Source organism: Juglans microcarpa x Juglans regia, chromosome 8S (genome assembly GCF_004785595.1).
Source record: "Juglans microcarpa x Juglans regia isolate MS1-56 chromosome 8S, Jm3101_v1.0, whole genome shotgun sequence".
Taxonomy (NCBI): Eukaryota; Viridiplantae; Streptophyta; class Magnoliopsida; order Fagales; family Juglandaceae; genus Juglans; species Juglans microcarpa x Juglans regia.
The window spans coordinates 9892874-9964962 of NC_054609.1; the positions used below are offsets into that span (position 1 = coordinate 9892874).

The window sequence follows — 72089 nt, forward strand, 5'->3', positions numbered from 1 at the left end:
CATCTTTTGACGTGATATTAAATTATTGAAAACTATTTATTATATTTTATTTATAAATTTATTATTTAATATCATATCAAAAAATGTTAAGAAGATGATAATAAAAATGATGATAAATATATTTTTCTCTATTCAAATTCGGGTGTCCCCAATTAAACCCACGAATTGGACTTAAATAGCTGAAAATTTGACAATATGGGAAATCTTTACTGAAATGAAAAATCCAAATTATGAAATGGAATTAAAATACGAAATTAAACATTTATCCTCATCCTGCCACAAATCTGGTGTTTCCGAATAAAAGAAAAAACTAACAAAAGGGTAAAAAGTGTCGTAAATAATAAATTGACCATTGAGAAAAAATAAATGACTTGGGACTGAAAATGATGACCAAAATGGTGTGGTGACAGGACGTGTCCATCAACCTTAATCAAAATCTTGTGGCCCAATCACAAGCTGCCATATGTCAGCCTTAATTTGTTTAAAAAATTATAAATTAAATTTTAAAAATAAGTGAGAAATAATTTTTTTATAATAAAAAAATTGTATGATAAAAGTAAAAAACTATAAAGAAGACAGCTAATGATGGTCACTATAAGGGGATTTTTCCCCTTCTGGACCTAGCAGGCCTATGAATGAAAGCTAAGGGAATTAAGACCAAAGGCCCAGCCCATAATGGACAGTCTCCAACCGTCCCATGGATAGGGTCCTCTGGATGCAACCTGCAGGAGGGAGTGTGTTGTAGAAGATGAGACTCGTCGATCTAAAGGCACCCTCTTGAGTAGTGTCTAGCTTTTGAGTGCTCGTTCGCATAGTAAGCGTAATGTGCGAGGAACCCCCGATCTTCTGACATGAAGGATATCAATGGACCGCCAATGATAGTGTCTGAGAGAAGGAAATCGAAAAAACACGCTGCATTAATGGCACGACTACCCAGGTTACATGTCACATTAATGACGTCGTCGTATACCCATGCCACAATAAAGAACTCTGACACAGGGATCAATGTGAAGGACGCAGACTCCTTGGGGGCAGACACGATCTGTCCCCCTAGGCTTATAGTATAAATAACAGGTCTCAAGTATGAGAATACTCTCTCTGATCCCGAGACTCTTTCACTTATTTACAAACTTTCAAGAATATTTACTAACTTTGGCATCGGAGACTCCCCGGCCCCAAGGTCGCCCTCTCCTAGTTATCTCATCTCTCATATCTTTTGCATACCCATTTCGGAAGACCTGAGTTGTCAGAGCCTAGCTCAAAGGTGTGCGAAACACGACGTTAACAGTGGCGCCGCCTGTGGGATTCTTGTAAATCTTATGTGTCTTTCTCATGCCTGCGACAACTCGTTCCGGACAACTCAGGAGAGACATGGGAGACGCCATGGAAGTAAGATTAAAAAACATGGAGGAATGGGTGACGAAGTTAACTGATAAGGTTTAAACACTTCGTAAAGAAAATAAGGAACTTAGAAAACCTTGGCAGGAGCGGGATGGCAGAGCAGAGTCCATTGATAGTGAACATGCGGGGTCCCAGAACACGCGTGCTGGACCAAATAGGGAGGAGGAGCAGAAGAACATGTGGGACGAGATCCGTAATCTTGAAAGAAAATATGAGGAGATAGCAAGGAAAGTGGGTACGTCATCAACGGTGGACCAATTGCTCACAAGCACTGGTATACCTTACACGTAGGAAGTGATGGTGGTACCCTTATTACCAAAGTTTAGGGTCCCAGGTATGGAAATATATGACAGAGGAAGGGACCCTCTTGAGCACCTGGAAACTTTCAGGGCTCACATGATGTTGCATGGCTTCCTAGGCGAAGTAGGATGCAGAGTGTTTCCACTAACCTTGAAGGAGCCGACACGCGTATGGTTTGGGTCTCTGGCACCTAGATCAGTGGACAGTTTTGACGAGCTAGCCAGATTGTTTCTGACTCAGTTCATGTCGACTCGAAGGAGGCGGTTTTCCGACGGTGTACCTTCTCACCACCAAACAAGTAGAGGACGAAAGCCTAAAATCCTATCTAGCTTGGTTCAACAATGAACACATGACCACTGACGACCAAGATGAAAAGATAACCTTGGCGGCGCTTCTAGGAGGAGTTTGCCCGCGATCCCAATTTATGGCCAAATTGGCAAGGAGGACTCCCATGATGTGGCGAGAGTTCATGGACCAGGCCGATAACTTCATCCACGCGGAAGACACTTTTCGGGGGTTGATAGAGCCAAGAAGGAAGGAGTTGGAGTGAGCAGAGAAGAGGGCAAAGGCCCCGGCTAAAGTCAAGCCCCACGAGAAGCAGGAGAAGAGCTCCCAAGACAAGAGGACTGGGACCTCGGTTCGATCTGCCCACATTCACCATCCAGAAGGCCGACACCTCTGTCGCCTGAAGAGAGGATGGTCGAGCTATAGCATTCCTCTACTGCACGTACCACAGGTCCACCTCACATAATACTGATGATTGCTTCTCCTAGCATGGGAGGAAGGAATATGTGGAGCAAGAAAGGCAACACCTCCCAAAGGCTAGAGCGAGAAAGAAGGGGAAGGTCGAGAGAAAGGAGCGGAAATTGAAGCAACAACACAGGAAGGAAGATAGCCCCGATGGTGACCACCGGTGCAGGAACCACAACAATCAAAAAAGTAAATGCCAGACGGGCTCGGTCCACAAGGTTTACTCGGCTGAGTACCATCCCGCCAAGCATCAAAAGGGTGACCCTACCCCTGTCATCTCCTTCACGGAGGGCAACAAAGAGGGGGTCCTATACCCCTACGGTGACGCATTGGTGGTCACTATGCTTATTGCCAATTTCACCACCCGTAGAATCCTCATTGACGACGGGAGTTTTGCGGACATCCTGTTTTGGGGGCTTTCACCAAAATGGGAATAGATGCTGATTGGCTGCAACCGGCCTCCATGCCATTGAAAGGTTTCTCCGGATGTATGGTTCGGCCTATAGGAACCATCACGTTGTCGATCCTCATTGGCAGCAACCCCTATACGGCCCCTGTCATGGTGGACTTCCGTCATCATACAAAGCCATTATTGGAAGGCCCACCCTCAAAAGCTTGCGGGCCATCATGTCGACCTACTACCTCAAGATGAAGTTCCCAACTCCCCAAGGAGTGGGAGAAGTCTGAGGCTAACAGGTCTTAGCAAGAGAATGCTACGTTCAAGACTGATGCAGAATGATGGTGGGCTTACCTCGGACGGCACTGCCAGGAAAGAATAGGCCATGAATCACTTGAATAGCCTTGGCAAGCCTTTGCCTACGACTCGCCCTACTGGGCTCGCGGAGGAGTAGGGGGTGCATGGCCCCAGAAGGAAGAATGAATGACAACCTCCCAGGTCGAAAATCTCGTTTCCCTTTATCTTGTAATATCCCTTTCTCAAATGTGTAATTTCTTGATATTTAATGAAAAATGTGATTTTTCAGGACAGTGCAAAATGTCTACTTCTAACTTTGCTACTCATAAAATCTACAATGACAAAGCCATCAACGGATTAATGTTTACCTTCCCTGCGATGTAACAGGTGGGAGTGGGTCCAGTCCCAAATTGTCTGAACAACATATCTCCCACGGGGTCAAAGGGAAGGGCTAGGCTGAAGTTCGCCTATCCCTCCCGCGATAGAGAGCGGGACTTGCCCCCGACAACCCGAATAGCTTACCCCGACCCCCATTGCAACGAAAAGCAGACCTGCCACATCGTTGTCCGAATAACTTACCTCCCCCGCAGGATACCAAAAGGAAAGCTAGGCCAACGAGTTGCCTTATCCCTCCCACGGTGGAGTACGGGTCAGTTTCCGAGCAGCTCGAAGACGAAGGCTTACCTTCCTTGCAAGTATCAACAAACAGGTACGGGTCTAATCACAAACTATCCGAACAACATACCTCCCTGTGGGATACCATATGAAAAGGTAGGCCTAAAGGTTGCATTGTCCTTTCTGCAACAGAGAGTGAGATCAGCTCCATAGCTCCCAGAATGAATTACCATGGCTTTCGCTACAACGAAGAGTGGGATTAGTGCCAGCCTGACCCAACACTTACCTTCCCTGCGATATCAACGAGCAAGTGCAGGTCCAGTCTCAAATTCCCTGAACAACGTACCTCTCGTGGGACCAAAGGGGAGAACTAGGCCGAAGGTTGTTCTACCCCTCCCACGATGAAGAGTGGGTCATGCCCCACCGACGACCCAAATAGTTTACCCCTACTCCTATCGCGAAGAAGAGCGGACTAGCTATATCGATGTCTGAACTTACCTCCCTGTGTGATACTATAGGGAAAAGTAGGCTTAAAGATTGCCTTGTCCCTCCCGCAATGGAGTGGGGGTTAGTCTTCAGCTCCCCGAAAAAAAAAAAAAAAAAAAAAAAAAAAAAAAAAAAAAAAAAACCTTCCTCATAAGCGTCAACAGGCGGAAGCAGGTCTAGTGACAGACTGCTCGAAAAATTACCTTCTCACAGGAAAACAGGGACGAGTCAAGCCAGAGGCCACTCGGACCCTCTCGCGGAACAGAGCTGGCCTAACCTTTGGGTGGCCCGAACACTTACCCCGACCTCCATTATGAACAAAGAGTGGGTCTAGTGCCAGTCTGACCCAAAATCTTACCTTTCCTTGTGATGTCAACGAGCGGGAGTGGGTTCAACCTCAAACTGTCCTAAAAATTACCACCTCGCTAGATAATAGGGGAGAGTGTAGCCAAAGGCTGCTCAGATCCTCCCGCGGCGGAGAGTGGGTTCAGCCTTTAAGCTACCCTAATACTTACCCTGACTCCAATCACGGTAAAAGAGCGGACTGGCCCCACGGCCGTCCGAAAAAGTTACCTCCTTGGGGAACCAAAAAGGGCGTGTTGACTTGAGGCATCTTGAGCTCTCTCCAATGGAGTGCAGGGTTAGTCTTTTGGCTATCCGACATAAACATAATCTTCAAAGAGGAAAAGGCATCACTTAGGAAGCTACACAGTGTCAACAAGCATAAGTGGGCCCAATCACAGAATGTTCGAATACTCACCACAACTCAAGGACAAAGCGACCACCAGCCACCTAAAGAAATTACCTCCTCGGGGGGTTTAGAGATGCAGGTCGGCCTAAGGCATCCTAATCTCTCCCTGGCGAAGAGTGGGCCGAGTCTATAAACCACCCAAATACTTGAACATAAGGCATGGACATCAACGGTGCAGACAGTAGCAGCATGGCAGAAAACAACAAGCATGGCGCGATACAGGCCAAAAGACTCATGTTTGAGACATTAACCACTGTCCCCAAAATAATAATTATAACATCCTTATTTGGTGAGCAAGATGGATACAGAATGCTAAATGAAGGAAGATGGGTATAGTTCCAAACTGCCTGGGCAGCCCCCATCGCCGCGGATGAAGGAGGCAAGTCAAGCCTAAAGCCGTCTTGTCTCCTCGCGGCGGGTCTGGGGATCAGCCCCGCATAAAGACTGCACAATATAGGAAGGATGAAGTGTGAGAATAAAAGAACCAAGGTAAGGTAAAACGCGACTGGAAGACGAATGAAGGAATAAAGAAAACCAGCACAAGGAGAATATAGAGAATGCCAGCTTCTTAAGACAAAGTCGTTAAGACCCCAAGAGACTGGCCACGTGACAAAGGCCGACGAAAGCAGTGCGAACGGGGAAGCTGCCGACTGGCAAGGTCGTTAGGTATAGGCTAGGTACTGGCAGGGTGGGCCGTAAAACCCTGTATGGCGAATCCTTGTGGCCACACATGAAGAAAAGGAATGAAATGATGAAAAGGGGAATATACAAAAGGCATAGCTGGATACAGTCAATAAAATAACAAGTACAACGGTGTGTGGCTAAAGCCAACGGGTATGACAGAAAATTGGGAAGGCATCATCGATAAAGATCATAAGGAGGCCCCGGGAGGATGACTATCCAATAAAGGCAAACGAGCCCAGCACAAACGAATGAACGGCTAGCTAGCAAGGTGGGCAAGAATCCTCCAGACTCCTGCTTTAAAATTCCCCCAGGCCAGTCACAAAAATAAAGAAAGAAGAAAATGCATGAAAAGAAGACACAATGGGCAACTTGATACGATGGAAAAGTAAGGTATTTTCATTAATTAACTTTATGTACAAGTCGCTGGCGACAAAATGCATGTACATTCATTCAGCCAAAAGAAGAAAAGAAAACAAAGAACAAAACAATGGAGTCACAGCACCCCCGGAAGTTAAGGCGTGAAACTGTCAAGTCTCAATGCTTGGAGCACCAATCTCGGGAGCATCAGGAGTAGGATCACCCAGGCTTGGGGTGGTTGGTGCGGGAACAATCAGACCCGGGAAAGCGTCAAGCATCTTTTTTTCCCAAGGTTACGGCCAAATCTGAAGGCTACCGTGTTGGTGGGAATGTTGGCAAGATTAAGGATATTTCATGAAAGACCTTAAATGCAGCTCCGAACTCCCCAAGAGGTGGTCCTACATCTACCTGCGGCCCTCGACAAGCCCGTGTACCAACACTTCATCACAAACTCCAGAGAATAACTTCAACTGCCATGGATGAGACAATTAATGACTTTTGGAAGTCAACCTTGGAATCTATACGCACACACGCACTTAGTAATTAGCAGTACTCACCTTTTTTTTTTTAATACTTACTTAACAGGGTTGTTTCACAATTCAGTGCATAAACCCCTTTTTGGAACTAAATGTCTGGTGAAAGTAACTTTTGTATTCTTGTATCTTTCAAATCTGATATGTTGCTGAGCCTTATCCTTAAAGGGAAGTAACAAGTACTCAATTGGAAATTCAATTGCATTTTGGGTTATGAAACACTTTATTTGCTAAGAGACTAGCAAATGGTTAGCTGGGGGGTGTGATTACTGAAACAATTTGTTTAGTTTAATTGTCGAATTGGTTGGGTTAATGGTCAATTCGCATCATAAAGGGGTGAGATAATATAAAATTTGGAAAGTGGGACTTTGTTTCAAGGCTACATTGTTTGACTTAAAAATGGGCTTGTTTGTGCAAAAGAGAGACTCTACAAACTAAACTAATACAAGCTGTTTTGCTGGGATAGAGCCCAAATTCATGAAGGCCCACTTCAGCCCAAGCCTCACAAAGTCTTACCCCATCTCGCCTCACTTCATTCAACATAATCCAACCAAGAGGCACACTGGAAGACTAAGGGGAAGTAAAAGGAGTCCTTTTAGGGCAAATCCTTGAAAGTGGAAGGAAATCGAATAGAGGAGAGAGAAGAGGGTGCGAGGGAGAGAAGGATAAAGAGGGAAAAGGCACAACGAAGAAAGGGGGTCGATTTGGTGATTTTTCTAGGGTTTATTTTGTTCTTTGTTTGTTTGAGTTGTTCATTCCTATTAGGGTTTCTGTGAAGTTTTGTAATCATCATCTTTATGATGATTCTAGGCTAGATTTGCAACTTGGGTTGCAGGTGAAGGATATTGTTCACCCCGATTTGTGTTTGGTTTATGTTATTCCTTGTTTTATCCTTTTGTTGTGTTATTATCTGTGGTTTGATGTAAGGTTTTGCGAGAATCTCTTGTTCTTGACCTATTGTAGACTCACGGCGCAACAAGACCTTGAAATAATCAAGGCTCCTTCAGCCAGAGAGCCTTGAAATGAAAACGGATGTAATACGATGAGGGTTTTTATTCCTATGGTGTTTTAATCTGAAGTATGCATGTTTGTTTGTTGAAATATTTAGTTCTTGAATGAATTAATATTGATAGATGCACCCAGAAACCAACTTCATCGATGGGTTGAGCAAACCCTAACCCTGCATCCCAAGTGTTTGTTTAAATTGTCATTTAAATCATTGTTAGTCTAAACTCTGATTTCCGACTGTAAGGCTTTTATTAATGCTTTTGAAAACTGAATATAAGTTTTTAGGGTTTTTGTTCCCTGTTAAGTCAAATATTGATTTCAAAGCAACTCTCACTCCTCATCAATTTTGTCAACCTGAGCTTTACATCCAAAATCATGTCTATAATCACAGTTGAACCTATTGTAGATTCTTACATAACAGTCACTATTCACAAACCCATTTGCCCCTTTAAGCTACCCTATCTCCATATATCTGCATGATAAAGCATGTTGAACCTGTTGTCCCTAAGGAAATGACCTTGGAATCTCTCCCCTTGTGTATTAATTCTGCTTTTATACTTGGAAGCATAATTTGGTGAGTATCAAGTTTTTGGCGCCATTGCTGGGGACGACTGGTGAAACATAAATTTTTCTTACAAAAAAAAAAAAAAAAAAAAAAAGAAAGAAAGAAAGAAAAGAAGAAAGGAGTTGCTAGATTTTGTGAACCTCTCCACAGATTAGGTGACATTTGTTACTCTCTCCTATTAATTTTGTATACTGTTTTTCCTTTTTTTGTTTGCATTTTCTTTTCTTTTTCCCTTTTTGGGAGTGCATGTTTGTTTGGACCAGAGACCAAGCATCACGACTAGTTAGGTCTGAATCATTTTCATCCATTGAGTCTGCATCTGTATCTTTTGAGTCCTCATCTGAAAACCAAAGTAACATGGAAGGGGATGAGCATCAAGATAGGGAAGTCATGAACCAAAACAGGACATTAAGAGAATACTTGCAGCCTGTTAGAACTAAGTCCCCCATCTTGCATCATTCAACCTTTAAAAGCAAATAATTTCAATTTTAAACCTGGAACGATTCCCTTGATACCTCATTTTCATGGCATGGAATCTGAAAACCCTTATTTGCATATTAAAGAGTTTGAAGAAGTATGTACTACATTCATGGATCGTACATGTACTGAGGAGGTAATAAGGTTGAAATTATTTCCTTTTTCCCTTAAAGATAAGGCTAAAACATGGTTAAATTCTTTAAGACCTAGATCCATTAGGACTTGGCAGGAAATGCAAACTGAGTTTTTTTTTTTTTAAATCCCAATGTATAGGACAAATGCCCTAAAAAGGTAGATGATGAATTTTGGCCAAAAAGAAGTTGAGACCTTTTATCAATGTTGGGAAAGGTTCAAGGATTTGTTAAATGCATGTCTTTATCATGGTAATGAACATTGGAGGGTCATTAGTTTTTTTTTTATGAAGGATTACAATCCAAAATGAGACAGTTTGTTGAAACCATGAGTAATGGTAAATTTTTTAACAAAGAGCCATAAGAAGCTTTTGAGTACTTTTATTATTTAGCTGAAAATGCTCAATCATGGGATGTCTCTGATTTTGGGGACAAATCTGAAAATCTAAGAAGTGTTATTGGGGATGGGAAGTACAATCTTAAGGAGGTTGATGATTTGCATGCTAGGATAGCACTTATTTCTAAGAAATTAGAACTTACAAAGGTAAATGAGATGCATGTCATACCTCCAAATCCTCATAAATGTGGTATATGTGAGGATCAAGGGCATAGTACTAGTAAATGCCCTACCATGCCTACTTTTAAGGAAGTACTGCTAGACCAACCTAGTGTTGTTAACTTGATTTCTAAGAATTTCTCAAGGCCATTTTCTAACACTTGCAAGTTGGAGAAACCATCCTAATTTCAGTTGGAGAACTGAATAGCAGACCTCTTCTTCTACAACACCAACCCCCTATATACCCTATTCAACACCACCACCAAGACCCTCACAATACCCCAACCAACCCCACCTCATTCCAAAGAAGAACTTGGAGGAGTCTATACAGCAGCTCACTGTTAACCTCCAACAATTCATGCAAAGTCAAGCAACCATAAGCAACCAAAAGTCTCAAGCCATAAATGACATTAAAGGGATCCTCACAAAAGTGACTACCTCTATGAGTGCCCAAGAAAAAGGAAAGTTTCCAACCCAACCACAACCTAACTCATAAGGGCAGCAACATCAAGGTATGGTTGAAGGTGCCAATGTGAAGGCTGTAAAAGCCATTACAACTCTGAGAAGTGGTAAGGTCCTAAACAAACTTTTCCACAGTATTGGTAGTTCAGGTAAGGAATCTAACCCTCAGCTAGATAAAGGTGAGTCAAGTACCATAAATGCTAAAACTCCTATTTTTACTTTTACCATGCCTGCTCCATTTCCTCAAAAGTTGATTTCTTTACAAAAAGAAAAACAAACTTTTGAGATTTTGGAAATTTGCAAGCAAGACAAGTCCTAGTCTATGCAAAATTTTTGAAAGACTTATGCACTATCAAACGAAAGCTAAATGTTCAAAAAAAGGTTGTTCTCATTGAACAAGTCAGTGCTATAATTCAAAACCACACACCACCTAATTAGAACGATCCTGGTTCACCCACTATCTCTTGTATCATAGGAAATTCAAAGATTGGCCAAGCTTTGTTGGATTTAAGCTCAGGGTAAATCTGTTGCCCTTTAGTATGTATGAACAGTTGGGTTTGGGTGAGTTGAAACCTACATCTATAATTTTATAATTGGCTGATAGATCCAGAAAAATTCCTAAGGGGGATAGTGGAGGATGTACTAGTACAAGTGGACAGATTTTATTATTCAATAGACTTTGTAGTGCTGGACATGAAAGTGATTGCTCGATCTAATACTTCCTCTACACTAATATTCTTAGGAAGGCCTTTCCTTGCAATTTCTAATGCCATTATAAAATTGTAGAAGTGGGGTTTTAAAGTTGAGTTTTGGTAATATGACCTTGGAGCTGAACATTTTCAATTTGTGTAGGCAACCTCAAAAGGTGGAGGAGGTGCAGGAAGTCAATGCCTTGGAATCCATTTTTGCTGAAAATTCTTTGTTCAATTATGAATTTAATGATTCTTGTCTTGAGGAAACTAACTGTGTTTCCATTTCTTTTGTTGTAGGAAATCCAAATGACACACAGTGGAGGCTTAAGTTTGAACCTTTGCCCCCTCTATCAGAATCAACCAGACCTTCAAATGAGAAGATTCCAATTCTGGAATTAAAACCCTTGCCAACATAGTTGAAGTATGCTTATCTGGGACTTGGAGATTCCTTCCCAGTTGTAATCTCATCTCAGCTCACTGATGAGCAAGAGAGTAAGCTACTTGAGGCGCTGACACAGCATAGGTCTGCCATTGGGTGGACTATTGCTGACATGAAAGGTATAAACCCTTTAACTTGCTCTCACAGAATTTATTTAGAGGAGGGGGTTAGACCTTCTAGGGAAATACAAAGGAGATTAAACCCCACAATGAAAGAGGTAGTGAAAAAAGAAGTCTTGAAATTGCTAGACATAGGTATTATCTACCATATAGCAGATAGTCAGTGGGTAAGCTCCATTCAAGTGGTACCAAAAAAATCTGGGGTCACTATTGTGAAAAACGAAAAAGGGAGAGTTAATACCCATAAAAATGACAAATAGATGGAGGATGTGTACAGACTATAGGAAGCTTAATGCAGTTTCTAGGAAAGACCATTTCCCTTTACTCTTCCTTGAACAGATTCTAGAAAAGGTGGCTGGACATGAGTATTATTGTTTCTTAGATGGCTATTCTGGATACTATTAGATAGAAATTGCCCATGAGAATCAAGAGAAGACTACCTTCACTTGCCCCTTTGAGACATTTGCTTTTAAAAGAATGTCTTTTGGTCTATGTAATGCCCCAACCACTTTTCATAGGTGTATGTTAAGCATTTTCAGTGACCTAATTGATGACATAGTTGAAATTTTTATGGATGATTTCTCAATGTTTGGAAAAACTTTCGATTCTTGTTTAGCTAACTTGAAAATTGTTTTGGCCAAGTGTGAAGAGAAGCAGTTGTTATTGAACTAGGAAAAGTGTCATTTTATGGTACAACAAGGAATAGTCCTTCGTCATATTGTATCTACAAGGGGTATTGAGGTTGATAAATCTAAAGTGGAACTGATTTCAAACATGCATGTGCCTAGGAATGTGAAAGATGTTAGATCTTTTTTAGGTCATGCTAGTCTTTACAGAAGATTCATTAGAAATTTCAGTTCAATATCAAAACCTCTATGCCATCTGTTAATGCATGATGTTAGTTTTGCTTGGACTGAGGACTGTCAAAATTCTTTTGACTAGTTAAAATCTTTTCTCACCATTGCTCCCATAATCCAACCCCCAGATTGGACACTTCCCTTTGAACTAATGTGTGATGCCAGTGATTTTGCTATAGGGGCTTCACTTGGCCAGAGAAAAAATAAATTGCCTTATGTAATATACTATGCTAGTAAAACTTTGAATAGTGCTCAGAAAAATTACTCCACCACAAAGAAAGAACTACTAGCTATAATGTTTGCATTAGAGAAATTTAAGGCCTATATGCTTGGTTCACATGTTGTTATATTCACTGACAATGCAACACTTAAGTTCCTGTTGACCAAGAAAGATGCAAAACCAAGGCTCATCAGATGGATCCTTTTGTTACAAGAGTTCAACATCACAATAAAAAACAAGAAGGGGGTAGAGAATGTAGTGGCAAACCACCTATGGCTTACACTATAATTCACTGTTCAAACCCCTTTAATCTCTGACTCTTTTCCTAATGAACAACTGTATTCAGTTCAAGTCTTATCCTAGTATCCTGACCTGGTTAATTTTTTAGTGACAAGACAGACCCCAACCCACTGGACAACTCAGGATATTAGAAAAATGAAAGCTAAGGCTAAGTTTTTCTTTTACGATGGCCCTTATCTTTTTAAATATTGTTCTGATCAAATAATTAGGAAATTTGTTCCTAATGATGAGTTTTCTGTCATTCTATCTTTTTGACATTCTGAGGTATGTAGAGGACATTGCTCAGCCCATAAAACTGTAGCCAAAATATTACAAAGTGGGTTCTATTAGCCAAAATATTACAAAGTGGTATGCCTAAAGCCATAATCAGTGATAATGGAACCCATTTTGTAACAAACCCTTTTCTGTTTTAATGAAAAAGTGTGGGATTCAGCATACGGTTTCCACACCTTATCACCCCCAATCCTAGACAAAATGGCCAGGCTGAATTAGCTAATAGGGAGATCAAACATATTCTTGAAAAAAACTATCAACCCTATTAAAAAGATTGGTCTTTAAGGTTGTCTGATGCTCTTTAGGCCTATAGGACTGCTTATAAAACAATTCTGGGCATGCCACCATATAGGTTGGTGTATGGCAAAGCATGCCATCCCTCTGTCGAGTTAGAACATAGAGCTTACTAGGCCATTAAGCAGTTCAATTTTGATACTGATCAAGCTGGTTTAACAAGGAAACTGCAGATGGCTGAGCTAGAAGAACTCAGAAGGGATGCTTATGAAAATTCTAAATTGTCCAAGGAGCGTATGAAACATTTTCATGACAAACACATTTTGTAACGACCCAATTCAATATTATTAGGGATAATTACGGATATTTTATTGGGTTTGATAATTGGGTTATTTTTTCAGTTAATATTTTTATGGACGAAGTAGGATGATTATTATTATTATGATTATTATTATTATTATTACTATTTTATAAATTTGAGATATATTTTAAGATAGGTTTCTAAATAGTGTTTATTTGTTTTTTATTATTTTTTCCCTATCCCGTTCGTGTATTCCTATGTTGGTTTTCCAGTTGAATAAGATTCTTATATCAAAACTATTATCCTTTTAAGTATTCGTAATCTCGTGGGATTGGATTCTTCCACCCTTTAAGCCGTATACCTCTCAATGTTTTAGTCCATAGTTTGATTAAGTGTCTTAATGGGAGACAAACTCTCACGTCAAAGCCCTACTATAAATCCTCTCTTCCTCACAATATTTCCATCAACACATCCACGATACCTCACGGCCAGAACCTCAGCATAGGAAATCAAGTTTCTTCTACACAACAAACCGAGAGCAGGAAACCAACCCGTCTTAGCCACACGTTCTTGCATCGTAGCTCCTCCCTCCTCTTCAAGCACATTCTCCACTTAGCAACCACATTCCCAACGAACCTGGTCTGCACGTCCGTAAGCTGTTGTGACCCATTTAGCCTTCAGCCATTGCACCTTGACGTACAAACCTAGAGAAAGCCACGGCTCAGCCACGTTCAGCGTTTCCACCGTAAACTATCACCACTGCACCTCAGTCCACGTCCAAGAAACTCCAACAACCACTACAAGCCTACACTGGAAGCAACCATGCCGCAGCACCAAAAGCAGTCGTAGCCTTCCTCTCCACCCTCGAAAACTGCCCAAACTGTAACCACCATCACCAACATCCATGGAAAGCAGAAACTGGAGTTGCTCTATTTTGAAGCCATGGAGACAGAGCATCATCGCCCAAACTGAGAGCCATGCCTTGCCACAGTTGGGCCATGACGCCACCGTCAGCAACAATAGATGACGCCAGAGATCAAGCCCTCACCACCCAGTGATGTCCAGTGCCACCGTCCGAAGCCCCCATGCACGCCGCGTGATGCGTAAACTCTCTCTCCATTCTCTCTCGCTCTTCGTCTCTCTCTCTCTCTCTCTTTCTCTTTCTCTCTCAAGATTTCAATTTCTCTCTCTGTCTCTCTAACAAGTGCCCAAGCCCTACGTCTTAAGACACCGACGAATCACCTAGAGCCCATCGTAAGCCACAGATGCCCAAGCTCGATCTTCTCTGTAAGTGATCTCTCTTTCTTGTTGTGATAAAATGCAGTACGCCCCTCCCTCGTGTGAACAATATATGAAGTCCCATGCCTTTAATTTATAGGTTGGAGTAATTACGTGAGTCGCAGTATAGGTAATATAAACTTATCACAAATGGACGAATAGATTTATGTGTTGAGTTTATTGGGATATATATATATATATATATACACACATATACATACATATATATATATATATTGATTTAAGAGAGTTACGCACGTAGGGGTAGACTATTTCAGAAAAATAGACAAAACGTCGGGAAATTTAAGTTGGACATATAAACTCTAGATATACAGAATTGATGTCAATATCATGGAGCCAATGTGATTTTAGAGTTATGAAGGATCAAGATTTATGGAAATATAGGTTAATTTAGAAATTCAGGTTTTTGATTACGAATTACGTGTTAAGTTAGAAATTTACGTAAGTTACGCGTATTTTATAGGTAATCAGTCACGCCCCGAAAATATTAGATTAGCGCTGCAAGGTAAGTAGTATGATTATACCCTTACACGTATGTACGGTAACAACATGTCTTTTATAAAAATATTATGCATGTATGCCCTATGCCCTCCATTGGAAGCCCCTTTTTACGTACCTAAGTCATGATAAAATTATGAAAATTCATGATTTTATGAGTGCATTAAATTATTTATGAAAATTCATGATTTTCTGAAATGAGTTATATATCAAAGGATTTTTGAAAAGACGTGCTTGTATGTGAGAGTTATGCATTAAAATATTTATGAAAAGCCATGCATGATTTTATGTGAAGATTTATGCATCAAAATATTTATGAAAAATCATGATTTTATGTGAGGAAATGTATCACGACATTTATGAAAGAATGCGATTTCATTTGAAATCTATGATATGATATGATATGATATGACAAGTATTTATGCGATTTCTTTTGAAATCTATGATATGATAAGTATGCAAGTATGATTATGATGAAGTATGAATTATAAGATATGTTGTAACGGCCTATGTTATAATATGAAGACGATACATATGTTATGAGCATATTGCATTGTCAGGTCGTACATGCTGGTAGTATACCTAGTATGTCTTCCTTACGTATGGATTCTACAACTAGCGGCTACGAGCAGAATCAGAATCTACTTAGATTCACTAACCCTAACTCATGGGATCAACAAGAAGTATCGGCCTATGATAAGTGAAATATAAGTTCATGTTCATATTCATGTTCATGTTCATGTTATTTATGTATGTATTTATGAGTATGCACGTTTTTCAAGAAACCTTATGTTTATTATGTTTATTGTATGATGTGTTGCTTATTGAGTATTCGACTCATTTTATATATTTTTATGTTTTTAAACCACCCCAGGTGATGACATTAATGAGGATGAGACTGCAGGACAACACTTGACCCAGGGAGGCGAGGCAGAGGCCTAGATAGTTTATGTCATGTTCAGTTTATGGTTTAAAGTTTAAATAAAATATTTTCATAAGCACATGAGATTTTGGTATTTTTTTTTTTAAATAAGTGCTTCCGTAGATTCTATTTTGGATTTTAAGTATTTAATAAAGTTTGTTTTATTTCTAGAACTTTTCGCATCTGATGCGCCATTAAAAGAAAATTTTTTAGTCAAGTTTAGTAGCACACTATCTCCTCGAAAATTTAAAAAAAAAGTCTTTATTGAGGAGCGGGGTGTTACACATTCAAAGGAAGTCCTTCCACCCAGACCTGCAAGTTCTACTATACAACTCTATTCTCCATTTGTTTCTTGGGAAGTTGGAATCTCGATGGAGTGGCCCCTATTTGGTAAAATCTGTTTTCCCACATGGAGCTGTGGAACTCCTAAATCCTCAAAATGGTAACAACTTCAAAGTTAATGGTCAGAGACTTAAACCATTTCTTTCAACTTTTTCATCTGAAGAAACCACTCTGAATTTTATTGATCCCATTATTTATTAATTGATTGATCTTTTCATTATAGTTCTATTTCTTGCACATGTTAATAATTCTGTCTTTTGAGTAGTTTCTTTTCTATGTCATTTTTTTCACCATTCAACCTTAATCAAGTATTTCTGTTATCACACCCTTTATCTGTTATCTATCAGTTGAACTATTTATCTATTCTGCATGCTCTGTACTATTGAGGACAATGTAGATTTCTAGTTGGGGTGGGGATTTTAAATTTTAGTCTTGCATGCCATAATACACCACCACCAGAAGAAGCCTTGTCAATGATTGTTTAAGCACTAGCAACACTGGCCCTTTCATTCCCAATTTGGATGCCCTGATCAGATTTGTTGAATTTGGGAATATTCTAGTTTGTCTTTCATTCAGGATTTGGGTCAAGACAAGGTGTTTATTCATTTAGACTTGTCATTAAAACCAAGAAAGAGTTGGTATTATAAAAAAGTTTTATGCTGAATATGACCTCCACCTACACTTAGACTACTTGGAATAACACTTTGGGGTTATTAAACTAATTAGACTAAGCAGGTGTTTGAGGCTCTAATGAACCATATCCTATTAGCTTAGGAAGAAATTTAACTGAGGACTTGATGTCACTCGAGAAAAGGGACAAGCCAGGGATCTGTTTTGTTTATAGGAAAAAAAAAAGATAATAATAATAATAATAATAACAATAATAACAATAATAACAATAATCTTAGTGTAATGGAGAAGGTTGCCTACTTCTAGGATCCTTTGAACAAATAAGGTGGTCTTTTAAAGTGAAGTAGCGTGAAAGCTACTATTACAATAGTTTTGAATTAGAATAAGACCTTATGTTCCAACTTAAACAGCTACTATGGATGAGACAATTAATGACTTCTGGTAGTCAACCTTGGAATCTATACCCACACACACACTTAGTAATCAGTAGTACTCACATTTTTTTTTTTATATTTACTTAACATGGTTGTTTGACAATTTAGTACATAAACCCCTTTTTGGAACTAAATGTCTAGTGAAAGTAATTTTAGTATTCTTGTATCCTTTAAATCTTATATGTTGGTGAGCCTTACCTTAAAGGGAAGTAACAAGTGCTCAATTGGAAATTCAATTGCATTTGAGTTATGAAAAACCTTATTTGCTAAGAGACTAGCAAATGGTTAGTTGGGGGGGGGGGGGGGGGGGGTGTGATTACTGAAACATTTTGTTTAGTTTAATTGTCAAATTGGTTGGGTTAATGGTAAATTCGCATCACAAAGGGGTGAGATAATATAAAATTTTGGAAAGTGGGGTTTTTTTCAAGGCTACATTGTTTGACTTAAAAATGGGCATGTATGTTCAAAAGAAAGACTACAAACTAAACTAATACAAGCAGTTTTGTAGGGATAGAGCCCAAAGTCACGAAGGCCCACTTCAACCCAAGCCTCACAAAGACTTACCCCATCTCACCTCACTTCATTTGACAGGATCCAACCAAGAGGCACACGGGAAGACTGAGGGGGAGTGGAAGGAATCCTTCGAGGGTAGATCCGTGAAAGAGGAAGAAAATCTGTTAGAGAAGAGAGAAGAGGATGCAAGGGAGAGAAGGATAAAAGGGGAGAAGGCACAATGGAGAAAGGGGGTCGATTTGGGTATTTTTTTAGGGATTATTTTGTTCTCTATTTGTTTGGGTCGTTCATTCTTGTTAGAGTTTCTGTGAAGCTTTGTAATCATCATCTTTATAATGATTCTAGGCTAGATTTGCAACTTGGGTTGCAGGTGAAGGATATTGTTCACCCTTATTTGTGCTTGGTTTCTGTTATTCCTTGTTTATCCTTTTGTTGTGTTATTATCTATGGTTTGCTGTAAGGTTTTGTGAGATTCTCTTGTTCTTGACCTGTTGTAGATTCACGGCACAACAGGACCTTGAATAATCAAGGATCCTTCAACCCAAGAGCCTTGAAATGAAAACAGATGTAATACGATGAGGGTTTTTATTCCTATGGTGTTTTAATCTGAAGTATGCATGTTTGTTTGTTGAAATATTAAGTTCTTGAGTGAATTAATATTGGCAGATGCACCCAGAAACCACTTCATCAACGGGTTGAGCAAACCCTAACCTTGCATCCCAAGTGTTTGTTTAAATGAAATCATTGTTAGTTTAGACGCTGATTTCTTACTGTAAGGCTTTTATTAATGCTTTTGAAAATTGAATATTCGTTTTTAGGGTTTTTGTTCCCTGCTAAGTCAAATACTGATTTCAAAGCAACTCTCACTCCTCATCATTTTTGTCAACATGAGCTTTTACATCCAAAATCATGTTTATAATCACTGTTGAACCTATTGTAAATTCTTACACAACAGTCACTGTTCATAAACCCATTTGCCCCTTAAGCTACCCTATCTCCATATATATGCATGATTAAGCATGTTGAACCTGTTGTCCTTGAGGAAATGACCTTAGAATCTCCCCTTATGTATTAATTCTGCTTTTATACTTGGAAGCATAATTTGGTGAGTATCAAATGGTCCCCTGCATTAACAGCGCCCTCATTAGGACCAGGAACCTCGAAAAACACCAAGTCTGGTACTTGGTAAGTGAGTGCTAGTGAAGCCAGCATTGACACCGAGGCATTTGAACGCCAAGAACCGCCCCTGAACAACGGCCCAGCGTCGATGTCACCTCCACCGAAAACATTAGGTTGAGTAGATTTTTCAGAGGCCATTGTCATTGACATGTAAGGTAGTGAAGGATGGAAAGAAGGTTTAGCTGGAAAAAAAATGTTGGAAAAAGAAGAATGGCAAGAAGGCTACAACACAATGAAAAGAAATGAAACGCGAACTCCGACTTTATAGAGGGAAAAGGCGACGATTGGTCTCCCACACCCCATGGTAGAAGGGAGAAGTATAAGCCGCTTCGAATTCTGGAAGTGTAATCCACGAAGCGAAGCGAATGCAAAGAGCCGTCTGACATCCTCAACATTAATGAGTTTGAAAAGATGTCATCAGAATCATCAAAAGGCAGGCCAATCGAGAGTAAGGGGAAGCGTTACCAGGAGGACCAAATGACGGGAGTCTCCCTGAACTTCGAAGTCGTGCACACGTCAGCAAAGGGATCCCGGCTTCAGTAGCAAGGCCGGCTCAAATAGTGAAAAATTCCCACCGCACTCATCTGGTGAGAATTAGCGAGAAAACTCTAAAGGGATTTTCTCCCTTTGGACCTAGTGGGCTTGTGAATGAAAACTAAGGGAATTAAGACCAAAGGCTCAGCCCATAAATAATAGTCTCCAACATGGGCCAGGTTCTCTGGACACAACCTACAGGAGGGAATGTGTTGTAGAAGATGGGACTCGTAGATCTGAAGGCCTCTCGAGTAGTGTCTAGCTCTCGAGTGTTCGTCTGCATAGTAGGCGTAATGTATAGGGAACCCTCTATCTTCTGACAGGAAGGATATCAACAAACTGCCAAGGATATTGTCTGAGAGAAGGAAATTGAAAAACCACATCGTATTAATGGCACCACTACCCAGGCTACACGCCATATTAATGACGCCGTCGTAGAGCCACGATGCATTAAAGGACTCTGACACAGGGACCAGTACGAAGGACGCGAACTCCATGGGGATAGAGACGATCTGTCCCCCAGGCTTATAGTATAAATAGCAAGTCTCTGGTACGAGAATACTTTCTGATCCCTAGACTCTTTCATTTATTTACAAACTTTCAAGAATATTTACTAAATTTAGCATCAGAGACTCCCCGACCTCAAGGTCACCCTCTCCTAGTTACCATCTCTCCTATCTTTTGCAGACCCATTTCGAAAGACCTAAGTTGTTGGAGTTTAGCCTAAAAGTGTGTGAAACACAACGTTAACAGTCACTGTAAGTGGTTAACAGTCAATCATAATATCCTTGCTGGTTTGGTGACACCCCAGCCACCTCACCACTGAGTGGCTAGATCTACACTTTATTATTAATGTAAGGTGATAAAGGTTAGAAGAATGCCAAAGATTATTAGAAAAGATGCATTTATTGCATATGAATGTGCATTTTTACTTTCTAAAGCAAGGATATTATGAAGTTCCGTATTTATTCTACTTTTATTAAGTATGATAATATGAATTTGTATCTGATTTATTTGAGTTTCAACAAGTAGACGACCAGAATGATTCATAAATAAATGAAAACAGATCAACAAGAGTTGCCGTAATTTGTTTTTGTTTAAAGAATAGAACAATGTTTGCACCTAGACATTAGAGAATGATTGAGATATGTTACTATTAAAATTTTGGGATGTCGACATTTATGCTTCCGACGTTGAATAGTAATGAATTTATAACCATTTATAAATATCTGCTTTAAGTTTCTTGTAAATATTTGTATATTTGAGTCTAAAAAGTTAACTAACCAAACTAATCAATCTCTTTTGTGCCGGAATAAATCGATTTGCATTTTTTTTTTTTTTTTTTTATTGGCACACGAAACACATTGCTGAATCGCTGATGCAAAACTTGCCATTTCAATTTACATAAAAAAAATATTTGTGTTTTGATTCTTTTTAAATATAATAAGTCTCACAATAAGTGATGTGTTTCACACAGTGTTGGATTTGTGGGAGCCTGATTTATTCTTGTGGCAACTCGATTTGATGACCCAACCCAAAATAATTTTTGACCTGGTTTGCGACTAAAGAAATGTCAGACGGAAAGTTCACTCAATGTTCGCGCAACAAGTCACTCGAGTGAAACTCAAGTAGAAAGTTCGTTCAACCAGTCGCTCGAACAAACATGAGACTGAGAGTTTGCTTGAGGCTCGCTCGAGCGAATAACTTGATAATTGTGTTTCTAAGGTTTCTACACAAGAAATGCCAGACGGAAAGTTCACTCAACATTCGCGCAACAAGTCACTCAAGTAGAAAGTTCGTTCGACAAGTTACTTGAACGAACATGAGACAGAAAGTTCGCTAGAGGCTCGCTCGAGCGAATAACTTGATAATTGTGTTTCTAAGGTTTCTGTCGCATGCCTATATGTATTATATATGCTTTGATTTTAGAGGTGGAACAAAGAGAAATAGAGAGGCAACCCTTGACGGAGAGAAAGTGAGCAAGAGAAACATTGTATTGCCCCACGGTATATTCCTACTTTTCTCGTAATAAAATCCTCTATAGCTCTATGGGCATAGACATGTTGTCGAACCATGTAAAATCTTTATAATGTGTATGATTGGTTTCTTGTTTTGCTTCACTTTTCTTGCATCATTTTCACAACACATACTTCTAAACACCATCGCTCTTCGGGCCGGGGTTGCTACAATGCTACTATGGGAGATACAACAGAGAAAAGTGTTGTTGATATGGGGCCATGCTTTTAGATGTAGCATGGGGTATTTGGCGACAAAGGAATGTATGTATCCTATGGTAGAAAACAATGGATCCGAAGGAGGGTGTTGAGATGAGGCTGTCATGGTGCTCCAAAACTACAGAAGGCGAAGGAAAAGCACCTCATTGTCCGTAAGGGATAGAATTCTACGTTGGTAATTTCTTCAAGAGTGTATTCAAATCAAATGCACGCAAAAGGGCTGGTATAGGGACTGTTATCAGGTATGATGATGGCTTTAAACTTAATTGAAAATGCTGGAGAGGACTCTGAAGACATTGAAGCTTGGGCTCTCATCGAGCTTGCAATTCATACACGCGACTCTGAACTTGTGGAATGCGAGTCCTCGTTGAGGTCAAAATCCTCCAATTTAGGAAAGAACAATACTAGATTAGATACAATACAAAAAAAGTGAGACCTACTAGTACAAAATTACTTTTTTCCATAGTTTCCCTCTTTCTTTTAAGAGGGTTGATTATCCCAAACTTACACGCCTGGGACTTTAGCAAATAATTTTCCATTATCAAAACAATGACATGAGGTCAAAGAAATGCTTAAATGGTTAAAGCGTTATTATATGCTAGGATGCAATTGTTTTATATTCTATAACTAAAGAGTTTCTTTTTATTGAAACTTCTCTCAATTCATCTCATCTAATCATTACAATTTTCTCAAATTTCCATACAAAATAAAATAAAAAATTCAATTTTTTCAAATCCAAAAACAAAAAAATATTACAAATATATATTTTAACAATATTTTATTCAACTTTTAACTTTAATCTCAACTCATCTCATCTGTGAAAACAAACGAGACTTAATATTATGTAAACTCTTGATACTTATCCACTAACATTCCTCGATTTTAGGTTTTAACAATATTTGATTGGAAGCCCTTTGTTTTGTTTATCATGAATTAGAAGCACGTACAATCATCACATAATAATTCAAGGACAATTACCAATCAATCGGGACAACAGAGTGGACACCAAATGCAGTTGGGCAGACACATTTGGGTTGAAATTTCCAAAAAAGCAAAAGGGTTCAAACAACTTTAAGAATCAAGGCTTCAAATATTAATATAGGGCCAACTTTTCATTTGGTTTTCGGGTTTTTCATATTGAATCAGAATGATCTATCACTAACTAGTTCTTCGTGCATCGCTTCAGTACAATTTGACTCGTGACAATGTCCAATTCACATCTCATACCTGCTAGAGTCCCTACCATATTCACACATTGACAGTTTATATGTATAAAATCACCACTTGCTCCAAAAGTTTAAACTGATGGAAAAATATAGATTTTACTATTTATTTATATCTTAATACTCCATCTCTCGTGTGGGTCAGACTCTCCCTCAATGGATAGCCCAACACATGGAATATTTAATTAAATAAGATAAGTGTAGAATCAGGGTTCGAACTCAAAACCTCTGCTCTGATACCATGTGAATTCACCACTTCTCTCAAAAGTTTAAGCTGATGGAAAAATATAGATTTTATTATTTATTTTATATCTTAACAATCCGAAATGCACAGAAACAATACTGTTCATTAATAAACTCAGAAAACCTAGTTCCCAAATAGTGATGTCAAAACTGCTAAAACAGCAATCATAATAATAATATTAAGGAAATAGTTCGTCGGTAGAGGCTTATCTGGGCTTCCGCTAATTGCTTCTTACCCTGCTCTAATCTTTTGGTTCATACTCTCTCTCTGTAAGTACATAGTTAAGCCTGCTGAATTTTATTCCTTCTTTTAAGACATCCATGTATTATATTTGAGTTGACAGGAGTTGAAAATGGCTTCATCTTGTGCTATTAAAAGATACGGCATACCAAAACATGATACTTGTTCTTAATCCTGCACCAAACCGTGAAAAGTAGAGATAATGAACAGATTGCAAAAAGATATTTTCGAAAATAAAGGAATTTCTGACAATCATCAACTTAAAAAATATTGGGATACAGGTTCATGAGGCTTACAACCTTCCCAGACGAGTACTTTGCTGCCTCAAACTTCTCTGGTGCAGATTCCTAACGACCATGGTTTATCACAATACCCTGATCACCAAATCAATAGCAGTTCATTTAGAATGCTCAAACGTTTATACTAGAAAGAAAATATAGTAGTTCAAAGTCCTTTTTGTCTGCATACGTACGGCTGCACATATTCCAATGTCTGTTCTTCATGCCTTTAAAGAAGTTGAGATTGCAAGTTGTTGGTTTGAAACCAAGAAACATAACAAATCGAGTTCAACAAAAACATTTCCAAAAGTACCGAGTATTTGAAGTTTGTGATGCAATTTAGCACTACTCGTACATATATTTTTGCTGCTTTTCGAATTTGATAAATGCTATAGCATTTCAAAATTGCTACTTTTAAGTAATTGAAAATTGAGGTTAGAAGTTTGGGATGACCACCAATCAAGAGCTACCTTTTAGCAAAGGAAGTTTCTTGCACATTCAAAAGTAAAAAGAACCCCTAACATGTATTTTTTGTGATGACAAAGAAAACTGTTACATATCAATAGGCTTGACGAAACACAGTCTAGTTACACTGGTTAGCATAACCATGTCATGCCAAAGGCTCAAATTGAACTAGTTACACTAGTTAGCATCCTTGGCAAAATCAACAAACAAAAGCACTTTAGAATGACAAACCTCTGGAGGATCAAATTTGGCTCCAAGATTGCTGAGTTTGGCATGGGCTTCAGCATAATCCTTGAAGAATGTTTCCTGATCTTCAGCATATTTCTCAGCATATACCTGAAAATCAGGCATTATATCATTAAAAGGTTTTACACTATAAACCCTGTCTCACAGCAAAACGTCATTTTGTTTTAACTTTTAACCTTGAATGATGGATCTTCAAAAAGAACAGCATCAGTTGGCAACACCAGTAAATCTTCATCCCTTCTTTCTTTGATATCCTGATATGGTAATCACAATCAGCAAAAAGTATTCTGCAGACAGCTTCTTATCGGATGCATGGGCTGGAATTCATAATGTTCAAGAGGGCATTGTGATTTTCAAACCTTGAAGTAGGAATTATCAAACTTCAACCATTGCACTGTCCAGGACTGTCCTCCTGGTGCTCCAGGCCCAGATTTCTGTAATTAAATAGATGATAGTCATATTTCTTTTTGACAAGTAGATGATAGTCACATTTCTATACTGATCAAAACAAGAGATCATCATATTTCTATCAGTTGGATTTGCTGTTTTTCTTCATCTTTTAATTTTCTTAAGCTGTGACTAGTGGTTAATCCTAAATTATTGAGCCCTCTTCTTTGGGTTAGTTCTTGAGCTATCATTCCTACAGAACAGAAGAAAATGTAGAAACGCCTAACTTGGTTAAGTCGGAATCAGTTTACAGACAGAAAACAATGACAAAAAAGAGGTATAATACTGATAAAAAAAATAAAACTCATATGTTGCTCAATAGCAGTAATGCTAATGATAAAATCCTTGAGAGCTATTCAGCATTATTTACTGCCTCTTGAGTGACCTGGATTGAATGATGTTCCTGATAATATAATCATGCAGTACGGGCAACATGATGGGTGGTAATACCATGAAATCACCATTCACCAGGCTCATAATATTGTTACATTACTTTAAGCTATCTTTCACAGTAGATTATGGAATCAATCGTATTGCCATAATTTATGATGGTTCAGCCTTTAACAAAAAGCAGTGATTTTCTATCGTTAGCAGGTTTGATCAGAAAAGAAACTTTCACAGCTCTGACTAATGGGTATGGATCTCATTTTCAATTTTCTAAGATTACAGATTTTGTCATCTAATAATAAAATCCAAAATCCGTGGAAGATTATATCATGAAATGAGCAACTAAGTCACAAAAGGCTCTTCTGCACTCATGAATAGAAGATGATTCAATACCGTGTACTTTGTCTCTGGCTTACCCCAACCACTGCGTTCTGGTCTGGACCTTCCCAGTGTGTGTGCACCAGATAATGCAACTATTTCCTGCACATCAAACAGCTTCACAGGTAAACATCACATGCATGGTGAGGTAAAAAAAAGAAAACCAAGTATACAGAACCATGAAAAGTACCTTGTCACTTAAGCCCATTCTGTAGAAAACATCACGTAGATGATCAGCAGGTGAAGGGGGACCAGCAGCTAACAAGTGGACGATTTTCAAAAATAAGATAACAAAAGTTGAAGCAAAGTGGATTTACAAGAAGGAAATATAAAGGAGCATGTGTGTATGTGTGTTTATATATATATATTTATTATTTGGGAATGAACATGTTTGACATTAGACTCAAAGATCAAGTGAAAAACGTTGTTTGCAAAATAGTTTTCGAAAGAAAAATTCTAGATAGAAGCCTCACACCCTACACACCCACTTAAAAACATGTCATTTTACTTTTTTAACCACGTAATGAAAACGATTCTAGACATGTTTGTAAGTAAAATAGGATAAAAAGGTAAAATGATATGTTTTTAAGTGAGTGTGCAAGGTGTGAGGCTTATAGGTAGTACTGCTCTTTTCGAAATATGACCCAGTTTATTCAGTGTCTAATTTATTAAATGGAATATTTGGCTATGGAGAGACAAGGAGGAGAGATGATTAATTTCTTGTATTTTCACTGTTAGATTCTTGGTTCTGGTAAATGCTTTTTTAATAGCTCTAGGGTTCAAAATATATGAGCCATCGCTTCCCCTGTTGTTTTGTAACACCCCAGCCCTAGCTCCTTATGGCTGATATGTGAGTATTTTTATTGGACCCAGGAAATCTCTGGAAGCCTCTGTGAGAGACTGGATAGTGCTTGTTCTTGGATGATAGACCCTGCCCATTAGGAATCAGCCAATTGACCTGCCTCATTGTCCCTGGCACTCTGCCCTCTAGGCATTTGAAACCTCATCACTGTAGGACTACATTGACTCGCAACTGTCCCAATTTGCCTAACTTGCCAGGGTCCCTCTTCTCAAATTTCTCTTGCCCACAGCTCCAGATAAAGCCAAAGTACCTTCCTCCTCTTTGTATACTGTTCACGCACATGTTCCCTTCTCTACATCTTTCGCGCACTCACATTTCACCCCACATCAGCACCCCCCCCCCCTTCTCTCTCTCTCTCTGCCTCAAAATCGAAAGACAGCTCTTGAGCTCATGGCTGTCTCATCTACACTAACAAAGACGCCAGAAGCCAGCTCAAGTACACACCCAAACTCCCGTTGGGTCTCATGTCTATCCTTGTGCACCGTTAAAGACCAAAAATCCAGCTAAAGTTGCCAATGGTGATTTCCATGTGTTATGGGTTGATGTCAATATACAGGTGTTATAGCCACGGGTGTTATGTTCTTATGTTAATCACGAGAGGAAACATCTGTTTAAGTGTTATGGGAAGGCATGTTTGATGCATCTATTTAAGTGTTACGGGTAGATATGTTTGATGTAGAGGCAGTACTGTTGGGATTTTAAAATCATGGGTAGGTATTAAGGTAATTTTTGGATAGTACGGGTTGGATGTGTCACGGGCTGTTGTTGATGGCAAAATTACAAGGAAATCTAATAGGGGGTCAAGAGTAGCTCATTAAATGAAATCTCAATCCTTAATTGATGGTATGTGCTTGTTAGAAATTGACTTGGAATTATGTATGTGTTAAAATAGGTGATTATCAATGCGCTAATTATTGTTGTGAGCTAAGAGGTAAGTACATACGATCATGCCCTTGAAATGCCTCCTCTAAATTATAAGATTGCTTATTGTATAAATTATGTAATTTATGGATGTGTTTCTACTTGTCATATAGCTGTAATGCTCATTGCTCAAACTATTGATGTACCTTTATTATAAAGACATGTGAATGTAAAAAGGAAATTTTAAGAATTCTTCCGCTATGCCATTATATGTATATGTACTAATGTTTATTGAATGAAAAAAAAATGGAACAAAAAAGAATGAAAGAAACAGGAAACTAAATGATTGCATGATCGCTGATGACTGATGAATAATGGTAGATAACAGTTAATAGGGTGGATGGCAATCCAGGAAGGGCCCACTAGACGTGTGCCTATGTCCACCTCCTTTTATGGGATTTTATTCGGCACCTTGGGTGGAACCATGATCATCAAGATCACAACCCATGTGCACAAGAGGTAATTGTATAAATGATGGATGGTTTGTATGTAATGGAATGTAAGATTGATGTTTAAGCTATGCTTGATGTTTAAGTTATGAATGATGGCTAAAAGCAAAATCTTGGTAAACTCTTAGTAGTTTTTTTTTTTTTTTAACTCTTTACCAACTCATGGGCGTCTATGTATAGCAGTGGATCTCGTGTATGAGTAGTGGGTCTTAATTATTAAATACCCCACATTTAACTAATTAATTGTAACGCCTCAATGGACGGCCCAAACCACATGGCCTATACTCCAAAATGACCAGTCAATGATATAATTGGAGCCACATTGGAACCTTATAAAAAGGAAGAACTTCTCCTTCCCAGACAATGTGAAATCTTATACACCACCTACCCTTAATATTATCATATGGAGTATCACAATCTCTCCCCCTTAAATTTTCGATATCCTCATCGGGCCTATCCTTCCTAGGTGGCATAGATCAAGTCCCACATTTCTGGTTGGGATAGGCTCGGATACCATTTGTAGGGCCCCAATGGAAGGCCTAAACCACATGACCTATACTCCAAAAGGACTAGTTGATGATACAATTGAAGCCTCATTGGAACCTTATAAAGAGTAAGAACTTTTCCTTCCCAAACAATGTGGGATCTCATACACTACCTACCATTATCCTTATTATATGGGGTATCATATTAATTGTGATATTCATGGTAAGAAAGATCTCAGAATACCACTTCATAGTGCAACATACAAGCAGTGGAGAAAAATCATGTATCTACAAGAACATAGATACAGTAAAAGTCAAGAATTAAAGATAAAGATCTAAAAGAGGAGTCTTCATAAAATCATTGGATAGCTAAAAAATCAATGACAAATTAATATTCATCTATAATGCAAAGCATGTAGCATTAATGAAGAGAAGGGCATTTTCATCCATCAAATTACTAAGAACCTCTCTTTTCTCAAAGAGATAGATGTTACGTTTTAACTTTATGTAATTAGTTAATTACTTAGTTTTCATATTGCATAAAACTCTAAGAAATTGAGTTCATAGACTACATATATTGCCATGTCACTTTTTAGACCTTTTTTTCTGTTTTGCTTGGATATTTTGTTATTACGCATCATCTTTAGCCATGTGTGCTTTACTTCAATCAGGCGCGCACTTGTGCTTTGCAGTTTTGCTCTAGACAGCATATGTGCTTAAGTGCGCCTAGTGCTTTCACCAAAACTGGTTGTCTGTCAGGTGGGTATGGCTGTATTGACTATTTGTCATCTCCTATTCACAGGTGGGTATGATGTGGAGGTATTTGCAACATTTTTATTTTCTAATATGGGGTCTTTACCTATGAGCTACCTTAGAATGCCCTTGTGATCTCCATATACGGTTTCTATCATGTATCTAGTATGGATAGAGAATATATTAGCAGAACAGAAATAATTTTATTTATCTAAGGTGAAAGGCTCATGCTTCTTAAGATTACTTTGCCTAGCCCCCACTTTTTCTTTGACTCTCTTTACCGTTCCACTCGTGGCTTACAGTTGGAGTTGATTTAGCAGGACTTTTTGATGGTGGGTGGTATGAATGAAGAGTTCAAGTTTCATTTAGTGAGATGGAATATGGCATGCTCCCTTTTAAAGCACAGGATGGTAAAGGGTAAAGACATTCAGTATTTTAGCCAACGGGTTGATGTTTATGGTAGTTGGTGAGGAGAAAGATCATTTTCTGGGAGATTTTATAGGTGCAAAATATAGAGAAGCATGGGGTAAATGAATTGAGTTACAAAGACCTCATTAGTGGTCTTTGAAAAACTAAGGCCAGCTCGGATAGATTTTGTGTTTTTATTTCTTAAGGACGGTAGATAGATGGAGATTTCAGTTTTGGTAGGATGTACAGTCTGGGAACTATATTTAATGAAAATATTCCTCAACTCATTTGTATGGTCTTCTTACCAGGAAGCCTCCCTTCTTCTGGGCAATCTGTAGGTCCAGTAACATCCACTCTTCCATACTTCATGGGGATTTTGGGGCCCCCAGATTCCTGAAATTTCCAACAAACTCATTAGGAGATTCTTCCATAAGTGATGCTATATACCACACTTCTATTCTACTATACTAATGTGGCACAGTTCATGAAGTCCTAGATCAATTATTTTTCTTTTTAATTGAATGATTGATGTAATGCAATGGCACATTACATCTGCACATTCCAATCATAGTAATTTCTACAGTTAGAGCAAGGACAACCTCCACGGCGGTAGCACTGGCCAACTGAAACAAGTCCGCATATGTCACACCAGAATACTTGTCTTTGATAGGCTGAAAAGTTTCAATGCATTCACAAGACCTGAAAAATGCAAGCATATAAGACTTCGGGATCGTTTAGACACTTTAGAATATCTCATAATTCTGTAAATAGTAGTAAAATGGTTTGTGAATAGTAATGAAATGGTTAAAGTTTAGATATTTTATTGAGTTTTGGAAAGCGAGACAGAAAAAGTTGAATTTTGAAGTTAAAATTTTATTAAGTTGAAATTTGAAAAAGTTGTATCGTTTTTTGTGTTTAGTTTGAAAATTTGGCAAAGTTGTATTAGGTTTTGTGTTCAGATAATGATTAAATAAAAAAGTTGAAAATTTGAAATTGAAAAGTGTTTTGTGTTTGAGTAATTTTTGTGAAGAAAATTATGAGAAATTTGAAGAATATTTGAGAATTCCTCGTCGCCCAAACAAGGCCACATCACTATCAACCAAAGCTAAGTAACAACCAATGATAATGAACCATACCAGCATTAGCTCCATGTTTGAGCTCAATCTCGAATCTCAAACTCCCATTAGCTCCACCTCTTTGTGGCCATTCCTGAATGTTTTTGTTGTAAGTACCAGCATCATGCCAACCCAAGCGAACCTGTTTTCCACACATGAACTACGTTAGTTATATAGGGAGACGCGAGGGGGGCGGGAATTTTTTAATATTTTCCCAAAAATGTGTCTACCCAGTACTTTAACATCCACAACGATAAAATAGAAGTCTTGACAGATCGTAGATGAGGGCACGGGATGAAATAAAATAATAATTTATATACAACTACAAATGCAACGGTACAAAATGCAATTGAATCTCGAACAGCTGCATCAGAATTTTGTCTACAAATGAAGTTTGCAACCGTTCTGAGAAGCATTTTGTGGAAGTGAAAAGCGAAAGAACCCTGACTTGTACAACATACTGAGGCACTCAACGATATGGTTTAACTAAATGCAGAGGAAAAGTAAAGGTACTAGAATAGGATGGCAGAACGTGGTCTTGAGGAGCTCCTTGATATCCTCTCTGGCACTCTTCAACTGTTCAGGATCAGAAGCCACGCATTTCGGAGTAGCCGCGGCGCTCAGACCTCTCTCCGATAAGCAAGGTATTGGTGATCGTCTCTAAATGTTTATTAAAAAAAATCAAATGATACGGACAAATTTTCAGAGAAAATAAAACAAAAACAAAGACAAAGCATTAGAGAGAGAGAGAGAGCGAGAGAGAGAGTTGGACCTGGTTCAGAAATAGACGAGAGACGAGAGGAGAGGATCTGAGGCATTTGAAAGAGGAGAGAGAAGAAGAACAAGAAGAAGAAGAGGAGAAGAAAGAGAAAGAGATTCTGGCTGAAAAGGCGGCGGCCGCAGGGACGATGCGAGAAGAGGCGGCGGCGGCGTTGCCGAAGAAAGCAACCTGCATGGCTAGGGCTGGCGATGATCGGTTAGGGCAGTGACAGTCGCTGTGCCATTTGCTGCCTCTCCTTTTATTCTGACCAACGGCGCCACGAAACGCCACGCAACGCAAGCATTGTTCGGGCCAGGCCCCTTTTTTCTTTCTAAAAAAAATGATAGGTTTATAATTCATTTATTACCTAATTTTTATTTGTTTTTTTATTTTTTTTAAATATTTTTTTAACATTTTTAATTATTAAAAAAAATTAAAAAAATATATAATTTTATTAATAGTCACTTCTTTAATTATTAAATAAAATAAAAAATTTAAAAAAAATTAAATATAAAAAAAATAATAAATGAGTAGTCAGAAGATTCTAATTTTATCATTTTTAAAAAAAATAATAAATATAAGATTTATGTAAAAAAAAATTAATTTTTAATAATTAATCTTAATTTTTTTAAATAACTGCATAACATATATATATTTACGTAATATTATTCTTTAAAATATAAGATCCGGAAAGGAAAGGTGAATGACGGGACTCTGGCAGCAAAGTCCTAAAGGGCAAGTTCTCGTTATCTCGACTAGAAATGTAAAAAGATCAAAGTGTTTGTACTTTAAATAAACACTACCGGAGTTAAATTGCTCACCACTTCGACGAGTAATATGGAAAGGAAAAATGTTGACCAACCACCACCATGGGAGCACCACGTGTCGATTTGGGTGCACGGTAGCGCCCTGGTACATCCCTGGGTCAATCTGGACTCACACCAACTTTCCCTTGGTCGATATGAACGCACGACAGCGCAATGGTCCTCCAGGTAGATGTTGACTCCTAGCAATGTCATGGATCTATCCATGGGCCGACAATATCTACAAAGGTGTTATCATTGTCATGGATCTCCACACCGTCGGATGCTCCCTACCTGCATGTTTATAAACAACAGCCATAACTGCCTCTTACCCTTGGCGCCTCAACCATTTCTTCACAATGCAATATTATCACTCTCATCCACATTGCTTGATGCTCATTGCATGTCCGATTATAAATACGATTATAAATAACAGCCATAACCACCTCAACCAATTCTCCCACTACGCAATATTACTTACTCTCATCTACTATTGATTATGGCGACCATGGGCCTCTGGTTCTCATGTTTGGGTGATGCGACCATTGACGAATGAGAAATTTTATTTATAATCCTGAGTGGAAGATTGCGTATATAGTTTCATTATAAAGAAGACTAATTTTAATTTGAGAACGTGCTTTTATGCATGTATATTACTTTCTAGGGGTATAAAAAAAATTGAAAAATCGGTTGAACCAAATAAGATCGGACCAAATCAGTCTTCATTTAGAAAATCGGTTGGAGATGGTTTTTTGAAGATTGTTTGAATATTTTACATATAGACGTAAAATATATGATCTGTTGGGAATGCTCTAGGTTTGGTTTTTAGAGTTTAGAGAGAAATGGAATGAATAAAGTACTAAAAGATGCAACGCAATGGGATGGAAATAAAATGAAATATAATGGAAAGGAATGGAAGGAATCTTTCTTGTTTGGATGTTTTAAAAAAGAGGATGAAAAGTAGTGGAAAATAAATAACCTTGTTTGAGAGTATAACTACATGGAATGAAAACGAAAACTTGTAATATTACTATTATGCCCCTATATATTTAAAACAAAATTATACATTAAAAATAAAAACTACTATGCCACTTAGGAGTGTAATTTCGAACCGAAAAATTGAAAAACTGGTCTGAGACTGGTTCTTATAATGTAAAAACCGGCCGGTTTCGGTTTTGAAATTTTTCGGCCCAGACCGGACCGGTTGATTAAAAATATATATAAAAAAATAATATTTGTATTATTGTATATATAAGTTTTATACAAAATATTATATATATATATATATTAATAATTAATATATCTAAGTTTTATATATTATATATAATTATAAATTTTTATGTGAAATTTTTATATATAATATATAAAATTATATATATTCATAATATCATATATTCATAATTTGTTATTATAATTTATAAATTATTACATAAAATGTTAATACTAAATCACTAAAAGTTTATAACTAATACTAATAGTCTAATATAGACTAATGGCTATAGTTATACTTATAATTAATACTACAAGTTTTTACTAAAAGTTTATAACTAATACTAATATTAAATATATAGTTTATAACTAATACTTATATATAACTTATAACTTATAACTATACCAATAGTCTAATATTAATAGTATTATATAATCTAATATATTATTTAGCTATATTAATATATAAGTCTATAACTAATAGTTATAGACTATTTAACTAATACTAATAGTCTAATATAAACTATAGATTATAGTTATACTTATACTTATAATTAATACTAAAAGTTTTTACTAAAAGTTTATAACTAATACTAATAAATAACTATACTAATAGGCTACTATTAATACTATTATATAGTCTAATATATTATATAGCTATACTAATATACAAATCTATAACTATTTAACTAATAGTCTAATACTGATAGTTTAATATAGACTATAGACTAAGACTATAGTTATACTTATACTAATATAATTATACTAAATCACTATAACTAGTACTAATATATAACTATACTAATATGCTAATATTAATATTAATATATTGTCTAATATATTATATAGCTATACTAATATATAAGTCTATAACTATTTAACTAATATTAATAGTTTAATATAGACTGTAGTTATAGTTATACTAATATAGTTATACTAAATCACCATAACTAATACTAATATATAACTATACGAGTAGACTAATATTAATACTATTAGACTAGTCTAATATATCTTATAGCTATACTATAAGATAATTTAGGAAACCACTATTCATCCCCTAAACCAAAATCCTAAAATAGGGAATAGGATGAGAGGGGTTTTTGAGCTTTTTCCTAAATTCTTCTTTATAATTTAGGGATAACAGTAATATAGAGATGCGGATGGGAATACTCTAAGTCAATATAATTTTAGGAGAGTATTTCAAGTTTTAGGAAGCACATAAGTTACCTCAAGTTTGCCCTTTGACCTCTATTTATATGAGTCAAGTGTGTGGAGAGAGCTGGCCATGTGGCATGATCTTCTCTATAATCCCTGCCAGTAGATTGCAGATTGTTAGGATTTTGAATTAACCGTTATGTTGGAGGGAATTAATACCGGCGCGAGTATTTCGAGCGGATATCACGCTAGGCATTATCTACCCATTATGTCATTAATTCGTACTTAATGACAAGTTGGGTTCAAATTCTGTACTGATGCTTTGAGGCTGTATGGACTTTTATCTTGCGCTTTACAGGCCTTTGCTCTTCGGTCCGTCCGCCTCTATGGCCATCAGTCTGGCCCACTCTTGTTGAGAGATTATTCGTCCCTCTAGTTGCATAAACTTTACAAAAGGCACAAAACATCAAAAAAATAAAAATAAAGGAACTGGACCACAAGATCGTTATGTTCCAAATAGCCAAGCAAAAAATTCAAACTGCAAAAAACGGTATTTTCGATAAAAAAAAAAAAATATATTGGCGTGTTATAGAGGAAGGAAATATCCAAAAAAACAGCTTTATTAACCAAAAAGAACCTAAATTGGAAACAGTTCTTCTACGTACAGTCGGGCCGCGCAACTACTGAGAAATCGGCTGATGTCACGTCAGCTTATATATTAAAAAAAAAAAGACAAAAATGGGAAGAAAGACACTTAGAGCTCTTCATGTGGGTCTTTGGTCTTGGTCGTTGTTTGGGTCTCTCGGATCTCTCAGAGTTCGTCTCGTCTGAGTCTTCTTCGGTCTTCTTCATGGGTAGATGAAAAAAGGCATGCATTAAATCCTCGTCTCTTCCATTTACTTGTAACTCGGCAGAAATATATGTAGCAATATTCTACAAAAACTGTTCTGTGAGGATTGAAGTAAGATAACATCCATAAAAGGGATAATCAGTATGTCATAAGGGACCCACTGCAATGGACATCAGCAGCATCAGAAATCCTTTGCCTTGGCCATAATGTGGTAATACCAACAGCATCCACATCTAAATTCACAATATTTTTGGTTGAAGATTGTGATGGAGCAACTTTCTTGCTTGCTTCTTTTCCTCCCTTGCTAGCCTCTCTCCTATCCAAAGCATTGTTTTTGTGCAGGATGCCTCCATTAACAGAGTTGCAGTACCGCTTCAGCCATTGTATGAACTCCAAATTATCAAGCGGCCTTCCTTTCACAAGCTTGCTCACCTCGATTTGCTTAGTGATCTTGAGTTTGTTAAAGACGTCCTAAAGAACCTTGTAGTTCTAGATCATCTCGTACTCGCTCTTGGCATCGACGTTGACCTTGTGCATCGGCACCATCCCTGGATGAACAACGTCATAAGCTGGTAGTGAATCGCACCGGAACAAGCCTTTTCAACTTTGGAGAGATTGAGTTGGAGTGTGGAGTTGATCCAAGTAAGGATCTCAGATTTGCCGACGAAGTAAGCGGAGTCTATCATTCCGATATTCGTCGCCATTTTTCGGTTCCTCAAAGTCACGAAGTAAGCTGTGAAGGCTTAGAAACCAACGATGGTAATGATGTTGAGCAAGGAATCTTGCCCTTTCTCTGGGTTTCTAAGGCCCTAATTCTATACCTCACATAGAGTTCGTTCTCTTTGAAATAAGGAGGATTTCATGGGGAAGACAAAGGTGGGAAGGCAGAACAACTGATGGGAAGACGAATGTGAGAAGAAGAGGGAGAGACAGAGCTTTCGTGGCTCGAAAGAGAATGAACTGGAGGGAGACGAAGGGAAGGAGGGCAAAGCTGAAACGATTCGTTTCGTCACTTTTCCATGGTGCACCGATTCCCTCGCGCTTACGCATCCCGACTGCATTAAGTATTTTTTAATTGGAAAATAGTATTTTCCACAAAGATCAAGATAGAACTAGGATGTGCATCCGAGCCTATTTTTTTTTTTTTTCTCGTTCCGTCCGAAGTCCGGGAAATTGGGTTCATATTGGTGGGTATTTGCTTGGACTTTATCCGAACCCATATAACGTGCGTTCCAGATTAATATCCGATATCCATAACTAAATTTTATATTTAAAAAGATTATCTTATAGATAAAATGACATAATTTGAAAAACGATATCGTTTTATGTTTGTACCTCATCTTTAAAACTCCTTTTGACAAATCTACATTGTAAACCTACCCGAGATCCGCATCCAAGTTTATACCAAAATTATCTCTTTTCTCGTTATGATAGTAGTACGATTTCACTAATTGCACTGCAATATCAATACATAAGAAATGTATAAAAGGATGATAAATTGATATAATTTGATGTAATATATTGAATTATAAATTATTTTTAATATAAAATAAATATAATATATTATAAAAAGTCATGTCTATTTTTATAAATTTATTTTTATAAATATTTTTGTTGATGCAGCACTTTTCTAAAATGTTTACACCCAACCCGTGAGAAAAGAAGAAAGAGCAAAAGTCTTGAAGTCTACAAAGCTAGCTAGTAAAGAGCACATGGTAGCCCTCCCAAACGTAAAAAATAGATTCTAAATAGCTCCTAACTCTGTCCCCTTATAATCTTAAAAAGTGCTGCGGTAATTGTCAAAGACACCGCATTACACATAAAAGGTGGAGTACTTGTTTTTTGACTTTTGTGATCGCTTAACAACACCACCACCATACATAGGGGAATAATCCCTTCAATCTCTAAAATGTCGAACATTTCACTCTCCAAAATTATTGGGTCTGTACATAAATTTTATACAAATAAGTTTTACATCCTAACGTAACTTAGTATAATACGTTATATTTATTTTTAATAAATAAATTTTACAATTTATAAATCATATTAAATCAAATCAGTGTGTAAATTTCTTTATGCAGGATTTATGTGTAGACTAAATATTTATATTATATTATTTAGTAAATAATTAATGCTACGTTTGGATACTAAGAGTACCTCAAGTACTCTCACTACTATTCTTTATTTTATTATTACTTTTTACCTACTTTTTTTACTATTCATTACTTTTTACCTACTATTCATTATTCTATTATTACTTTTTCACTATTTTTTCACTACTATTCACAAATATTCTCAACACTTCTCAAGTATTCTCACTATCCAAACGTAGCCTTAAATCTTCATATTATTTTTATAATGATTTGATTAGATTCAATTAAGTCTTAGTTTGGATAGTGAATTGAAATGAAATAATTTATGAATAATAATGATATATTTGAGTTAAGATGAGATGAGATCTTTTGAGTTAAAATATTTTATTAGGCTTTGGAAAAAGAATGAAAAAAATTGAATAAAAATATTATAAAATTAAAATATTGTTAGAATTTAAATTTTTAATATAAATTTTATTTCCGAATTTAAAAAAATTGAATTATTTTTTATATTTTTTCTAGACGTTTGGAAAAATTATAATAATTAGATAATTATTATATGAAAAGTTGAAGATTTAAAATTAAAAAATATTTATTTTTGTGATATTTAGATATTAATGTAAGATAAGATGAGATAGAAACATCTTTTTATCCAAACCACGCCTTAATTTAAAAAGTAATTGTACAACGGATGTATATTTCTATTTAAACATAGGAAAAATTCTTGTTGCTAGCGCCCGGGGTGCATAATCTCCGGCCACTCCCATACCAAGTCACAAAAGGTGAAGAACTTGCAAATATTTGGGAAGTGTTGAAAATTTTTATGAATAGTAGTGAAAAAGTAATGAAAAAGTAATAATAAAATATTAAATAGTAGTAAAAAATAAATAAAAAGTAATAATAAAGTAAAAAATAATAATGAGAATACTTGGAATATTCTCACTTGCCAAACAAGCCAGGCGGATAATTTCATAAATACAGGTCGTAAGAATAAATGCTAAATATAAATTTTAAATAGACAAATCTTGTATAAATTCTTCATTAAAAAAGTAGATCAAATAATTTTTTTATAATCTAGTCTATTTTTTTTTTATAAAAAAATTATCTACTTAAAATTTGTACAAATTATTATTTTTTAACTAGCCATAGTTATTGATTCTTTCATATTCCTTCCTATTTTAAAATGAAAAAAAAATTGAGAAATATTTTAACTAAAAAATGATAATATAAAAATAATCAAATAATTTAATGTGATTTGATGTGATTTATCATATTATAAAATTATTTTTATTATAAAAAATCTAAAAATTACATAAAATTACTTTAATTTATAAAATTATTTTTTTGTATACCCGTTATGTGATACTCTCAGGTAAAATTGTAGGGAAAGAACCTAGAAGAACCGAAACACAAAACAAATAAGCTCCAAGCCGTCATTCACCGACTACAGCAGCATCCTCGATTAGCAGATAAATCCAAACACCTCAAAGTCAGAGACCCGGAAGCTCAGAGCCAACGAAGGGTAAGGAAAAGTATTTACTTTCCTCCGTTAGACTTGTACAAATTCAAAGTTTGACAATTCATACAGCTTTCTCCATTTCATTTGTTCTTTTCTGTCTGTTTTGTCGGCTCTCTCTCTCTCTCTTTCCAATTCAATTCTTGACGGTTGACACTTCTCAGAGCCGGCAGCCCCCGGTTCTGTTTCATCTCCTGGAAAAAACCCTATTTGACATTCAACATTTCAGTATTGTGGATATTAGACATATAGACCGACTCACACCCAAACAATCGATTTTTGGTTCGTATTTTTAATTTGCTAACCCGAGCAGCGGCCGGTACTAGATTGATTACTCATTCATTTCGCAAGTACGTGATTCTCCCGAGGAAAAAAAAAAAAAAAGTACTTATTCTCCAATTATTACTCGTCGGTGGCTCTTTCTGTCTAAATCTGTTAGCGGTGGGAGTACGCTCCCTTTCTCCCTTTCACCAACTCCCCAATTTGTTGTTCTTCTCAATTATTCAACCATTTTTCTTTATGGGTTCTCTCTCTCTTGGCATATCATCTGTCTCTGATATCTCACCACCGCCATTAATTGTATCTTTTTTATTTTTTATTTTTCATTTTTTCGGCGATAGTATTTTTAATGATTTATCATGCGAATATTCTGAATCTTTTTGGGTGCAGATTAGGGTAGAGAGCAATGTTCAGAAGCGTGAATTTACTCTCTAAGCTGCGCTCTCGAATTGTAAGTTCTTTATTTTTTTTCTTTGCCGTGACGAGAGATGGAGATATGGGATCGAGTTTCTTGGATAGTGAAGACACTTATTTGAATTTGATTGGAATGGAAGTTAAAAATGACTTAAACCATGCAGGGCGAGCAGCCTAGTCTCAAGAATTCCGTTAGATGGCTTCAGATACAGAGCTCCTCTGATCTTGTAATCTCTCCATCTCTCTTAAGTTTTCCTGCTAAGAAGGATTGCAGCTCGTATTTTGAGTCCTTGGTGCTATTTCTTGGTATTTCGCACTATATAGATTAATGCTAAATCAAGTGTTGGTGCCTTTAGTTGATGTATTTGGCAACCTGGTGGGTATATTCATTTGGCTGTCTTGTCAACGTTTGCATACAGTAGTACAGCAATTGATTTCTAATCTGGCGTCACTGCCGAGCTCATTTTGATAGGATTCTGCTTATTTTTGTTGTCCTTTTATCATCGTTTATTTTATTTGTTTTTCTGCTGCTTCACCAAAGCTGCTCTAACTATACATGTTATTTACATCCCAAGGTATGAATGTGGTGAAGTTTTTGGAGTATGTCTTGTGCGTTATTATTGATTGAAAGTTGCTGGTACTTTGAAGCAATAGCTTATTCTGAACCTTTGTCTTCCATAAGCTTGCTCATACTAATCATTTTTACCTCACAGGACCTTCATTCTCAGTTAAAGGAGTTGATTCCTGAGCAACAGGTTTGTGTTACCATTCTTGACTTCTGATTACAACTCATGTTCCAGTGCCTCTCCTCTTGTGCAATAAGCATCTGAGTTATTTATTTATTTTATACTTCTGCATTTTCTACTTGAGTATAAATCAGTCTAACCGATCCAGTTGTGATGGAACTTGTGTACCTTGGGAATTAGTATGGGAAGAGGAGTTGCTGGTAAGATAACAATTCGTATGGGAAGGAGGTGTTTACATATAGGTGTGGAAAACATAGAACAACAGCTTGTGACTCTAGCAGAAGCATTGGCTTATGGCACTTGTTGGCCATCAAATGAATTGGAAAAGAATCATAACTGGCTCTTCTTTCCACCATGCTGTTGTGATTCTTCAGCTGTGTTTCAAACCAACCAACTCCCAAATTTCAACTTGTAATTTGAGTCATCATGCATTTGGATCATCTAGGATGTGCAGTGAGGCAAAGGCGATGGTATTGACTGCGGAATCATTGTTCTTGGTTTTGAATTTCTTTTCATTGCATTGTAAATGGGATGTGCATTGGATTGAAGTGCTAGTTAAGACTCCTTACCCTTTCCATAGCCAAGGGTTCAACCTGCATCAGTGCTTTGTCATTACATTTCTAGACTAGTTGTATAGCTACCTTTTTTTTTTTTTTTAAAAAAAACTAGTTATATATGCTACAAATGATTAGACTCTTGATTATAGGTAGCAAGGTATGTGAGAAGAAGTCTTGATTAGATGCTCATTTTCTTAATTTATCCTGGTTGCAGGAGCGCCTGAAGAAATTTAAGGCAGAACATGGAAAGGTTCAACTTGGGAATATCACTGTTGATATGGTACATATGCTTTGTAACATTGGTGTTTAGTCTATTGCTACAATCTAATAATGTCAATGGCAAGAGTGAACTACAACATTTTTTGTAACTTCTCACTTAATTATATGTCTATCCCCAAGGTTCTTGGTGGAATGAGAGGAATGACAGGGTTGCTGTGGGAAACCTCATTACTTGACCCAGACGAGGTATAATGTTCAATAATTATTCTTGATCGTTTGCACGATGAATTTCATGGAGTGGGGATTCTCTTTTGCTTCATGTTAATGATTAATTTTAGGATATGACTCACATTCTATTGCTTATAGATCTGAAGGTGGCTTGTAATCTTGCAGGGAATTCGCTTTAGAAATCTAACAATCCCAGAATGTCAGAAGTTATTACCAGCTGCAAAGCCCGGAGGAGAACCCTTGCCTGAGGGTCTTCTCTGGCTTCTTTTGACTGGGAAGGTGTGTACCTTGTGTGTGAAACAATACACCCCACCGTTTTAGGATATATTGAGAATTCACTCCAAATAAGAAAGCAGAAGAAATTACATATCACTTGAAATGTCACTAAAGATATGTGAAACCGTATTCGATTTTGTTTTTAGATGTGTGATCTCAACTTAAATGCCTTCTTACTTATAAGTTCCAGTTTTAGATGCAGTGCTACTTATAAGAAAGGTTTAGATGCAGTGATAATTGCCTATTATTCAACACCATCTTTTGCTTTTATTTTTTGTTTAGATGAGTGATTTTGAAATGGTATTATCATGAACTCCTAATTTGGAAATTATTTCTGTTGATCCTCTTTGTTTCAATTAATGAGATAGTCATTTAAAAAACTGTGGAATTTCGAATCTGGGGATTTTTAAGTATCCAAGTTCAATTCCTTGGGGAAAGGAGTTCTACAAATATTATCAACTTTGCTATTCTCGTACTACTATCACTACTCTTTCACACTGCTCTTATCACCCTCCCCTCCACCTCCCCCTCAACTGCCAGCACTTGCCATCATCATGACCGGGTCACCATACCAGAACCATTTCCAAGTTACTACCACTACTGTTATCATTGTAATTATCATACCACTATTTCTGAAGTTTAAGTATACTGCTTATAAAAAGACTCATAAAAACAAAGAGATGTACATGGATGGAATTGAAATTTCCATGATTTTCTTTATAGGTGCAATTTCCATGAATTGAAATTCCATCACTTGAAAATTAGTATTTTTTTTTTTTGTTTTTTGTTTTAAATCTTCATCCAAATACAACCTTAGTTTTGAAGGTTCTGGTGTATTTGAAATCATCTTTCTTTTTTTTTTTTTTTAAAAAAAATCTCAGGTACCAAGCAAAGAGCAAGTAGATGCTTTATCCAAGGAATTGCAAAATCGTGCAAGCATCCCAGGTTCTGCTGCATATTTTTCTATATTAGACTACTTATAAATTAATTATATTCATGTAGAATGGGGCAAATGCTCATACCCGAATACCGGCTTATATTTTATACTTTATTTCAGTTTTTTGAAAAGGTCAACCCCAAACAGTTGGGATAGGATTTTGTTTAGTTGAGTTCGTCTGTATTATTCTTTATAATCACCATCAAAATACCAAAGCGCCCCTTCTCCTTTGCCTGGAGTCATGAGGTGCATTGCAAATAAATTCACTGTCCATTATCTCTGGTTGCAGATTATGCATTCAAGGCCATTGATGCTCTACCTATTACAGCTCATCCAATGACTCAGTTTGCAACGGGTGTTATGGCCCTCCAGGTTGATTAACGGACTTCCAAACATAATTTATTGTTAAATGATCTTTTCTTGGTTATTCTGTAAGTCAGTCTCTTCTTCATCAATTTAAATTTGCATCAGTATAGTCAACCATTTGATTTCGCTGGTTGTCGCAACATCTTGAGTTTGCCCGAGCTCCATACAATAAAATCTTTGGGCTCCTTTTTTAAAATCATTTCCATCAATATTGATTTTGGATGCCCTTCTTTACTGATCACGGTCAAAGAGTGGTTTATAAGTGACCATAATTACTCTTGGGTTTGGGGGTTATCAACTGAAATTTATTTGAAAAGGTCTTTGTTGCCTGCTGCTTCTTCTGATGTGCTTTTGTTTTCCTGATCTTAGTGATGCATGATACAGAGACCAATTTTCTGACCTCAACAATTCTTGTTAGAGCTTTTACTTGATCTTTCTGCATATTTGGCCTTCTTATTAATAGATGCATATATTTTTATTCGTCTATAGCTTCTTTGGGAGTAGATGTTATGTAACGCCCCAATGAAATAACCAAACCACATGGCATATACTCCAAAAAGACTAATAAATGATACAATTGGAGCCCCATTAGAATCTTATAAAGAGTAAGAACTTCTCATTCTCAAGTAATGTGGGATCCTATACACCACCTACCCTTATCCTTATCGTATGGGATATCACAATTTACCCCCTTTAAATTCCCGACGTCCTCGTCCGGCCTGCCAGTTGTAGGTGACATGGCTCAAGTCCCACATTTCTCGTTGAACTTGGCTCTGATATTATTTGTAACGCTCCAATGGAAGGCCCAAACCACATGACCTATACTCCAAAAGGACTAGTCAATAATACAATTGGAGCCCCATTAGAATCTTATAAAGAGCAAGAGCTTCTCATTCCCAAGCAATGTGGGATCCCATATACCCCCTACCCTTATTCTTATCATATGAGATATCATATGTTATATTGTTCTCCTTGGGATCCCTCTTCTTTTTATAACGGCCTCATCGCTAATGAAAATAATTTTGTGCTCATATGAAGCAATGAGAAACTCAATAGTTCAACTACAAAATGACCGAGTTCTTCCTAAAACTTTGGTTGGTTTTGTTGATTTTCTGAAAGTTAGTAAGAAACTTTCAATTATTTAATGATCTGATTTTTTTTCTTCAGGTTCAGAGTGAATTCCAGAAGGCATATGAAAAGGGAATTCATAAATCAAAGTAAGGTTTTTTTGACTATGTATTTTGTTTTCCCTAATTTGAACTATTTAGTTACATTGGGGTATATATACTTTGTTCTTAGGTACTGGGAGCCTACATATGAAGACTCTCTTAATTTGATTGCTCGAGTGCCAATAGTGGCTGCCTATGTGTACCGCAGGTCAGTGGATATCATTTAGTGTTGATATTGCATTGGAGTTGTTCTGCAATGATGTAAACTTGAGCAGAGTTATAGAAGCCTTTTTAAATCTTAAATGCAAGGATAGGTGTACTTGTTTCTTACAAAAAATATTTGTCTCTTTGCAATTAAAGCAAACTTAGTCTGTTTGTCAAACATTATTTCTGACTCTTACGTGCTTTTTTTTCTTGAATTGTCTAAAATCATGTTGGGATCTGTTTCTTTTGTACGTGTGTGAAGGATATACAAAGATGGGAAAATCATACCGCTGGATGAATCACTGGATTATGGTGGAAATTTCTCGCACATGTTGGGATTTGATAGTCCTACAATGCAAGAGCTTATGAGGCTTTATGTCACTATTCATAGGTTTGTTATAATGTTTTCTTCTAAAAGATTATGTAAATTATGACATTGGTTCATTTTTATTCACCTTCACCGAAACATATTGGTAGATAGGGAAACTCATGAGATTTAAGCATGTTATTCAATATGTTTTTTGCAGTGATCATGAAGGTGGGAATGTTAGTGCTCACACTGGACACCTAGTAAGTTACCCTTAAACGTTTAATACGCGCAGAATTTTCCGACTTGTACAGGAGTTAATGAAATAAGAATCAGATTTTTTATAAGTACTAATCATTTCACTAAGAAGCACTAAAAGGTATATTACACTTACAACGATATGTGTACAGGAAAATTATCTAGCTATAATTTGAAAAAGATGCAAGATATTCATGAAGAGTATGTCCATTAAGATCTATGGTTGCTGTCTAGTGGAGAGTGTTGAAGGTCTTGATCTTCTCTATTGTCCTTTCCCGATCCTCGAGATTTTCTCATTTCTTTCCCTCCAAATGCACCATATGAGACAGTAGGGGGCCGTCTTCCACATCACTGAGATTTTTTGACTTCCACCTAATCCTCCCCATAAGTTAAAAAGATCCACTGTACATCTAGGCATAAACCTTCTGGAATACTAGCTTCCTGGAAATGTACTAAAAGATAATATGCGGACTCACTGCTTCTCGTGCATATATGACACTACTCCTTAGCCTGATATATCTTTTTCTCCTATTTTCCATGTTAAGAATCTTCCTGAGAGACGCTGTCCATGTACAAAATACAGCTCTAGTAGGTACTTTTATCTTTATCATGAGGAATAAAGACATTGTAAAAGGACGAAGTGTTGAACATCTCTTTCTTGGATGGGGCCCAAAGTAGCTTGTCTTCATTTTGAAACCAGTGGAATACATCAAATTAAAGATTTTCATAGATGCCTCAATCTCTAAATCATGAGGCGCCTTGAAAAAAGTTAACATTTCTTTGGGGGTCGATGGAGTCCATTGGTTGATTCCTTAAGATCCACCCAAGGCATTATTATCATGAGCCACATTATACACCATTGGGCAAGCTTCATTGAGAGCTTTGTTACCACAACAATTATCATGCCAGAATCTAATCCTAGTATCATATTTCACTTCAAATCTAGTGTGCCTAGTAAACTTTCCCCACTCTTTTCTTATATGCTTACGTAATCCCACCCCATAAGAGCCTTGGACCTCATGGGAACTTCACCCTCCTACGAATCTATCATTACTCTCCGCAAGGCGTTTCTCTTGTTCAAATATAACCAAAGCCACTTCCGCAATAGTGTACAATTAAAGAAGATCAAGTTCCAAATTGTTAGCCCACATTTGGGGACTTGAGGAGCATACTTTGACCACCATCTTACCAGGTGGAACTTATATTCTTCTCATATCCCAACCCAAAGAATGTCCCTCTATATCTTTTCTATACGGCTAACCACATTGGTTTGCAGTGGAAATAAAGACATGAAGTATGTTGGTGAGTTGGAGATAATACTCTTGATCAAGGTGATGCTTCCACAATTGGATTGATATATCCTTTCCAGCTTGCCAACCTTCGTTCTATCTTCTCAAAATTGCCTTACCCTGGAAGCCCCAAAAGGAAGACCCAAGTATTTCATCGGTGAAGTTGATTCCTTAATCCCTAAATTGTCTGCTAAAGCTTCCAGATTAGGGGCATCATTACCCACTGCAACCAGCTAAAATTTATCCAAACTTTTAGCTTTGAGACTCCTTCAAAGCATTGGCATAAGGCATGAACACAATGAAGGTGATTTGGGTTTACCCACAAAACAATAGGGTATCACCAACATACAATTAGTGTGATACGTTACTGTTACCATTATTTTGCCACACGCAAAAAAACATGACAGGAACCATCCATCAATGCTCCTAGCATTCTACCGAACACTTTCATAACTATGACATAAAGCAATGGTGACAGTGGCTTTCCTCGGCACAAACTGTGAGCAACTAAAGAACCTGGAAGGAATCCATTCATCAAGATAAAAAAGTGCACATACATTGCTCGACCCATGAACACCATTTTCCCTCGAAACCACATCTCTTCGACTTATAGAAGGTACTCCCAATTGATATGATCATAAGCCTTTATGATTTCTACCTTATACAATGCTCTTAGCTCTCTAGATGTGAGTATATTATATATATTTTCATTGGCTATAAAAATGGAGTCTATGATTTGTCTTCCTCTAACAAAAGTATTTTGAGGCTTCGAAATCATATTTTCTATCATTGTTTGTACCCTATTTGCAAGTACTGGGGAAATAATCTCGTATTTCTCACTACCTCACTCACCAATGTTTTTTTTTTTGATCGGTCCCTCACCAAGTTAATAGGTCTATAATCTTTGACATCACAAGCACCGGTACGTTTTTTTATAAGTGATGATTGTGGCATTGAGACTTTTTCGAACATTCCATGGGCATGGAATTCATGAAATACGTGCATTGTATCCTTATCCTCCTTGATCATCTCTCGACATACTCAGATGAAGCCGTAGAAAAACCATCCAAACTCGGTGCCCTGTCACTATTAACAGCGTTCACCACTTCAAGAACCTGTCTCCTCAAATGGCCTTTCTAGTTTGATAGATGGACGATTCCTCCCCAATGAAACCAAAATATAAGCCATTTAGCTTAGGCCCCTGGTCAGCATGCTCAAAAAACAATCTTTCATAAAGTTGTGCAATATGGCTTCTTATCTCATTTTGATCCATACATGTTGAGCCATCAACCATTAGAATCTCAATAATGGAAAAACTAAAGCACTAGCTTTGCGTAGCTCACCCACAAATCTCTCCCATTCCATTCCTTTAAGGCCTTCTGGTATAACTACAAAGCCTTGTTGACCTCCTCCTCCATTGTGGCACCCTCGTTCCTTGGTAAAATGTTTGGGAGGATCCAAAGTACCAGGGGTGTCTATTGGTCGCAACACCCAAGATATTACTTGAGACTAAGCGCGTATTCTCGAGACGAACACACGCCAGTTGAAAGGTATTGCAATGGAATAAGTAAAGGGATTAGTTGGAGACTAATACTAATTGTACCAGAGATTTATACTAGTAAGAAAATTTAACCTTCATTAACAATATCCATAAGTTGTCATTGTTTCTTCCCAAATATTATTATACACTGTCATCAGTTCCTCATTTACATCAAAATACAATGAACCGTACATGATTTGCCGCCTAACTAAAATTAACATTTTAACAAATACAAATAGCTACTAGTCGGAGACAGGCCTCCGTGTCTACACCTTGGGCGGAGCTGGTCCTTCCACAGGAAATTCTTCCTGGGCTAAATTTGCATCAAAATCTATGGCTCTGGTGAACGAAACCATAGGTGGGATCACCACAGTGAGTCTAAGAAATTCCAGTAGGTTAAACACCTATGACATTACTATTAATAAGAGGCAATGGAAATGAATATGTATGCACTGTTTCATGTAAATAAATCTATGAACACATATATATATGCATGACGAGGAATTACCCTTCGAGCAGAAACGCATGTACTCATAGTCATGGCAAGGAATCACCTTCAGAGCAAATCTCAAGTACATAAGTATGGCGAGGAATCACCATCTGAGCATCTCATATATGCATAGTCATCACTAAGGTGAGGAATTACGCTCAAACCACATGAAATCCACAATATCTCATCATATAAGTACCGACGGGAAATCGCTTCACCCGCTCGACACAGGGAATCACTCTACCCAGCTAACGTGTGAGCTCATAAGCCAAATCCAATCCAATTGACTCGGGGAATCACTCAACCCGGTCAACACACACAAGGACACTATGCATGATCAACCTGGGGACTCTCTACCCATATTATCAAGTGAGGCCAATCCGAAGATGTTCCACCTTGATCATCATGGGGAATCACTCTACCTGTATGAAACTCTTGGCAACATGCTGTAGGAATTGGGCGGTGACTCCTCAACCCGTCCATATTGATTATCGACACATGGTAAGACTTAATACTCAAAAAATCACATCATCATCAATTCACATTATTCAAACTCATCAGCTCAAAATCACTGCGTAAAGGTAATTGATGAACATGATGAAGAAAATATGCTTTCATGTAAGGAGGTGAGTTACAAATTATGCAAAGCCCTAAACTTACAACATACTCAAACATTTACCATACATTCTTAGTATGGTCGTAGGAGCTAACCTACCTGAACAGGACTAGATTTACAGTAGCGCTGGTGTTGATCCATCCATCCCACGCTTTGAAGTCACCTGTTTTCTTGAAGACATTGACTGGATGAAAGGGTAAACGCTTAACGATCTCAAACAAAAGTGAGTTTTTGGCTTTTGTCCGATGCCTTTTATACTGTGGGACTGTTAACCTTATATCTGACGTATGTTTGACTCCAGATATTATTGAATGAGACACCTTTGATCTCGGCCATCTATTTTTTTTTGGCCTTGCAGGGTGGTAGAGACTGATGGGAACAAGGCGTGCACGTCCTCTATAGTTTGCCTTGTGTCAAATCCCACAGTCCTTCCCCTAATAAGGATCTCCCATGTGGCGCTGGACCATATCTTTGAGTTCAGATGGCTTGCTGGTCCGTAATCTTTTTTACATGAGCTCACTCCATAAGCCAGATGTGACATCTCTTATGGAGTATGCACCTTTGTGTATGACACCGTTGCCTTTTGAGCACCTCTAGGTTATATCGGCAAGCTCCCACATCTGCATTGTGCTTGTCCTTGCCCGTTGCTCGCCTTGGTATGATTAGCACAATATTTGCCCGCCTGGCACAGGTTGAAAATTCCTTTATTACCCGATGTTGGACCATGTTAGCCAGACTTTCTACATCGTGCCGCTCGCCCTTCTCCTGGACTAGTTGCACTTTGCTCGCCTGACTATCTCCTCTTCGCCCATCTTTCGTCCTTGGAAGGGGATCTCTTCCTTGGTTCAGCGCGGTCCTCACATCCATACTCTGCAATGACTAAATATCTCCCGTGTGCATTGGAAGATTGTTGGGCGAAATATGTTGTGTTTCCTCCCCGAGTGTGTCTGATGAACTTTGGCTGACTCTGCCTAAATCGTCGACACAATTGTGTCCTCCACCTACCCAACAATAGTACAACTTGAAGAGATATCGTTGCCCCTCTACTCTTCTCTATTATGCTCATTATTGTAGCTCCCGTTTCCATTTTTACCTCAAAAACCTTGGCTTCACCCAAAAGCAGCTCAGTATACCCATTTTTTTTTGTCTTTGAAGACAAGATTTAAAAAGATGTTGGAGTTATCCCATAACAATGAAGGAGAAAGAAAGCATATAGACGAGGAAACTATTCCTTACAAGGATCACCGTTACTATCCATTGGAGTGAGGGCGAGAGAGAAAGCAGTAAAATCAAAATTTGAATAATCAGTCCTAAAACTTGTGATCATTTATTAACTTATGTCATTTTTTGATGGTGGTTTTATTACTGTTATGACATTTCAATATAACAGTTCATTCTGCTGATGTTCAATTGATGTGTTATACTGAAATCAGGTTGCTAGTGCACTTTCAGATCCTTATCTTTCATTTGCAGCTGCATTGAATGGTTTGGCCGGACCACTCCATGGTTTGGCTAATCAGGTACGCTAATCTTCTGTTGTGACAGGATAGATGATCTGTTTTATAGAAGAAATCACCACATATTCCTTTTTTTCTTTCTTTTCTTTTAGTAACTAATATTGGTGTTGGAAATGCATGCTTGTATTATAAAGGTTGATACAGAAGTTTTTACATTACTTTTATGTGCTGTGGTTAATAACTTAATTGGTTTTCAGAAGTTTCTCTTGAATGCTGCCTGTGTACTTGGGCTCAATATTAATAAAATACCTTCTTACTTATTGAAAAAAAACTTAATCAGCTTTCAGACCTCAAAAGACGTGAATTGTGGATTTGGTGAATTTGTTTATGCAATACTTCAATGTATATGTTGTTGTCATAATTGCATTGTATGTACTTATATGGAATAAGAGTCAGCACCACAACATTTATATATCAATCCATAAGAGTCAGCACCACAACATTTATATATCAATATTAACTTTAGCTGGTAGCTGGATACCTATTTAATTATGTGAATTTAAAAATAAGATCTTTGAGGCCTCCTCTCCCCCCTCTCTCTCTGTAAAAAATTTATATGCACTCATAAAAAAAATATGTGAATTGAAGAACCAACAATACATATCCATGCTAGTTTTGTAAATGAGGCTGTATGCTGTTTATGGATGTCCGTAGCTGACCAGCTGCTTCATTTAACTTTTGCTGTAATCATAATCAGCACTGCCTTGTGCATAACTTTGCTCCTCCATATTCTAGGGCATTCTCTTTTTTCTGTTGTATTTTTTGAAAGACAAGCAGTTATCATAATTGCTTCAGTATTTTGGCTTTGCATGTCTAGAATGGTCATCCGAGCAACACTTCCTAAATTTCTAATCATGGGATACATCTTCTTTCTGATTGCAGATGATATTTGTTGCTCCTCCCTTTTTCTCTCTCCCTTCTCTGATTTCCATGATATCGTGATTGCAGGAAGTTCTGCTTTGGATCAAATCTGTAGTAGATGAGTGTGGAGAGAACATAACGACAGAGCAATTGAAAGAGTACGTCTGGAAAACTTTAAAAGGTGGAAAGGTAAATAATATCTTAAAGTCATCACACCCTAGTGTTGAGGTTTAATTTAACAGGGCAATTTGAACTGTATCCAAGTGGGTGACCATAAGAGCATATGATATGTGGTTTGAGATTAACCACTGGGCAGCCTTTAGATGGTTCTGGTTACTTTTACATTGTAATTCTAGTTTAGAATTCTTATGTTGAATGGAAAAGTCAGTCTCTGGCTCCCTCTCACTTAAATCTGAGCCATTGTTACTTTTCTTGCTGGTAGTTGTTTCAACTACTTGTAGTTTTGATGTGAACCTCTGCCAACGTCGAATGTCTATGTAAAAAATCGAAATGACTGCACAGAAGCCAGATATAGCCCTTCATTCAGCTTCTTAAACATTTTTTTTTTTTAATTTCCAATCTTCCTATTGATGACATATCAGTTTCTTTTTTGTATACTGCCATCTTCAATTGTGACTGATGGCTACTTTTGTTAGTATTGATATTTCTTTTTCTTTTTTAAAAGCAGCATTCATACTTATTTAAATTTAGTGAATGTTTTGAATCTGCATTGTAATTTTTAGGGAATCTCTTGTATACACATTGTATCAATGATGTCTTTCATTGTTATCAATATAATCTCTGCTTTGAATTTTTTGCTTTTTCTTCAACAAATTATTTCCTGGTTTGGATTAGTCTTTTTTGAGATTTGATCTATTCATCTTTCTCTATATGTGCTTCGCAGTTTTGATATCTGCCAACTGTCAATTTTCTAGTGAATAAAATACATCTAAAAAAATATAGCAAGGAAAATGAGATGCCTAATGAAACTGAATTTGCAACTTGCTTATTCAAATTTAGTGCTTAAGCTGGAGATTATGTAAGATTTGCCAAAATCCTTTTATTTACGAACTTGTAAATGAAGAAGAGTATAGCTATTAATAAAAGGGGGAACAAAAGAAACAAAAAGGAAAAAGAAAAAGAAAAATGGAGCTCTCCATGGTTGGGATATTATTTTATTTTGGTGATTTGCCTCTATGAATAACTTTTTTGGTTCTCTGCTTTTCTATGGCAACCTCAGGAAGTTGCAGTACTGATATTTACTTGCCACTTGTGATCTTTTTATTTTGCTTGGTTTTCTTCTTCTGACCAAGTCCAGTTAAATTCATCATTTTTGGAAGTCTTGGTCTGGAGAGCTGTTGATTTTGTGTCTTGAATTCATGTTAGTTCTTGTTTGGATTTACAGGTTGTTCCTGGATTTGGCCATGGAGTTTTGCGTAAAACTGATCCAAGATACACATGCCAGAGAGAGTTTGCATTGAAGCACTTACCCAATGATCCGCTGTTTCAGCTGGTTAGCCCTCAAGCCTTGATACAGGAACCTTAACAGTTTTATTTGGTACATGATTTCTTTGTGCACTAATCTAGTATTGACTATCACAGGTTTCCAAGCTTTATGAAGTTGTGCCTCCTATTCTTACCGAGCTTGGCAAGGTAATTTGCTGACAAAATACATAATTGATTGGTTCTTATGCTGAATGCACATTATTATTTGTCGTTCACCATACTGAAGTAGAAAAAATCTCGAGAGTCGGAGAGTCGTGGGCAAGTCTGTAGACATGTTAGAGAATTGTTCAGCATTGTCTGTTATTTCTATAACGTGGATGAATTTCAACATCAACTAATAAAATCAGGATTAGCAGTTTGGTTGTGAAAGTACACATACAAGGCTATATATGTTTGTGTGTGTAAATATTCTATAAGGGGTTGCTACCCTTTCCAAATGACATGGTCTACTTAGGGGAGGCCCCCCTGCGTGCCCATTATTTTTCTACATTTTTCATTGGAGCTGGCTCTTTCCTATCGTATCTTCCTGTTTACCCCTCCCCATTTGTGGACCTTTACACTGCATGCTGAATCAGAATTTCTTTCTTCAAGATCATCATTATACTGTGGTTTCTTCTAATCAAGCCACACGAGGATAAAAAATGCTGATTGTATTTCGTCTTTGCAATTATTGTAGGTTAAAAACCCATGGCCCAATGTTGATGCTCATAGTGGGTGCTGCTGAATTATTTTGGTTTATCTGAAGCAAGGTATGACATTCTGTTTCTCTCCGAAATATTTTGACGTGATTTTTTATTTAGCTATAAATACTCTTTTGAGAGAGATGATAATGTTTTTCAACATTGACAGATATTATACTGTCCTTTTTGGTGTATCAAGAAGCATTGGGATTTGCTCTCAGGTTTGATTTGCCCCTACTTGTGTTTTCAGTTATTCACTTATGTCCCTTAGTGCTGTAAATTCCCGTGAAGGCTCAAATTTATCATCTACATTCTTAAATGCGTAAGCAATAGTGAATTTTCCAACTTATTGTTCTACTTTTTCTACCATCCTTCTATCACAGATCAACAAAATCCCACCGGAAGCCCCCCATTTGCAACCAAATGGCACGATAGGGTGTCCCCCTCCGTCAGTCCCTCCACCTCTTTGACTAGAGCTACCTCTCTTGTGCTCGTAATTAATTGAACACGTCAACCTTTTTAGATTTCAATTCTCTCTAACCGTGTTCGAACCAAAGTTTGTTGATGCTGGAATGCCTCAATGGCAGTAAACAACACCATTTATTCAGCTTCAAAACCTTCACAAGGCTGACCCATGTGAATATAGACAACCTTTCACCTTCTGTACAATCCATTCCAAGTATTTTGGGGGAGGGAGATGTGAGGGTCTAGATGTTACAGGACTCTTCCATAACACAGCCGGATTCATCGTCGGCATTGTCTGTGCTCCCCGTGGCTTTCAATTCTCTTGTTTTATAGACTTTTAAAGATTTTTGTTCTCTCTCGTCTTGCTAGTTTGGTGTTTCCTTTTGTATACTCTCTATGTCCTTGGTTGTCCTTTTGCTCTTTAATAAACTTATGTCCTTTGGATATCATTTGAATTGTATCTTAATTTTGTTCAGCTGATATGGGACCGAGCTCTTGGATTGCCGCTTGAGAGGCCAAAAAGTGTTACAATGGACTGGCTTGAAAATTATTGCAAGAAAGCGGCATCACCTTGAAAATTGATGGTGTTTTGCGTCAAGTACTCTAATAATGTTCAAACAAGCTTTTGGGGTTTTGCAACAGATGAAGGGATTGTCCGAGAGTCGTCAGTTACCGTCGGCGGTCAGATTACGATGAGCACGATTAATCGTTTTGAAATTTCCGTTCCTTTTTACATGTCTTTTCTTTATTAGAAAGAGCAATCATTATTCTGCTCTATGAATCTCTAGTTTGGTTTATATATAAACCATCTTTGTGTGGAATAATAAGTGGAACTACAGAAAGCAAAGCGTACTTGGAGGCATCTGAATAATAATTGCTCTTAGACGTGAATAGAGACTGTATTACGTTATTATACGTTATTATTTTAAGCCTTGGAGCATCAGTACCGAACCTGCTAACGTTAAAGGAAAATATTTTAGTCACGAAGTGATTATATACAAGTAAACCTACAAACGGTGTGATTTGATGCGATACGTCATATTGTAAAGTTACTTTTATTATAAAGTAGATCTAACGGATTTCATGAAGTCACATTAGTTTATGAGTTTACTTTGTGTAATCTCTTTGTGTCTGTAGCAGTTCTCAAAATAACAAATTTAAAAAATTATGTAGTGTGTGGTGTGAGGATGATGAGTATAATTGTTCAAGTTAAATTATGGCTGAAGTTTGGCAAATGTTTTCTTCCGTCACGCTCTCTTGCACTTCTCATTCTCTCATCTTTATAGTCTGTTCAAAGTGCTATTTTCACACTAAAAAAGAGACTTCTGCTATTTCCAACTTTTTCAAGTCCTCTCTCTCTATCTTGTACAGATTGAAATCACTTTTCGTCTTTCTCTGTGCTTCAAGTAAATTCATTTTATTATTTTTCATTTTTTTACTTGCCTGCTTGATAGTTCAATTCCTTTCCATTCAATTGGATGATATGAAATTGATTTTGGTAACTGGAAAAATGGTTTATTCTTCTTCTATTTACATAAAAGTTTAGGTAGAGAAGGGGAATTATTTTTTGGAAAGTGTTTGTGGAGAGTGTGGGAAATGGACAGAAAAACAGAGATGTTAGTTCTCCTAAATTCTGTATTGAATACAAACACGCACTACCATCTGATCATCAGTTGCTTAGTTACTTCACAAAAAAGGCCCTATATATAATCTCGTTGAAGAGTTATGCAGAGAAAATTAAGTTATTTGGGTTAAATTGATAGCTATGAATTTAGAAAAGAGCTTATAATAGAACACACGAATCTTAGTAATAATTTTATTTTCTTTTCTTTGCTATCAAACAGAATACATAGAGATGGTAAAGCTTCACAATTTTGGTCAACTCATTGATCTGGATTTTTCTTGGTTAGATGTCCATTATAATTTTTGTATTTAAGGGTAAAAATAACTAGTTTATGTATATAGGTTTTGTTTGATGTCCACTTTCTTGTCAACTGTTTGTGTATATGACTAAAAGAGATTGAATATAGATTTTTATAATATTTTAAGCTTGCTTACTTCACATCTCCAATATGAATGGATTCAAGAACTTACCAAGATGCCTACTTCACAAACATTCTAATTACCATGAGACTTAAAAAGTAGAAATGAAGATTAAATATAAATATTTTAATGAAATGAAGATAGATTTAGAGAGTTTGTTATTTGATATCTATGAAAAGTGGCTAGCTAAAGTAGGAGAAGTGAATTCTCTAGTTAAAATGTAGCCAAAGTTTAGCAACTTCACTACCAATGCTCTGAAGCCTAGCTAGCAGCTTCTCTATTTCCACGGGATAGGGACTGCAACTCGTGTTTGCAGGTTGTATTCATGTCATGTTACTTAATGAGTATTACACTACATGGATCAACCATAACACGACCTATTTAATTAAATGAATTAGACCTTAAAATCATAACATAACTCATATAAATAACGGGTGACATCACGATTCACAAATTATGTTTAATAATTAACTTTTATTGGGTTAACTAAACATGATCAGCTCAACTCTTTTCATGTAAATGACTTGAGCTTACTCGTATATTTAATTTGACCTAATTAATATAATTTCATATATAACACATAGATAAACTATATAAATCATTGACAAACACAATTGGATTCATGAATGATTAATATTTAAATCAATAATTTATAAGAAAATTAATATATAACGCAAATAACTATATAAATCATTGACAATTAAAATTGTCAAATACTAAGATTGATGTTACATCCCAACAATAAAAACATATAAAACTAAACATCTATAGAATTTAAAAATATAATTTATTCGAATTAGACAGGTAGATTGCAGGTTTCGTAAGTTGACCTATAATTGACTAGTTTATTAATCATTTTATCAAGTCAACCCATTTTGACCGAAATCTGTTAATATAAAATCAAAATCCGCTTATTTTTGCCATCTTCGTGTTAGATTTGTGGGTCGCTACCCCTACCTTGGGACACCTAGAAGTTAAATATAAATTTCTCCTTGCATCGGGAGCATTTGAATACAAAACCAATCTTAAAGTCGGAGGCAGTTTTTCAGTCCTTGTATTGGAATTCCTCACAATTTTCTCTTATATACAAACATAACGGGTTTTAACTTTTAGGGAATGCTTGAGAAATGGAGATGAGATAAATTTTTTGTAAATAGTAGTAAAATAATTTATGAATAATAATAAAGTAATTTGAGATATGTTGTTTTATTGAATTTTGAAAAATGAGAGAAAAAAGTTAAAATTCAACAATATTACAAACTTAAAATATTGTTAAAATATAATTTTTAATTTTTTTTTTGTTTTAGAATTTAAAAAAAATTAAATTATTTTTTATATTTTGTTTGGAAGTTTGAAAAAACTGTAATAATTTAATAATGATTTGATGAAAAAGTTAAAGATTTAAAATTGAAAAGTGTTTGTATTTAAATAATGTTGGAAATGAAATTATAAGAAATTTTGAAATGAGATAAAAAGAGATGAAACCATCTATATTCCCAAACAATCGATTAGTTATCTTCTTTAGTTTAACTAGAGTAGTTGAGGTCCTGTTTGGATTCAGAAAGTATTTCATCTCATCTCATCTTATCATTACTTTTTAAAATTTCTACACAAAATATAATAAATAATTCAACTTTTTCAAATCTCAAAAACAATAATAATATTAAAAAAATAATATTCTAACAATAGTTTTAATCTTCATTTTTTATCTAAAACCATCTCATCTCATCTCATCTCTGAATCTAAACCAGTCCCGATTCTTATCTGTAATGCGGGCTCCCAAGGAGATCTAAGCATTCTCCATTTTATTTTTAATCTTTCACTTGTCCACAATAAATAAATAAATAAATAAAAGTTGCAACGGGAGAGGCAGAAAATCAAGAATCAAGTATACAGAACTCAGAATTCAGGAACTAATTTTTCCCATTCACTTCAGAGTAATCATCTTTGAATGGCACAGTAAAGTTACGTCTCTCCTCAGCAGTAGCAGTGATTACTGGCATCCAAACATCAGCAGTGTCGCTCAAAAGTGTCTGCACCTGGGGATCTGCAGCCATTGCCGAAGAAATTCTCTCATCTACATCTTCTAACTTCTCTGATAATTCATCCAGCTGCTTGGCTATATCCAACTGGAGGTATAAAAATCACAATTATGGTATGAAGGTGTGATAAGATGCAAATTATTTCTCTTAAATTACCTCCCCAAGAGGCTGCACTGATTTTGAAGGGACTTTCGTAACTTCTAATCCCAGGGCTTCAATTTTGGAGCGCAATTCAACTTCTTCTTGATTGGTCAATGATTCCACCTGCACAATACAAGTAACTGAGGAAAACCTATTGGAAAACATTGGAAAGTGTAATTCCTACAAAGATATTCTAGTCAGTAATTGCGTAATAATATACCCTCTTTTGCAATGGACTGACATGTACCAAGTCAAAGGGTAATTTTCTTATTAAACTTGCAATATCATGATATTACACCAATGCATATCAACAGGCAAGAAATGATTACTAACAAGTCACAGTAGAGAATGTGAGTTGACTGATGTATCATCTATTAGGAACCTCTATTGTCTCTCAATTTGTATTCTTGTTGATATATGCAAATGATAGCAATCTCTGGAGACTTCCAATAAACTACAAACCAAAAGCTTCTGACTGTTCATTTCTTGGTTTAAAATTCTGAAATTGCATAAAATTTCATTGCAGTTCTTCATATAGCAGCTTATTAGAAAATATCTCTTTTGACATCAATGCTAGCTAGACTATCATTGGGTAAATAGGATACCTTGCACCCCAATGCTAGCCAGACTATCTATATTTAAAATATTACTCATGGGAACCTACTTACACAGCCAAATTTACTTTCAACCCAAAAACAGCTTTCAAAACATAAAAAAGGGACCCTCAAAGAGCAAAAGTGGCCTACTTTCACCCCACAAAATATCAAAGGTATGATACGCAATAGCTGAGAAGTGTCAAGTACACTAATATTACTAGCCCCCACCAAAAAAAAAAAAAAAAGAAAAAAAAGAGAGAGAGAGAGAGAGAGAAGACCTGCATAAACAATAATTGTTTACCATTTTGCTGAGAGCCTCAATTACAATATTAAAAACAAGAGTTAATCTTCTAGCAGGTCGATTTGTTATTCTCTAAATAACAGCCCTCCAATTGGTGAGTGCCAAGTAAGCTTGCCAACTTAACTCCCATGTGACCGCACATCAGGAGATCACACACATCCTCTCCAGCCCCTCATTCCCTCTCACATGAAAATAGTACAAGGTTGAGCGAGTAAGCAACTGGTTATTGGAGATTACATCAACAGTGGCCGCCTTTGAGATTACATCTAGTTCTACTCGACTACTCCTATAAAAAAGCTTCCTTTTCTGTTCAAAATCCCAATTCCCAACCCAACAAGCAAATCTAGAATTCTAAACTGAGATACAGAACTTTCCTTTGCCCCCAAGCCCTTCACAATATACGCAACCAAAATCTACAGCTTTCTCAAATAAACCTGGATTTTTTTCGCAAATCTAGGATTCTATTGCCCTTATGTCCCAAATAAACCTTGAATTTTCTTTTCCATAATTACTACTGTTCAACCCATCCTTGCCGCAAGTCTGCAATGATGTCTATGTTATGACCCTCCATGGAAGCATAGTTCGATAAGAGAAGAGAGGGTCTGTCGAAGTGAGGAAGAAGATGAACTGAACTATCTGGTCAAACACTAATTTATATGATTTCGTGCGTCTGAGAGAGAGAAATCTTGAATGGTTTGTTAATGGAAGTTTTTTTTTTTTTTTTTTTTTTTTTTTCATGTAACTTGTTACCACATCCGTGAAACATTGAAGAAATTTCTGTGATGACCGAGATTGAGTTTTGCAGAAATTTCTTCATGTTAGTGCTACAACAGAGAGGTTCGACTGGGGCTTAATGTGAGGTTGAGTTTTACAGAATGAGTTTGTTTTCTATTCAATGTGATGTGCCTCTTCTATTTCTCTTCTATTTTGTGTGGAATCGCTAACATGGCAAAATTCTATTGGTGGCCGTTAAAGCCCCAACAACAGCCGGACCAGTGCAAAGCTTTTTTCTAAAAACAATGGGGACTATGACTGTTTGTCTGGCCCGGCCCGAATGTGAAGCTTTCGACCCGACCTGAAAATGTGTATTCCTGAACGGGAATTCCCGATCCGAATTTCCGAAGCCGAATTCCGATCGAAAGTGAATTCTGAACGAGACCGGGTTTTCCAATCCAGTTTTTAAAAAAAAAAAAAAATTATTATTAATATTTTTTTTTGTGAATCTTGAATCTTAATTATAAAATTGATGCAATTTACCAAAGTGGATGATTTTTAATTTTAGATATTATCATTTTCTTATCTGTTTTTTATTTATTGCTAGGTATTAACCTTTTACTATCATTTAGTTTAATTTAATGTTTATACTGTACAAAAAATTACGTTTTCTGAAGATTATAACCCACCTAAAGCCCTCAGGCATACAAGAACTTTACAGCTCTTAAATCAATGCCAAAATGTCCCAACTTCACTATTTTTTTCACCTCCACATAAAGAGAATAAGCTGCTAAAGAACAGAACAAAGATTTGGCCCGGTTTGGATAGTAGTGTTTCATCTCATCTCATCTCATCTCATCATATCATTACAACTTTCCCAAATTCCTACACAAAATATAATAAACAATTCAACTTTTTCAAATCTCAAAACAATAATAATATTAAAAAATAATATTTTAACAATATTTTATTCAACTTTCAACTTTCATCTAAAACCATATCATCTCATCTCACTATCCAAACCGCACCAACAGCAAAATAACCCACCTAGTCAAGACCAAGCAACATTTAGCTTTCATCCCAACAACAAAATCATAAGAAAAAGTCAAAACACTCAAAACTGGTGGGGTATGTGAACATATTTCATTTCAATGATTGAAAGCATAAGCACCACTGCCTGCTCTTTTTTCTTTTTTGGTTTTGTTCTTTAATAAGATCACATACCCCACCAGTTTTGAAGTAAGAAAAACTCAAAACACTCAATTCCTTAACAGATGACTGGACCTTTATGATTGAAAAAATATGGGATAACTTCAACACTTTGAAAGGGTCTCTCTACAACTGTGAGGTTGAGTGAGTGAAGCAGAAAACAGAGTAGGAATGAAAGTTGCATTGAAAACAGAGGAAGCAAATCGGATAAAACTGATCTACTCAAATTGCATTCAATAATCACCCTACATATAGACTCCAACATAGAGATCCAATTGAAAAGACCTGAGAATATGGCACGAGGTTTGTGCTTTTTTTCATCTGACAGAGATTAGGTTCCAAGACACAACAAATAGAAAACCACAAAGGAAGGCCATAGAACACATTTCAAGATGCAAATCACTTAATTTCGTTTCATTTTATAATAGCAATAATACTGCCCAATATTTCAAGATGCAGTAACAAAACCACTCTCTCAAGGAACAGATCTAACCAGCGGGGCACATTTCAGGAAGTCCTTGGGACGCTCCTTGTAGCATGCCAACCAAATGCTTGTTGAACATAAGAAGTACTTTGGCCAGAGACCATACACACAATTTTCCAAAGGCAAAGAGATCTAAGATATATTGTAAGAATTCAAGACCAAAAAGAAACATCCGTGCATTGTATTCAAATTAAAGTTGGAAAAAGACTGGACATGAAGGCTGAGTGCAATCAATTACCTTCATAATTAATTGCTCAATTCGATTTCACATTACAACAACATAAAAAGTTTATTTGAGATGCTTTGCTCCCTGCTACTAATAGAATGTGAATCATCCTCAATATGAAACTTTCTTTTCTTGGTTTGTAAGCTTAAAAAGGTGATTCTTCAGGAGGGTCAGTCAACATAAAGAAGCAATAAGATACTATTAAGAAGAACTGATCAATAAGATTTTCAAGGAACGTAACCTGATTTTACAATTTATTCTGCCACTGATTTTACAGGTATACAAAGACTCTCAACCATACAGAACCTCAGTAGCAATTTTCTCAAGAACCATATAATTTACACTGCAATTAACCAGAATAGCCGATAGCTAATAAATCTTTCAAATTGCAATATTACAGCTTCTTGTATGTACTCCAGATAAACAATATTCCCATCTCAAAAGGTTACATAGTTGGGTGTGAAACTATTTTACACGAGGGGCATAGCTGCTAAATAAAACAGGATTACACACCTATGAATCCACAACACAGATTTTAAGTATGCATTACTCTTCCATTCAAAGGATACCCAGCCTGTTTTGTTCACACAATTCCATCCAAGACCGAAAAGTCATCTTTTTCATATCAATGGTTAGTCATTCAAATAGTGAATCCTTTTTTGTTCTCTCTAAAAGCTACAAGGACCCAAAAGTATTTCACCAAGTCTCAACCACGATAGGTGTTAATGATAGAAATTCTAAATTCTCATACCAATAGCTCAAAGCATGTCTAAAAGTTTGGGAATCAATAACTACACCACTACCATATAGCATCTATTTATACCCTGACAAGAGAATAATTATGCAGTAATTTTACCCACAAAATTTTTTCAATCACACAAGCCCACTGAATTTCAAGATTGGTTTTTCCTCTTACTATAATTTCAGATTTAACACGGGGGCTACTAATGTGATTTTTCCTCTTGCTTGCTTTAAAGTTTTAATATAGGAAAGCACCGTAAGTTTCACCCATTTACCTTCTACATTGCAAACTCAGTAACATATATGACAGACGACTGGAAGAAATTTCTGAAAGAAAATTTCCCCCAAGACTGAGTGGTAAAATCCCAAATCCAACAACACTAACCCTCTCACCTCATAAAACCAACCCACCAAATCAAATAAAACCAAGACAGATGCAAAAATGGTGTACAACCACGATCCCCCATCCATCGTTCCTTACCTTCGATCAATGTTCACCGAACCTTGTAGAGAAATATCACACGATCCAACTATTGGAGAGAGCAAGCGAAAGAGACACCGAGCCTTGCAAAGCGAGCTAGAGAGAGACAGAGATATAGAGAGAGAGTGAGCTGCGAGAGAGAGTGAGACACATACAGAGATTGAGCTTTGAGAGAGAGTGAGACACACAGAGAGAGTTGCAATGAAAGTTGAGAGTGAGAGCAGAGAGGAGCGTCGAGAGTTTGAGAGGCTGAGAGCTATTAAAGTTTGGGTATAAGTTTGGACAAATTTAGGTATCGGTTAATAACCAATCAAATTCGGAAGACAAGCAGTCATTTCAACTTCCAAATTATCTTGAAACGATTTGGGTATTTTCAGGTCAGATCAGGTCAAAAAATCAACCGGATTGGGTATAGTTTGCACACTCTTTGGGGTTCCTCGTCATCAAAAAAAAAAAATGATTGTAGACCTTTGACAAACGCATTATGCAACTTTGAAAAAATCTTTTCAACAGTCCTACTCATTTGATTAGCAAGAACTTGGAGTTTTGGATAGTGAGTTAACATGAGATGAAAGTTGAATAAAATACTCTTAAAATATTATTTTTTAATATTATTATTGTTTGAAATTTGAAAAAGTTGAATTGTTTATTGTATTTTGTGTGGGAATTTGGAAAAGTTATAATGATTAGATCAGATGAAATGAAATGCTTTTTTATCTAAACCTAGCCTAACAATTATCTTCCACACAGCATTCACAAGACTATGGGGCAGTATTGTTTAACATCCGTTTCCTAAAATTTTTTAAGGAGGGTATAAATATTAAGGCTTTTTTCAAACTTACTATTGGTGTGAAACTACAGGAATACCCTCATAATGTCACTTATGATCACATCCCAACAAACTTGGACGAAAGCCATATTATATCCATTCGGGGCTGGTGCTTTTGTCATTGATTGTACTTTTTCCCACTTTGAGAGTCGCATTCTGTTCAAAAGGGCTCTCAAGCTACCTGGCCGTCTCTTCCTCTATGGACTTGAGTGTTAGCTTGCTAGGCTTAGGCCTCCAGTAAATTATCAAGAAAACTAACTTTCATAATACTGCCACCATGATTCCTAGATCTCATATTGATCAAAGGAGATTGAGTTATCAACCAAAAGCATCTGAATAACATTATTTCCTAATCTGTCACAACTTAATATGTAGTAAAGACCCTAGGAAACACTCAAATAGTGGCTGCCAACACTTGGAGTTTGTATTAGGAAAGTGTAACAACCCAAGGAAGGCACAAGCCACATCTGGGCACATACACCAAAAGGATTAATCACTATTACAATTATGCCCCCATGGAATCATAATAAAAGGTTGAACTTCTGCCCTCTAAGCAAGGTGGGATCCATTCATGACCTTCCTATACATAATTATGGGTATTACAATTTCCTCTCCTTAAATTCCTGAAATCCTTGTCAGGCTATTCCATCATCGATGGCACAACTCATATCACACACTTCTGATTTTAATAATCTCTTATATAATTTGTAGCGACTCAAGGAAGGCTCAAGCTACATTTGGGCTCATTAAAAAAGGACTAGTCAATGTTACGATTAGAGTCCTTTGGAATCTTTATAAAGGGCTTGAATATCTCCCTCCCAAGCAATGTGGGGTCTCATTCACTACCTTCCAATACAGAATCGGGGATATTAGAAAGCTGCTTTTTTGGTGAATGCCTAAAATTGTCATAAGCTTCTTCCACAATGAACTCCAATTGATGTAATAAGGTTCACCCATGACTTTATAGGGCAACAAAATGCCACTCCTAAGGCCGCTAGAAAATGAAAAAAATAAAATAAAATAAAATCCTACAAAAGAACTATTAGATTCAGAAAAAAGGTTATATTGGCAAACCCTCCAAATCCCTAATGGAAAAGAATCCTGAGAATTATTATGTCTACTCAAGCATTTGCTAGTGAAAAAGGATTTCTTACTTATTATGTCTCCAAATTGAAATCTTCTTATTACCGTAAATAAAAAATTCGAATTTAGCTAGTGGAAAAGGATTTCTTACTTATTAAAAATAAAAATAAAGACTCGCAATCCATAACGGAAAATGATTCTTTATTCTGATTTCTTTTGCCAATAGAAAAAGAATCAATATCAGCTAAAAAATAAAATATCCCCATTTCATCAAGAAAAATATACTCGATTAAAGATAAATTTATTTTTAACGATTCACAGTAGAGAGAAGACTGTAAAGAGAAAAAAACGAATAAATTACAAAAGTTACCAAACTCGTTCAAGCACCTTTTAACATCACAAATCTCACAAAAAATACTTATAAAAAAAAATCACGAATCCAAACACTTAGATAATAAATTTCACAAAAATCCGAGAACATAACGCTTTTTAGAAGTCAATATAAACCTATTCACCGAATAAAAGAAAATTAAGAATGATCGTATAGATAAAAGGACAAATCGACTGAGACAGAAGGGGAAAGACAATACCTGTTGGAGGAGACTAGAGAGGAGCTGAAACAATTGGTCATCTGCTTTCCCTTCCTCTGCCATAATTTTCCCGATGTTGTGTTTGGGTAAATTTGCTTTCTGTGTTTATTTTCTTGCCAAATACTTCTACCGCGCTGTTCCCCCGTTTCTGTTCTCTAATTGTTTATTTTATATTATATTATTATCTCTTTTTTTTTTTTAGTGCTTGATATTTTTTTGGAATTTTCTTTCATTTTTTTTACGAAATTTAAATAGAAGGATAAAAATGATAAATATATATATATTTTTTTATAACAAAGCAACAAACTCTATTTATCAGAAAATAACTACAAGGCATCATGTTCAATGATATGTGAAACCATTTCAAGGAAAGAGTTCTACCAAACCATTAAATCATGTAGATGCCATGAATACTTTGCCAAACAATCAGTTGTAGCATTGGTCGTACGGCCTCTATGCTTTATTACAACTTCAGGAAATCTTTTTAATAGATTTCTGATCTCAAAAACTAGATTTTCCTAAATAGACATTGACTCCTCCTCTTTTGTAAGCTCTTGAACAGCCAACAAAGTATCACTTTTCACTTGAAGATCATGAATTCCTAAGGGCAGACATAATTGTAGGCCCCTTAGCAGTGCCAAAAGTTTCACTTCCATAGGATCAATGATCTCATGCTCGGATTTACTAGCTATAAAGATCACCTTACCAGTTTCATCTCTGAGTATCATTCCCACACCAAATCTACTTTGATCATGAAATAATGCTACATCAACATTCAATTTTAGGCTACCAATAGGTGGAGGAATCCAACCACAATGAGGTTTAGAACATTTTTTATGTTCTACATCACACTCATACTCCTTTGCAATTGAGAGAGCATGCTCTACTGCTTGTTCTGGAGCTATCCTCTTGTTCTCATAGATTAGTTGGTTTCTACTGTACCAAATTCCCCAAGCACATAAGAATAGTTTTTCCATTTCTCCAATTTTGTTCCTTCGAATTACTAGATCCACAACATGTATGAAATCTGTTTGTGCTGCACTTTCCTGTAAGAAGTTTAGCTGAGATAACAGAACATCTTGGAGTCTAGGACAATAAAGTAGGGCATGATTGATATCCTCCTCCTCCATGGGATGATAAATGGAAATTTTCTATAAATGTCATCGGATACTATGGGATAAAAGTATGATATGGAGATGATTACCTGATCATCCATCCTATACTCGTTTAGAGCAACCAATTCAAATAAACAATTAACTAAGAGAAATAAAACTTTCAAATGTACTTACTTGGGGAGACACGACTTAGGTCTGGTTTGGACAGTGAGTTGAGATGAGATGAAAGTTGAATAAAATATTATTTTTCTTTTGAGATTTGAAAAAGTTGAATTGTTTATTGTATTTTATTTCAAAGTTTGAGAAATAGGTTCCCCTCTCTCTATGAAAGGTGGGGTGGTTTTCTCTCTGCGGTTCTTCAAAACTTAGAGGTCTCCTCTCTTGGACTTCAGTCTGAAGAGCTTATTAGTGCGTTTATTCTCGTGCCATTGTTGTTGCCCTCTACCATGGCAGAGGAGCTCTCTAGCCTCTTTGAGGGCCTTTGTCTCACTGAGGAGGAGAAACAAGAAGTCCTCATCCCGAAGGAGGAAGTCTTGATCTCCATTAAAAAAAGTAAGAAATGCTTGGCCGCCCTTGTAGTAGCAGATAAGGAGGTCAATAAAGGTGCATTTCGTGCCACCATGAGCAAGGTCTGGAAAGTGGAGGGCCCAGTTTCCTTCAAGGATCTTGGTTTTAACAAGTTCCTAGTTGAGTTTCAAAGTGTTCCAGAAAAGGCCAGGGTCCTCTTGGGGCATCCCTGGTCTTTTGACAGGTCCTTAGTGTGTTATACGACTATGAAGGCTGCTTGGCTCCCAAAGATATCTCTTTCACCAAGGAACCCTTCTGGCTACAGCTACACGACCTCCCCTTCGCAAGTATGAACAAAATCATGGGGGAGAGGCTGGGTGCAACAATGGGCAAAGTGTTATCAGTGGATGTCAATGCTAGTGGGATGGCTTGGGGGAGTTTCCCTAGGGCGAAAGTTTTATTAAACATCTCAAAACCTCTTGCTAGAGGTCGGTTTATTACCATGGGGGAGCAACGGTTCTGGATTCCTTTCAAGTATGAGAGGTTGCCATTATTTTGCTTCCAATGCGGGGTCATCAAACACTCTGATCCAACATGTCCTAACTCTCTCCTGGGTGGTAGACTACGTGAAGGGACTGCTTCTCAATATGGTTCCTGGTTGAGGGCTAGCTCTTAGTCGAGAAGCTCTCAGACTTACAACAAAAAGGGGGAAGATTTCGAAGTTTCAGGAGATTGGTGCCAAAACAAACAGGAGGCTAGCAAGTACGATGATGTTGGGATGGGACATGGTGTAAAAGGGACCCCTACTACAACTTCTGAATAAGCTAATATTGGGAGCTCTGACAATTACCAGCTCAGAGGGGTTTTACATGGAAGGGGCAACACGCTTGGCCCTAAAGGACACACTGACCTTCCCTTTCAGGCAAGCTCTGAGAACCATGAGACCTCCTCCCACCTGACTGATATGCACACAGAGGAACCTTTTGTCTCCAAGGTGGCCTCACCAAACTACCCCCCTTTCTTGCCTCATGTAGCCCTCGGGGCAAATAGTCCTGTCAGAGAAGCCACTTAGGTCAGCTCTCCATCTCAAAACTCTCCTATTGAACCAGTTAAGGCTGGCAAAACAAAAGGTGGGCCTACCTGGAAGAGAAGGGCTAGGGGGCTTGGCCCTAAAGCCCACCTTGCCCCCTGACTCATCCATGCGTGATGCTAATGAGCTAAGCAGAAAAAGAGGCCTTGAGGAGGATCTCAAAGGCCCATCATGACCAGGAAGAGAGCCAAGCAAGCTAGAATGGCAGAGGCTGTGTTACAACCCTGCTAGTCCCCATGAAACACTTAGCATGGAACTGCTGAGGGCTTGAGAATCCTCGGTTAGTTCGTGAACTTCCCTTAATGGTGAAGGATAAGAACCCATATGTAATTTTCCTAAGTGAAACTAAGTGCAAAAGAGAAAGAATAGAAACCATCAGAAACAAAATGAATTTTGATCACAGTTTTGTAGTTAACTGCATCGGTAGGCGTGGTGGCCTCGCCTTCTTTTGGAAGAAGGAGGTGGAGGCTATTTTGGACTCTTACTCTAATCACCATATATATCTCTCTCTATTTTTTCTTCTGCAATGGACAATAGGTGGATTGTCATAGGCTTTTATGGATAACCAGTGACTGCAAAAAGGAAAGAAAGCTAGGATCTGCTTAGACTACTCCATTCTCAAATTCAAATCCCCTAGTTGTGCATGGGGGACTTCAATGAAATTATTTCTCAAGATGAACAACTTGGTACCCATGCAAGACCCTTCAAACAGATGGAGGACTTCAGGATAGCCTTACTGGATTGTGCTCTACTTGACCTTGGCTATTGAGGGTCTAAATTTACTTGGTGCAACAAGAGGGAGGGGGTTGACTTCACTAAATCAAGACCGGACAAGACTCTAGTCAATAATGAGTGGCTACATCTTTTGTAGCATAACCAGGTTTATGTCCTTCTTGTCCAATGCTCATATCACAACCCCCTTTTCATCACTTGCTTGAACTATGCTCCTAACCAGGTTCCTAAACAGAAAGTCTTTAGGTATGAAGCTGCCTGGGGAAAGAGAGAGGGTTTTGCTAAGATAATTCAAACTGCTTGGCTGCAAGATCTCTCCCATGGTTCTAAGGTAGCTATCACTTGAAAAGGTTTGAATAGCTACAGAGACAAACTAAAGATTTGGAGCAGGGAAGTCTATAGAGACCAGAGAAGGATCCTCACACAAAAAAGAGAAAGACTAAAGGTTATGCAGGACTCCAATACTAGTCAGTTCAGTGACCAGATTAACTCACTACAGAGAGAAGTGGATGACATTCTTGAGGAGGAAGAGCTGAAATGGCGCCAAAGGGCCAAACAAAGATGGCTTAAGGAGGGGGATAGGAATACCAAGTATTTCCACAAGTGTGAAACTCAAAGAAGGCAGGCGAACTCCATCAAAAGCATAACCAGTGAGAATGGATGTTTAGCTTCTAGCCAAGAGGAGCTTGCCAAGACCTTTCAATCCTTCTACCATAACCTGTTTTCCACCTCTGATCCAGAAGGTATTCCTGCTATTCTCAACTCCCTCCAACCTTCAGTCACTGAAGAGATGAACTGCTCCTTAACCAGAGCTTACACAAAAGAGGAGGTTAAAAGAGCTATTCTAAAAATTAATCCCCTAGGTTCTCATGGCCCAGATGGTTTCCTAACAGTGTTTTACCACCATCACTAGGCCACCATTGGGAAGGAGGTGACTGCTGCAGTTATTGAGGTGCTGAACACCAAGGTGGGTCTCCAGGAGCTTAACCAGACTTTCATCTCACTTATACCCAAGAAGAAATCCCCCCAATCTATCACAGACTATGGACCCATTAGTCTATGCAATGTCTTCTACAAGATCATTGCCAAAGTGCTTGCCAATCAATTAAAACCTATCTTGCTTAGTCTAATCTCTCCTACACAGAGTGCTTTTGTCCCAAGGAGATTAATCTCTGACAATGTGGTAGTTGCTTATGAACTCTTGAATTCAATGCAAAACAGACTAAAAGGGAGGCACAATGGGTATATGGCTCTCAAACTCGACATGAGCAAAGCTTATAATCAAGTGGAATAGGGGTTCCTGCATGCAGTTATGCTCAGAATGGGGTTTGACAGCAAATGGGTTGAGTTGGTGATGCAATGTGTCACCATTGTTAACTACTCCATCTTAGTAAATGGCATTCCTCAAGAGTCATTCCAACCTACTACGGGAATCAAACAGGGAGATCCCATCTCCCCTTACCTCTTTATCATTTGTTCTGAATTACTTAGCTTCTGTTTGAATCAAGCTGAGCAACAGGGTTTAATAACTGGTATACCAGTTGCTCAAGGAGCTCTCCATGTCAATCACTTATTTTTTGCAGATAACAACCTAGTCTTCTATAAATTCGACCCAGCAGAAAGGAGTAGACTGCATCAAATCCTCAGCACTTACGAGCAAACTTCTGGGCAAAGACTCAATTTAGATAAAACCTCCATCTTCTTCAGCAGCAACACCCAATTGGAGGTTCAACAAGCTATCCTCGAGCTAGCAGGCATTAGAGTTTCTGGCACCTTGGACAACTATCTGGGACTACCCTCCTATGTGGGGAGAAACAGGTCAAAAGCCTTCAGGTCAGTGCTAGACAGGATCAAAATCAAGATGACTAGCTGGAAAACCAACATGCTATCCCAAGCTGGTAAGGAAATTCTGCTAAAATCTATCTTGCAGTCGATCTCTACCTACAACATGGGCATTTTTAAGCTTCCTAAAGCTATCCTAAGGAGCCTCAATCAACTCTTGCAGTTCTTTTGGTGGGGTCAAAAGGAAAATAGGTAAAAAGTCCATTGGATGAACTGGCAGTCCCTTGGGAAACCCAAGCATGAAGGAGGCTTGGGTTTTAGGGACTTTGTACACTTTAACCTAGCTTTACTTGCTAAGCAAGGCTACATAATAATCCAAAATCAGTCCTCCCTTGCAGTTTAGGTGCTTCAAGCCAAATACTACCCTACTTTAGATTTCTTCTTAGTAAAACAAAGAGGTAATGATTCTTATGTGTGGAAAAGTTTTCTGCCAGCAAGGCCCCTTCTCCTAGAACGCCTTTTATGGAAACTAAGGAATGACAGTAATATCAAAATATGGAAAGACAAATGGCTACCCAGTCCCTCAACCTATCGAGTTCAGTCCCCTGTAAGCATCCTACAGCCTGATGCCAAAGTCTCAGAACTCATCAATCCTGTCACTTTGCAATGGGATCTCCCTCTCCTTTATGCAATTTTCTTAGAACAAGAGGCTAGTATGATAAGCAAGATGCCCATCAGTCCCTGCATAAACTAGGATCTGTTGACCTGGAAATGTTCAACCAGTGGCAAATTCTCAGTGAGAAGTGTCTATCATCTGCAAGGATCCATGAAGGAGGACAGGATGGACCAGTCCTCCAGGCAAAACTCCAACTCAGGTTTTTGGCACAAACTCTGGGGCATTAAGGCACCTAATGCCACGAAATCCTTTCTATGGAGATCTGCTTGTGAGTCTCTCCCCACAAAAGTCAACTTGTACAAAAGGAAGGTGGTGGAGTCCCCTATGTGCTCCATCTGTGTCATCCATCATGAGTCTGTGTCTCATGCCTTCTGGTCGTGCAAAGCTCCCCAAGATGTGTTGGTCCTTATGCTCAAGGAGGCTCCAGAAGTCATGTGTTGCAAATGGTCCCTTTAAAGACATTTTGAAATCTATCTTGGGTCATCTATCTCCTGAGGAAGTCATTGAAGTGGCTATCACTACTAAACTGATATGGCACAGAAGGAACACTTGGACTTTTGAGAATTTTTTTGCCTCTCCTTTTCAAATATCAAAACAGGTTAATGTAGAGCTGCAGTCCATTAGCTCCTGGCAAGAGGGTAGCTAGAAACAGCATTAGGATCCTGCACCCCCTGACTTCTAGTGGACTGCTCCCCCTCCAGGT

The 72089-nt window shown here is 37.2% G+C and overlaps 2 protein-coding genes, 1 non-coding gene and 2 pseudogenes across 3 annotated transcripts; 1 reads left to right on the forward strand and 4 right to left on the reverse strand.

Annotated features, from left to right (window-relative positions):
* Nucleotides 1-8900: 8900 nt before the first annotated feature.
* On the reverse strand, nucleotides 8901-9008 carry LOC121245142. The gene has a single exon (XR_005936554.1). It is a non-coding gene; the product is annotated as a small nucleolar RNA R71 (small nucleolar RNA).
* Nucleotides 9009-23395: 14387 nt separating this feature from the next.
* Nucleotides 23396-31779, reverse strand: LOC121244062 (annotated as a pseudogene).
* A 3830-nt stretch (nucleotides 31780-35609) lies between these two features.
* LOC121244211 lies at nucleotides 35610-36201 on the reverse strand (annotated as a pseudogene).
* A 2951-nt stretch (nucleotides 36202-39152) lies between these two features.
* LOC121244061 (citrate synthase, mitochondrial-like) lies at nucleotides 39153-54895 on the forward strand. Its single transcript, XM_041142103.1, is given in 21 exon segments — nucleotides 39153-39527; nucleotides 39750-39810; nucleotides 39938-40000; nucleotides 40487-40528; nucleotides 41291-41356; nucleotides 41476-41541; nucleotides 41689-41802; nucleotides 42681-42744; nucleotides 43026-43108; nucleotides 44270-44319; nucleotides 44402-44479; nucleotides 44738-44866; nucleotides 45003-45045; nucleotides 50409-50495; nucleotides 51441-51542; nucleotides 52759-52866; nucleotides 52956-53006; nucleotides 53536-53572; nucleotides 53575-53608; nucleotides 53709-53760; nucleotides 54481-54895. Coding segments are annotated over 20 exon segments (1413 nt in total). The 5' UTR covers nucleotides 39153-39527; nucleotides 39750-39765; the 3' UTR covers nucleotides 54580-54895.
* Nucleotides 54896-57807: 2912 nt separating this feature from the next.
* On the reverse strand, nucleotides 57808-65654 carry LOC121244984. The gene is made up of 3 exons (XM_041143241.1): nucleotides 65485-65654; nucleotides 58246-58353; nucleotides 57808-58176 (listed from the first exon to the last, which is right to left on the reverse strand). The coding sequence occupies exons 1-3, from the start codon at nucleotides 65545-65547 to the stop codon at nucleotides 57961-57963; spliced, it is 387 nt and encodes a 128-aa protein (XP_040999175.1). The 5' UTR covers nucleotides 65548-65654; the 3' UTR covers nucleotides 57808-57960.
* Between the last annotated feature and the right edge of the window lie 6435 nt (nucleotides 65655-72089).

What these genes read in the sequence shown, in the direction of transcription:
- LOC121244984 (XM_041143241.1), bottom strand. Translation starts at nt 65,547, where the DNA reads ATGGCAGAGGAAGGGAAAGCAGATGACCAATTGTTTCAGCTCCTCTCT. An exon ending in TCTCTAGTCTCCTCCAACAG is followed by an intron (nt 58,354 to 65,484) that starts GTATTGTCTTTC and finishes TGTATTGTGCAG; the next exon opens with GTGGAATCATTGACCAATCA. An exon ending in CAGTGCAGCCTCTTGGGGAG is followed by an intron (nt 58,177 to 58,245) that starts GTAATTTAAGAG and finishes TTATACCTCCAG; the next exon opens with TTGGATATAGCCAAGCAGCT.